Genomic DNA, 72,089 nt, shown 5'->3' on the forward strand with positions numbered 1-72,089 from the left:
ATATATATATATATATATGAAGGTCAGTGGGAGCAAATTTATTTTTCTGATTCTAATGTTGATGATATTTTTCTTGTTGTTATTGATCTTGGTTTATTGAAACCCATAAGTATTTCTCTGAGAATTTCGAAATGAAAGATATGAGAAAGACAACCTATGTGATAAAAGTAGAAATATTCTATGATAGATCACAATGACTGTTGGTGCTATCTCAAAAAACCTATATTAATAAAATTTTAGAGAGATTCAATATGGATAAGTGCTTCGCAAGGATAGTTCCAATTTAGAAAGGGAATAAATTTAATCTTATTCAATGCCTAAAAAATGAATTGAAACAAGAACAAATAAAAAATATACCTTATGAAATAGCAATTGTGAGCTTAATGTATGCTCAAACTTGCACCAGACTAGACATTAGCTTTGTTGTCAAAGTTCTGGGTAGATATCAAAGTAATTCAGGCCTTAATCACTAGAAAGCTGCAAAAAAGGTTTTCAGATACTTGCAAAGAACAAAAGATCACATGCTCATTTACAGAGGATTCAATCATCTTGAGATGATTGTATATTTAGATTCGGATTTTATCAGATGTGTTGATACCAAAAAATCTACATCTGGGTACCTGTTACTATTAGCTGGAGAAACAGTTTTATGAAAAAGTGTGAAGCTATCTATTATCGCTACATCCACTATAAAAATTGAATTTGTGTCATGCTTTGAGGCTATTATTCATCGTTTATGGCTGCGAGATTTTATTTTAAGGTTTTAGATTGTCGATAATATTGTCAAGTCGTTGAAAATTTATTGTAATAACTCTGTAGCAGTATTCTTTTCTAAAAAATGAAAATTATATTAGCACTAATCTTATGATCGCAAATCTTATGACAAAATGATTGTCGTCTAAAATATTTAATAAACATGTTGAAAGAATGAGTATTTTGAGTATAATTTAATTTGACTCTATTAAAGTATTTGACACTTTGAGTTCATTTACGTGTTTCTGATATTTATGTTTTCTATTTGGATACATAAATTGTTTTCGAATAAAATCACTACAAGAAAAATGTATTTTAGCGACAAAATTTAGTAACAGAATTATTCCGTCGCTAATTAGCGACGAAATTAGCGATAGAAACCCGTCCCTAAATTTAGCGACAGAATTAGCGACGGAAATTCCGTCGCTAAAAATAAAAAATATTAAATAAAAAAATTAAAATTTAGTGATGGACAAAGCCTCGCCGCTAAAAAATTAAAAAAATTAATTAATTAATTAAAATTTAGTGACGAGGCCAATCCCGTCGCCAAAAAAATAAAAAACTTAAATAAAATAATTCAAATTTAGCGACAGGCTCAACCCGTCGCTAAAAATAAAAAAATTAAATAAAAAAATTAAAATTTAACGACGGGGCCAATCGCGTCGCTAAAAAAAATAAATTAATTAATTAAACAAATAAAATTTAGCGACGGGCAAAACCTCGTCGCTAAAAAATAAAAAAATATATTAATTAATTAAAATTTAGCGACGAAGCCAATCCCGTCGCTAAAAAATAAATAAAAAATTAAAATTTAGCGACTCACAAAGCCCCATAGCTAAAAAATTAAAATAATTAATTAATTAATTAAATTTTGCGACTGGGCTAGTCCCGTCGCTAAAAAATAAAAAATAAATAAATAAAATTTAGTGACGGGCAAAACCTCATCACTATAAAATAAAAAACAAAATAATTAATTAAAATTTAGCGACAGGTCAGCCAGTCACTAAAAAATAAAAATAATTAATTAATTAATCAAAATTTGGCAATAGGGCCAATCCCGTTGCTAAAAAATAAAAAATAATAAATAAAAAATTAAAATTTAGCAACGGGCAAAGTCTCATTGCTAAAAAATTAAAAAAAAATTAATTAATTAATTAAAATTTAGTGACGGGGTCAATCCCGTCGCTGAAAAATAAAAAAAAAATAAATAAAATTTAGTGACGGGAAAAACCCCATAGCTAAAAAATAAAAAATAATTAATTAATTAATTAAAATTTAGCAACGGGCTCAACCTTGTTGCTAAAAAATAAAAATAAATTAAAAAAATTAAAATTTAGTGATGGGTCAACCCCGTTGCTAAAAAATAAAAAATAAATAAATAAAATTAAATCAAAAAATTTAAATTTAGCAACTGGTGCTCCGTCGTTAAAAAATAAAAATAAATAAATAAAAAATTAAAATATAACGACGAGGTCACCCGTCTCTAAAAAAATAAAAAAATTAAGTAAAAATTAAAAATTTTACATTTAAACATATCATAATAATTTTTACTAACATTAATATTAGTAAAAATTAAATTAATAATTTTTAAATATATTACAAATTAAAATTAAAATAAAAACATTATTTTTCACTGCTAATATAATAATTAATAAATTTTTATTTGAATTAATAATGAAATAAAATTAAAATTAATATTCATTTCCCTTTACTAACATTAATATTAAAATTAATATTATTAAATGAGTTTAAGAAATTTTGGTGTATAAATATAATTCTGAAATATTTAGAAGAGAATATTATAAATATATTTTATTTATAACAATAAACAAGAAGGCTTCTGGATCGGTTGGCTCACGCACGAAATTTGGTTATGAAATGTTGGGTGTTCGAATCTGATAGAAAGATTGAGAATAATAGTTGGGGGAGTAATATCCCAACGTTGCCACGTGGCGAGCAGAGGCGCAGCCACGTGGCGCACATAGGGGCGGTCGCAGGGCTTGACGCGCGTTGAATTTTGAAATTTGAGGTTGAATTGCGTGTTGAATTTTGAAATTTGAGATTGAATTTAACGATGAAATTAGCGACGGGGCTAACCCTGTCGCTAAAAAATAAAAAAAAAATTTAATTTAACGATGGGCTCATACCCGTCGCTAAAAAGTAAAAATAAAATAAAATTAAAAAAATTTAGCGACGGGCTAAACCCTGTCGCTAAAAAATTAAAAAATTAAAATTTAGCGACAGGATCAACCCCGTCACTAAAAAATAAAAAAAATTTAAATAAAATAATTCAAATTTAGCGACGGGTATAACCCCCGTCGCTAATTCCGTCACTAGAAAATGCCCGTCATTAATCCCGTCGCTAAATTTTAGCGACGGAAAGGTATCCATCACTAAATCTGTCGCTAAAAAATTTAGCGACGGAATTTGATGTTTTAGTGAATTGACAGGAATAATTAAAGTTTGACCAATATGATTATTTTTATTAAAGGTCATGTTAAGTTGAAAATTAGTATTGTAGTACATGGAAATGACTGTGTCAGAAAAAATTGACACACAACTGTTATACCTCGTATTAATATTTTAACTTAATAATGATATAACAATAGCCAAAATAAGGAGAATTTAAAGTATGATTCTTCATGCACGTTACCTTCTTCTTTTTAAATCATAAAAATGTAATATCATATGAGTCAAGCGGAAGAATCTAAGAATTATCATGTCGCTCACATGATAATTGATAGAAAATACCTCATCAGATAATTAGAAACAATTATCTAGTATCTTACAAGATAATTGAGATAATTATTTTATTAGATACGATAGCATTTATCTGATGAAATAATTAAATTAAATATCATATATAATAGTGTTAATCTGATGAGATAATCAAATGATTTAATAAAATAATTAATTATTTTGAAATTTTATTTGGTTTAGCAGATGTGGAAAACTCCTACAGAGTATCGATGAAAGATTGGTTCTACTACTGTAAATAGGGGTTTGGTCATTTTCCTACCCAACACAGAAAAATAATTATATTTATATTTTATATCCATTCTTATGGTTGGGGTTAATAGAGAGAAACCAGATTTTGAGTTGTAAGAAAAAATATACCCAAGGGAAGGGTAAATTGAGTTTCTAAAACCATTTTAGATTTAAAAGTTCTTTGTGAGAAAATTGTTTAACCTTTTTAGACCTTTTGAAAAATAGAGATAAAAATCTCTATTGAAAGATTTAACTTTAATTAATAAATGAAATAATGATGTAAGAATGTTTGAGTGAAAATGGAATTTTCAAGATCAATTTTAAAGCAAATTTTGCAAACTCTAAAATATGGAAATAACACTTGACTAGTTGAAATGAAATTCAAAAATGAATAATGCAGAACATAAAGGATTTATAGTGGTTCGGTTCAACCAACCCACTCCACTCCCTTGCCTTTGTGTCAAAGATTTAAATAATCCAATATAGTTTTTATAGGATAAGCTAAAATATTTGTTTTTCAATGGTTCAACAATAATTAAATACATAGCTTTTGTAAGGATTAACTGAATCCTTTTACACTGTAATTTTTATGGGCTCAAGCATTAACCATAACAAATAAGTCAAATTTACAATTTAAAACATTTTGAGAAGCTTTTGCAAATCAAATTAAAATAATGAAAGTTGCTTCTCACACAGAAAAAAAGAGAGATGAAAATAATATAAAAGTAAAAACATTCTTTCTCTTTTTGCTAGTAAAAGATGTATACTTTGAGGACTTTTTTGCTTAGGAAGAATTTAAAGATTAGTTGAACATCATCTTCTTCTTTTATACTTGTTGTCAAGAGAATGAAATATGTGAGTATAACATTCTTTTTCTATAAAATAATTATTAAAATATTCAAAAATCAAGATAAAAGAATAAGGAAAAATTTAGAGCCATTTTGTAGCCTTAACGGTCAAAACTATGCATTAAATGCATTTGCAATAGCTAGTTTAACGGCTATACTTTTTTGTTTCAGAACAATATTACTCGAGTACAAAGAGTTTGTAATTGAGTATTTTTTTATCTTTACTTGAGTAAACAAAGTTTGTAATCGACTAAGTTTTGTCTATATTAAGTACAGATATTTTTTAATCAACTATTTTTTATGTTTACTTGATTATAAAACTTTTGTAATCGATTATAAAATGATTTTAGCAACATAAATAAATTACTCAATTACCAATCAAATATGATCGATTATACATCAATTTTTACTCAATTATAAGAGAATAATACTCTATTATAATTTTGATTACTCGATTACTTTTGGTCTAACTGAAACTTGTAATAAATACTCAATTACAAAAGAATAATTAGTCGAGTATAAATCCTTACATACTCGAATACATTTTAATTTGTAATCGATTATATGCTATACAAAATTGACTTATTCAGTTACAATAAGAATTATACTTGATTAAATAGATTAAATCATAGACTCAAATACCTAGATCAATAGATTACTTAAGTAATATAGAATTTTTAGTCGATTAATGCTTTGATACACTAAATTAGATTTAAACCTTACTTGATTAAAGCTTTATAAGAAAATCATCTTTAATATATTATTTTGAATATCATCAAAATAATTTTCTTATCAACAACAATATCTAAATAAGAAACATAGACATTAGACTCAAATATAAAACACAAGTGTTGTTTGTGACAGTTAACATTAACTTTTCAATCATATTCACTTGGTTACTTAGAAAGGTTTCATGGAACAAGATAATGAGATAATTTCATATATTGGAATTTTACTAGATTTATATGAAAAAATAAATTGAGTACATAGATTGCTACTCCACCCCAAAAAAAAAAAAAAAAAAAAAAAATTCATTTCTTGATAAAAAAAAATATCATTCTACTTAGCCTACAATATAACATATTTCATAGAAATATAATTACCCAAATAATTGTTTATTCACATATACTTTATCAAATACACACACATGAAATACACATAAGTTAAATAACTTACTTATTATTTAACTGAGATAAAACATATAGAAGATTGCAAATATATTAAGCATACTATATGTTAATCAACAACATATAACACCAAGATGCATTGATTTCAGAATCGTGAATTTTCAATCATACTTACCAAAATAAGAACAATATATGTTTTATGTTCTATAAGCTCTAAGCCATCATACACACATTTTAAATCCTAAACATCATTATTTTAAAACATTTGACAACTTAAGAATTTATAGCAGTTTGATCAAATAATGATGAATTCAATACTTCAATGATTTTGCTTATCAAGCAACAAACATTCAACATTATAAATTCTTTAAGTGTTTTTTTATTAAATTTTAGAACATGGAAAACCTTAAGAATTTAATACAAATTAATAAGAAATTTAAAATCATTGGATCAAAATTAAAGAACCATCCCATGAGTATATGATCATTTACAACAAGAATTTGATGTAACCCACGCTCTTTGAATCACAACATAAATATTGATCTCTTAGGATAACAAGCTTAATCCTAAGTTTACCTTAAGAATCATAAACACCATAAGATCTATAAGATACTTATGTAATATGGATATTTAGAATATTGCTTAAAATCTTTAACAACCTATTAGCATATTAAGCATACTTATAAAATATGTTAAAGTTATTAATACAACCTTAACAACACCTTAGAAATATAAGAAATTAACATATTTTAAAGGATAAAATAATTTTCACATATATCAAAACTATTAAAACAAACTTAAGATAACATACGAGGACATTAAAGTTTTGATATAAAACATCCATTATCAAAACATTCTAAGGACAAACTCCACGCAAGTGTTTCTTCATCAATTGGTAATTCTTTTGCGACTTAATTTCAAATAGATCTAGGTACGCATTTATTTAATTGTATTATGTGATTTACATGAATTTCTTTGATTTATAGATATTATATATAATTGTTTGTTATTCATTTATACAAGCAATATTATCACTTACACTTCAATCATGTTTCTAACCCAATCTATGATTTTGGTTGATTGGAATACTTGGAGCTTTTAAAAAAATATGATTTAGTACATACTTTTTCTTTTTTGAGATAAGATGATACCTTGCTTAGAATAAACTACCTCAAATTCCTTGGCTAATTGGTCCTTTAAATCACTTTTCTCAGCCATGTTATTCCTTATTAGTATAATGTCATACACCTACACCAAATATTTTAATTTTGAAATTAGCCTTGAGTGGAAATGGAAAAGAGTAATAAATTATAAACCTAGCTTTTGTTTTTTGTTTTTGGGTTTTATCTACTTTTGCAACTTATCAAATATTTTCAAGTATAATATTCTTATAGAGTGTGTGTGTGTGTTTATTTTTTTATTTTTTAAGAAGCATTGCATTAAGTAAATGGAAAAAGTATTTTAATGTTATATTCTTAAAATTTTAAAAAACTTTTATAAAAATACTAAAAATATTAATATTATTTTTTAAATTTTAATTTATATATTTTTATGTATATCAAATACATCAACATTACTTTTGTGAGCATGTGATTTCTAATAAGAGTATTTCCAAAGATTATATTATTGAAAATTTAATTAGCGAGAAACACCAGCCGCAACTGGTTTACAGAAGCGTCTATTCATGCGCAACGCTTGCCTGTTCTGTTTTCATTCTGCTTCGAAAGACACCTCTCTCTCTCTCTCTCTCTCTCTCTCCCTCTCCCTCGCTAATGGCTTCTTCCGTGAAAGAGGCACTGGGTGAACTCGACAAGGACTCGTTCGTAACCCTTCTCTCGAAGCTCATTGGGGAGTCCAAGTACGTCCAGAACAACCCGCCGGAGCTGATACCGGAGGAGGACAGGATCGTCAGGCACGTGCTCGACGTCCTCCTACCTCTCAGCACCACCACCGGTGGCGGCCCTCTCATCGTCAACCACGTCACTTATCATCCCAACCGAGGCAACCTTATTGTTGAGTACCCTGGAATCCAGTCCGGCAAGATCTTGTCGTTCGTCGGCATGCACATGGATGTCGTCACTGCCAATCCCTCTGACTGGGTCTCTCTCTCTCTCTCTCTCTCTCTCTCTCTCTCTCATGATTTTAGGGGGCTTATTGACCTTGGGTTTGTTCCATTTCAGGGGGCTCATTGTTTCAGTAAGGGTTGGTTTTTTAGTTCCAAATATCAAGGCTATTGGGATTCCTGTACTTTTTTAGGGATTTTCTTTTTTTGATTGATTCGAGCATACACATCACACTAGGCATTACTCCTTTTTTTTGTGGAGTCTAGGATTATCTATGTCAAGTTAATCAAAATTGTGGTTTTTGCACTTGTTTCTTTATTGGGCCTGGGTTTTTCAGTGGTTGATCTAAATTGTTTCTGGAATCAGTGCTTTCATAATCAACCTTATTTTATTTCTTTTCAAATTGAGTTGCTGACCATTCTCCTCCTGTAACTAGGATTCTTTATTTGTGCTTTTCGTGTGTTTGTTATGATTTGCAATTCTGATGACCGAGGTTGAACACTTTTAAGGTCGTGTATATTAATACATTGGAAGCCCATTACTCGAGCTTCTAGTTCATGAAATCTGAAAATTTTCTGCTTCACTGATATTTACTTATTTGTTTTGTTACTTCTTCTTGTTGCTTTGTTTTATCTTTTCGAGGGTCTCTTGGATTCATTTCACCTTTCCATACTTGTCAATCTACATTCAATCCATTTTCACTTCACCTTTGTGACTGGAAGGTCCAGGTTCGAGTTGTGGAAACATCTTTGTAATTCAAGGGTAAGTCTGTCTTCTTGTTGCTTTGTTTTATCTTTACGAGGGTCTCTTGGATTCCTTTCACCTTTCCATACTTGTCACTCTACATTCAATCCATTTTCACTTCACCTTTGTTACTGGAAGGTCCAGGTTCGAGTTGTGGAAACATCTTTGTAATTCAAGGGTAAGTCTGTGTCTTCTTGTTGCTTTGTTTTATCTTTTCAAGGGTCTCTTCGATTCCTTTCACCTTTCCATACTTCTCACTCTACATTCAATCCATTTTCACTTCACCTTTGCGACTGGAAGGTCCTGGTTCAAGTTTTGGAAACATTTTTGTAATACAAGGGTAAGTCTGTGCAAAAATGACCCTCTCCCAGCCCTTGCCAAGTGGGGAACCTCACGCACTAAGGACACCCACTTGTTGAATTTTATATTCTCTATGTTTTTATACCTTTACCATACTAGATATAAAGTGTTTTAGTCTAAACACTGACACAAATTGCTAAAATCTTGCAAGAATAATGGTGGTTTTTCTTCTACCAAAATTCCCTGGCTAACTTAATAGTTATACGCTATCAAACAAAGACCTCTATCCATTTGTTTGGTTGCCAATCACTGCAAAACAGAAGTAATTATAAGAAGAAATCAAGTATTTGATTTTTTTAAAGCGAGGAAAAAAGGGTGGTTGTGGAGCCATTGCCTCTCATTTTTGTTATTTGGCTGAAAAAGATGAATTCCATTATTCTTGTCCATATCTACAAAATTGGCATCATGGGCAGAGAAATTCCATAAAATGTAGTATGGCAGAGGAGAAAGACATAATAAGAGTCCTACACACATAGTTGTGAAATGCACACTTGAGGCGCAAGGCGCAAGGGGCACCGGCCCCTAAGCCTTAGAGCCCCCAAGGGGCGGCCTTAAAGAAGCGTGCACCTCAGCAGAGGCTGCGCGCCTCTCATATCTTTAATATATATATTTTAAAAAAAGTTAAAAAACAAGAAAATCCCAGCTCGATAGAGACAGACCCAAACCCTAAAAGCCTCTCTTCCTTAGTATGAATGCTCAGGGTTTCAGATTCAAGCGGCCATTGTTAGGGATACATAGAGTATATATATATATATATATATATAAACTTCACTAGAATGATCTGCCCAATACATAAATAACGCACCTGATACAAGAGTATCAGTTTCAACCAATACAGAATATGAAGTATAAATCACAGAGATTATAACAGTTGCAGTAGCAAATAATATTCTAACAGCAACAGCTCGAACATCGATATAATTAGACAAGTGAAACTTCTACCCAACAACAACAAATGGATAGTAACAGATATTACCAGAACAACAAAACAGAGATGACATGTGACCAGCAACCACTGCAGCCGGAACGTCAAGGAGGTAGAGGAACATAAGCAGGTCAAGTTGCTTTTTGCACTGTCTTGAAGACAGTTATCGCCCTGCACCGGCAGCGAGCAAACTTCGGCAACTGTCTCAGTAGAATGAAACGACCTCTCTGGTGAACGACAACCACGAATAATCGGAGCTAGCAAAACTCAGAAACGGGCTCGCTCTTAGTGACAGAAAAACTCGAGAAGGAAGAAGACAAAGCTTGGGGATAAGCTGCTTTGGGTGGAAGAGAGAACAGAAAGCTTATGGAGGAAAAATAACACACCACCCATATATATAAGAGAAGCCAACCACAACCTATATATATAGGCACCCCATCAACTTAGCAATGAAGGAAACTTGGAGTGGGAAGAAAGTCACAAAGACTTAATAAGGAAGGAAAGACTTCCAAAGACTTAGCAAGGAAGGAAAGACTTGGCAGCCTTTCACCTTGTAACCCACCAATGTGGGACAAGCACCCACTACACACACACACACACTCACCTCCAACAGCCATTGCTAAGAAAGAAAAGTGGCAGACTGCAGTCCTTCCAATTGAGAGCTGTGACCAAGAAGAACCAACCAGTCGAGAGCTGTGATCAAGAAGAACCAAGAAACAATCGAGAAATATCAGTTATTTTGGACTACAGTCCTTCCAACCAAGTATAGGCTTGCAGTGATAGCCATCAAAGATCCGAAGTATAGGCTTGCAGGAAGCTGTGGAAGTTGAAAGGTCTAGTAGGCATGGAAGATCCATACATCATTTACAAGGTCTCACAGGCATGGAGGGTCTCGTAGGCGTGGAAGAGCTGAGGTTGTTAGTGCATCTGGGCTTTGTTGGTGCGGAAGTTGAAAGGTCTTGTAAGCGCAGTTAGATATGAAGATAACAAGAGCCGAAGTTGTTGATGCATCTGCGCTTTGTTGGTGCAAAATTGAAGGCGAAGGTCTGATTCCCCAAGAAGTTGAAAGGTCTTGCAGCAGTTGAGAGCTAAAGGCATTGCTGAACATTGGAATTCACTCAATTGTGAGTTGTGACTAAAGTTTTTTTTTTTTTAATCAGTCTTAGAAGAGTCTTCTAGTGATAGTACTGCTGGTAATTGAAAAGACCTCGCCTGGAAATATGTTCGTCTTGCCAAGCCAAATAGCACAAATGATTTAATGCAAAAATTACAAAGGGAGGAATTTATAGAGCTAAGCAGCATATTGTTGGAGGATTCCGTAATACTAAACCCTGTGCAAAATGTCCACTGCATATTAAAGAAGAAATCATGGAATTTATGGAGAAAAAAGCTGCAATGAGTATGGAGAAAAGTTCTATTCCAGATTTTGAAGATGTGGATGCTTTTGGTGATGATGTAAATGAAGATGATATTATTGGACTTAAAATTAAGAGTTCAAAACTAAAAGAGGGCAGTAGTAAGATTGTCAATGCGAAAAAGCCAAATGTAAAAGGGTCAATGGACGTATTCTGTACTGCTAGTGCGGAGAAAGTACTGCAAGATAGGAAGAGGATGAGACAAACTACAATGAATGAAGTTTGTAAAAAGGAATTGCGTGAGAAAGCTTGTAGAGATGTAGCTAAATGGATGTATGATGCTGCAATTCCATTCAATAGCTAGTTTTGATGTGATGGTTGAATCTATTGGTCAATTGGGCATTGGGATGAAAGCACCAAGTTACCATGAGATTAGGGTTCCTTTGTTACATAAGGAAGTTGCTGATGTGAAACACATGATGAAGTCTTATGAGGAAGAATGGGCAAAGTATGGTTGCTCTATTATGGCTGATGGATGGATTGATAAGAAACATAGAACTTTGATAAACTTTTTGCTAAATTCTCCAAAGGGTTCATTTTTCTTGGAATATATTGATGCTTCTGATTTTTCAAAAACTGGGGACAAAATATTTGAATTGTTGCAGAGAGAGAAACACTGTCCAAGTTGTCACCGATAATGCATCTAATAATGTCCTTGCAGGTAAGACAATTCAATTTTGAATTTACTTACAAAATCTTCAATTCATTTTCATAATCTTAATTTAGTCTGTGTTTAAATTTAAAATTTATTTTCTTATCTTAATTTTTAGGGGAATTGTTGCAAGCAAAGCGAAAACATTTATATTGGAATCCTTGTGCAGCAAATTGCATTGATTTGATATTAGAAGATATAGCAAAATGCCTATTGTCATTGAAGAGGGTAGTACAATTGAATGCTTATATATGTGTTAGACCAGGAGTGGTGAATATGTTGAAGAAGTTTATGGGAGAAAGAGAGCTTGTTCGAGCTGAGCTGGTGTCATGAGATTTGCAACTGCTTATCTCACACTTTTTGAGAATACATAAGCAAAAGACAAATTTGAGAAAAATATTCACCTCAGAGGACTGGATAACGAGCAAATGGGTTAAGGAAGCTGTGGGTAAAAGAGCAACTGCCACCATATTAATGCCCACATTTTAAACTAGCATTGTTTACATTCTTAAGGTATTTGGTCCTTTAGTCCGAGTCTTTAGGTTGGTTGATGGTGAAAATAGACCTACAATGGGATACATTTATGAGGCAATGGATAGAGCTAAGGAAACCATTGCAAAATCCTTTCAGGAAAGAGAAGAAAAATATGATGAAGTGTTTAAAATCATTGATAAAAGGTGGGAATGTCAACTCCATCAACCTTTGCATGCAACTGGACACTTTTTAAATCCAGAGTGCTTTTACTTAGATTCCAGTATTTCTGAAAATGAAAATATTATGACGGGATTGTACAAAGTTTTGCAAAGGATGGTTCCAAGCCATGATGAGCAAGACAAAATTAGTGACCAATTCACTCAGTATCGAAATTCTGAAGGAGTTTTTGGCATGGAGTAGGCTATTCGACATCGAAAGACAAAATCCCTAGGTAATTGAGTTTGTTGGGATTTATTTCAATTTTTAAATTAAATTAGTGTAATTAATTTTTTAAGATTAGTTTATAAGATGTCTGATAAATAACATTAACCTAATTATTCTATCTCAACAGCTGAATGGTGGAAATCTTATGGATCTTCCACACCAAACTTGCAAAAATTTGCAATTAAAATACTTAGCCTTACTTGTAGTGCATCTGGATGCGAGCGTAATTGGAGCATTTTTGAACATATAAGTAACAACTAACATAGACTCTTTACTTAGCCTTTTGTTTTAGATGACATATACTTATTAAAAATGTTCTGTATTAATTTACAAAATCATAACAAAAAAAAGAAAAAAAGAAAAGAAATAGGCTAGCTCAACAACGCTTGAATGATTTGGTGTTTGTAAAATACAATTGAGTGTTGAAGCATAGATATGATGCACATGATCACATTGACCCCATCTCTTTGAAGGACATATATGACGGTAATAAATGGTTGATGGGTAGAATGGATGGATCATCAGATGAGGAAGAAGACTTTGTGTTTGAAGATGATTCTTTAACATGGAGTGCTGTTTCTAGAGCTGCTGGAGTTAAGGAGAATGTCCATCACACTAGATTAGTCTAAGGGAACAAGTGTTACGGCAAAGGAAAAGGGAAAGGCAAAAGTATCTTCTTCTTTGTCAAAGATTAGTACTCCTACTCTTGGAGATGAGGAGGAAGATATTGATTTTGAAGATGAATATGAAGAAGAGGAAGACTTTGGAAGTGACCAATATAATCTAGATGACGACGACGATCATCTTATGATTGATGTTGGATGTTATTATTGTTGTGTTTATTTTCTTGAATTTTTTTGTTTGATTATGAATTGTTTATGTTTGAATTTGATGATGAATACTTGTTAATTTATTATATTTTGTTTTTATCCTCCTATTAATTTGCCTTTGTTTTATTAAATTATATTTTTTTTCTTGGCGCGCCTCGCCTTGCGCCTTGCGTCTTGGGCTCCAGGACCCCTTTGCGCCTTAGTGTGCCTTTCTCCTTTAATAACTATGCCTACACATTCTCATTCTTGTCAAGGTAGTTATTTGATTGGAGTTCCTACAAGGCATGGTGTGAATGAGTAGATGTTTCCTACTAGTTTGTATTCTTGTAGAATTAGTTATTTGATTAAGTCAGTTAGAGATGTTTTCACCCTTTTGTTCCTATAGTTAGTGGAACACAGAAGTCATATATATTTAGATCAAAACACTTTTTAGGGGTAATTTTGGCATACATGAAATATGACAGGGCTTTGGATATTGTTTACACCAAACTTTCGTCCCTTTTGATACTAGTATAGATTAGAACAACTTTCTGGAGACTAAGATGACACGTGTACAAAAGTATTTTTATGCCACTGATACTCTTTTGTTAGTCCAAGATTCATTCTTGTCAAGTTTTTCATATATTCAATCTGCATGCTTTAAGTTTCTTCTTTTTGTTTACGGTGGATCTTAAATGATTGAGCAAATTGCTTGTGTTGCATGCAAGAATAGTTTTGAGTTTATATTTAAGAAAGAAATGGGTTTAAATTCTGTCTATAGAAATCTATAATTTTGGGGTTTAGAAACAGTGATGAGTTTTATGCCTCTGACTGTCTGCAGGATTTTGATCCATTCTCTTTGAGTATTGAGGGTGATAAACTTCGTGGTCGAGGAACAACTGATTGCTTAGGCCATGTTGCTCTTGTAACTGAACTTATGAGGAGGTTGGGTGAGACAAAGCCAAAGTTGAAATCAACTGTAGTTGCTGTTTTTATTGCCAGTGAAGAGAACTCATCCATTCCTGGTGTTGGTGTGGATGCACTGGTGAAAGATGGCTTGCTTGATAAGTTAAAACAAGGTCCTCTGTAAGTGTTTAAAATCTCTTGTTGACAAGATTAAACTTTGAGAAGACCATTTCATAAGTTGATTTATAAGAAACGTTGGTAATGTTTTGTTCTCTTTTTCTGCACAGCTTTTGGATTGACACAGCAGATAAACAACCTTGCATTGGTACCGGTGGCATGATTCCATGGAAACTTCATGTTGTAGGAAAGCTTTTTCACAGTGGTTTGGCCCACAAGGTAATCCAATATGGTATCCTGTCATATTCCTAATAACTAAGGGGGGATACATTCTTGGGTAGAAGGAATGGGCAGATGAAAGGTCATTCTTCTAGAAGGAAGTTAGATAGTTGCAATATTTTGAAAGCTGTAACTTTGAAAAGTGGCGGCCCTTTTGGTGCCAAAAGCTAGCAACAATCAGTATATAATTACTGAATGCATTCAGTGTAAAAGAAAGAAAAGAAATTAATCAAAAACTTCTGATTTCCCTCTCAATCTCTCCTCTCTCTCTCTCTTGGATTTCCCTCTTATCTTTCTATCTTCCCTCTCTCTCTGAAATTTTTCTCATTTCCTTCTAATTTCTTAACTGGATTCTCGCTAATTCAGTGAGAACTTCCTGTCAGATTCATGGATCTGACATATCCAATTCTGACATCCTGTGTAAATAGTTGTACCAGACCAAATATTTTATATGTGTTTTTTTTCAGTAAAATATTTGTTTTGAGTTGACCACTTCCAAGATGATAACATTTTGGCAGAGAAGTTCAATATTTTTGGTGGTTTTCTAAAATGATTAGAAAAAATGCAATTTATTGAGAAGGTGCTCTTAATGTTAGGAATTTTGCTTGTACTTCTAACTTTTGTTTCAGAAGTACAAGAACTGTTCTGAAATGAGTTCACCTGTTATTTCCAGCATGATAATTGCAGCAACCACTACCTCTGAGTCTGACCTCCCTGCAACCACTCTTTATTTGTTATGACTATATTACTTTATCCAGCTACTGGTTAGTTCTGGGTTTTAAGGATCATTAGATGCTTCTTAGCTCGATAGGAACAAATGTAGATGACATACTTTTCAAAGTCATGCTACTGTCCTCATGTTGGTTGGAGAATGTAGCTATTAAGTTTTATCCCCTCTTTGTGGGATCTTAATTTATTGAAAATAGTTAGTGTAATTTCAGGAAACCAGTAGAATTAAAGGTAATATAAAACTGGACCCCATCTTATAGGATTAAGGCTTGTGATGATGAAAGGTAACTAAAACTTGTTATGGAGGGTATCCAGCATCAATTGGTTAATTATCCATAACGCAACATTGTGTTAGGCCATGGGCCATATACTCAAAGCTTGATGGATTGAATGGAAAAGTGCTATGAAAATTCTCTTTGATCTTGGAGTTCATATTAAGTTGATAAGACATCCAGTATGATGGACACGGGGCTGGTTTTGTGTATGATATAGAGCTTTATATGCATAGAAATAACATTTTCAGAGAATGTTGTGGAAAAGATATCAAAATGGACTTAAAGGTTTTACAAGAATGATAGGATGAGAACAGAAATATTTATGGGAACGTGAAGTTAAAAATAAGGGAACTGTTTTGACCAGTTAAATTTGTACCAACTGATGCAATTTGATTTTTGAGTTATTGGATCCAAGTTGAGAGTACCAAAAAGGCAAAATTACGTCCAAGAGAAACACTGATTGAAGCCGAAAGGTGAAATAATGTATAGGATCTACTTTGGGGTTTTAGGGTTTAGAATATAACTTTATACAGAGTTGACCTAGAACAGTCAGGAAAATTTGATTGGACCTATAATAATTGGGATTCGTTTTGTTGTGTTAAGTTTGCATTGTACAAATTAGTTTTCTTTTTGATTGATTTGTATTTGTTCTCCATTTATTGGTTTTTTTTGTCTTGCGACTGTAAAGTCTTAGTTGCATAGGTTTCTGTTTTCTGTGCAAATTATATCAGGGAGTTGACTTATTTAGGGCCCATTTTGCAAGAAAAGGCCAATGGCCTAGTGAATTATGAATTGGTGTTTACATTCTGAAATATATTATTTTTCATTCCAAAACAATATATCTCAAATTTTTCCATAATTATTCTATTAAATGTTTTGCTCTGGGGAAAAAACGTACATAATAAACAAATCTAATGATGGTACAGTTTTGGCTTTAAAAAAAGGGGGAAAATGACACTCATGTTCCAAAAATATGTTATTGTATAATTAATTTGAACAAATGATAAACTAGATGATGTTATTTCATAGCATGTCTAATTGTTAAAAAGAAAAATGCTAAAAAGTATCTTGAGTACCCTATTACCCCATTTTTTGGTCCTCTTCCATGTAACAAAACGATCTATCTAGCTAACAAAGTTTTAAATTAAGTTCATTTCTCACATGTCAAAGAGATATTTTAGCCATCCTACTTGTTTATTTTTATTTATTTTGTTTTCTTCTTAGTTTTGTGCTATGTGAGGTCAAATACACAAATTCTAGTTTGTCAGTCATTTTTGTCTATGGCCTTCTCTTTTATAAGGCTCTTATAACTCTACCTAAGTCTTTTCAAAATTTTCTTGGTCTTTCTCAACTTCTTTTGTTAAATACTTGTTATATTACAACAATTCTTTTTGTAAGAGCCTCTCTTGTTCTTTTACTCACATGACTATACTATTTTAATTATGTTTGACGAGTCTTATCTTTAATAGGCGACACTTATGATATTATTTTAAATAACCTCGTTTCTAGTTTTTATCTTTTCTTGTATGGATGAACATCCATCTTAACATTCTCCTCTCCATTACACTCATATTTGCACATGTTGATACTTTACTACCCAAATTTTGTGACACATGTTAAAGATACAAAGATTCCTATACATATTTGGAGATTGATATACGCTATCCATGTTTCTATATTTTCATCCTAAATCTTTCTTCTAGGAGATCCTATCTTAACTGTATTTGTGAGTATTCCCTAAATTTAGTTTAGGAAACTTCCAATTATGGAAGAACAGTTTGTACATATTCTTGTAAACCTATAATGAGTAAGATATTGGATTTTCGGCTACCTTTGACATGATATTAGAGCCATAGGTTCATATTTCTAGGGTTGGCCACTATTTTTGTGGCTTTTGTTAATGGTAGCCTACGTTGATATCCAATCGACTTACATAGCTCCCCAAACCTTACAATTATGATAGACTCACAAAATCTAGTGGTACAATGTAAGTAGTTTTTGCTGGAAGCAATAGCATAGCCTCAAGTGGGGAGCTGTAGACCATTCAAGTAGCCTATAGACTAAATGGGAAGAACTACCTAAAGTGGTCCTAGTTGATTCGGATATTCTTGAAGGGCAAAGGGAAGTTGAGTCACTTACTTGAAACTGGGCCTAAAAAGGATGATCCCATGTATGTCCCCTGGGATGAGGAGGATTCGTTAGTCATGTCTTGGCTTTGGAATTCTATGTTGCCTGAGATCAGTGACACCGTTGTGTTCCTAAGCATTGCTAAGGAGATTTGGGATATTGTGAAGCTCACATATTCGAAGGTCCATGATGCTGCTCAAGTCTATGAGATCAGAACTAAAGTGGCAACCACTAAACAAGGATCTCGGTCAATTATTGAGTATGCCAATCTCTTGCAAAGTTTGTGGCAAGAGTTGGATCATCATCAGTGCATTTAGATGAACTGTAGTGAAGATGTAGCCATACAAAAACGGTTTGTTGAAAAAGAAAGAATTTATGATTTTTTTTTTTTTTTTTTTTTTTAACATAGGAATCGGAGGAAGCCCCGATACATAAGCCTTTGGCAGAGACCGTCACCTTCTCCCCTATAACCTATGGGTCCGGCCCAAACCGGGCAATCAGGTCGGTCCAAGGTAAGTCCGGGTCGAGACCTGTACCCGTGGCCCCCCGTGTAGATAGGCGATACCTACCGCATTGCCCAAGATTCGAACACACAACCTCGGCATACCCAGCCCCCGAATTTATGATTTTCTTGCTGGTCTCAATTTAGAGTTTGATGCATTGAGAGTTTAGATCCTTAGAAAGGAGGATTTGCCTTATCTCAATGAGGCTATCTCAATTGTTCATGCAGAAGAAAGACGAAGGGGAGTGATGTTTGACATCTCTCCTATAGATAGTTCAGCATTGGTCACTATAAAGGGGTTTGGTTTGGACAAACAACCTAGAGAAGAAAGGAAGGCATTAGATTTCTCAAAAACAATCAACAGAGACTCCCTATGGTGTAACTATTGTAAGAAGCCCAGGCATACTATAGATAAGTGTTGGAAGTTCCATGGTAAGCCACCGAAGGGAGGACAACCAAAAGGATAGGGATAAGTGCATGTGGCCAACAGCCATCAGCCCGCTAAAGTACTAGATTAGGCAGACACAATGGAGCTCAACCGAGAAGAGATTGAGAAACTAAGGAGTTTGTGGGGATCATTGGAGAAGAAACATAGGACAAGTACTTGCATTCTAGCTTTCACAAGTATATCTTCCTCTTCTCGTCTTTCATGCTTCGGATATAACTCTCCCAAACACCTGGATCTTTGACTCTGGAGCCATAGATCACATGACATGTTTTTCTCACTGATTTATATCCTATACACCATGTCCTAGCACAAGGAAAACAACCATGGCAGATGGTTCATTAACAATTGTAGCTGGCTAAGGAGATGTTGTTATAAATAGTCATCTCACCCTTAAAAATGTCTTTCATGTGTCTAAACTTTTTACTAACCTTGTGTCCATCTAGAAGCTTACTACAACAACAACAACAACATATCCAGCCTTTATCTCACTATGTGGGGTCGGCTATATGAATTCTAGATTTCTATGTGGGTTACGCCCCAACAGATAGTTTGTCTAGAATTCATATTTGGATCCGACTAGATTTTACGCTGGCTGTCGGCTACTTAACGCAACCCTCCTCCTTTATCCGGGTTTGGGACCGACAGTGGATAACATCCCCTGACGGAGTAATGATGAAATGAAGTTTCAACACCATCTTCATATGGAGAAGTTTCATGAGATGGTGGTGAATGAAGATAATTGATATAGTTGTGTTCTATCACTTAGTTGACATCTAGAAGCTTACTACCGGTTCTAATTATAGTGTCCTCTTTTATTCATCTTTCAATGAAATTTAGGAACATGACACTAGGAGGATGATTGGGCATGCTAGGGAGAGAGATGGACTTTTCTACCTTGAAGATCTTAGTGGACAGGTTCATAAAAGGAGAATTTCCCCTTTATCTTTCCTAATTAACTCTAATAAAGATAAGCTGTTGCTTCATCACTTTCATCTTGGTTATCTCTCATTTAGAACCCTTAAATTGTTGTTTCCTTTACTATTAAGAGGTTTAGATGTTGAAGACTTTCATTGTGATGTGTGTGAACTTGCAAAACACAAGAGAGTCTCATTTCCTCCCACCAATAACATAAGTTATCTTCCATTTACACTTATTCATAATGATATATGGGGTCCTTCTATTGTCTCTAGCATTTCAGGGGCTCGATGGTTTGTCTCTTTTGTTGATGATTGTACTCGTGTGGTTTGGTTATACTTGTTAAAGACTAAATCTTAAGTATGTACTATCTTTCTAATTTTCTATAACATGATTAAAACTCAATTTGGTTTGGAAATAAAGAGGTTTAGATCTAACAATGCTAAAGACTATTTTAATCAGTCTTTATCCTCTTTCTTTCAAAAAACCGATATCATACTTGCATATTCTTGTGTTCATAACCCTAAGCAAAATGGGATAGTTGAGAGGAAGAATTGTCATCTTCTAGTTGTTACAAGAGCTCTTCTTTTTCAAAGCAATGTTCCAAAATAATATTGGGGAGAAGCAGTCTTGATAGCCACATACCTCATTAACCGGCTACCTTCTAGGAGTTTTGATTCCCATAGTCCAATTCAACTCCTCACAAAATTTTTCCTGGGTTCAATGCTTCTAATGGTCTAACTCCTAAAGTGTTTGGTTGCCCTTCTTTTGTCCATATTCACACTTCAAATAGAGGCAAAATTGATCCTCATGCCCTCAAATGTATCTTTGTGGGGGTATTTTCCTCTCAAAAAGGCTATAAGTGTTATCATCCTCCTACCAAGAAGTTTTTTGTCTCAGCTGATGTGAGTTTTGTGGAAGATGCTTCCTACTTTGGTTGTCCTTATCTTCAGGGGGTGGCTGCCTTCTTGGAAGATAAGGACAGGGATATGTTTCTTTTGAACCTTCCTTCTTCTTCCTCTTTCCCTCCTATGGTCTCTATCTCAAAGGACTGACAAGACATGATACAAAGGGAGAAACTTCCACCTTCCTCTTGGCCACTATAGGTGTATTCAAGGGGAAAAGCACCAGTTCCTCCACTTATGCAGGCTACACTATCTGAACCAAATCTTGAACCTGGTATATCTACTCCCAAACTTGAATTAACCATTAAACCTGCAATTGATCCTGACTTGGGTGACTTTGAAGAGCATGATCTCAATGACCTTGATCTTCCCATTGCCATCAAGAAGAGAACAAGGACCTATACCAAACACCCTTTACATATGTTCATGTCCTATTCAAATCTGTCGCCCAATCACAAAGCTTTTCTCTCTAGCCTACACACAATTCATATACCAAAGACATTTTCTGAAGCAATAGGCAATGAGAACTGGAAGAGTGCCATGGAGGTAGAGATGGTAGCCTTGGAGAAAAATCAAACCTGGGAGTTGGTCAAACTACCAAAGGGAAAGAATCCGATAAGATGTAAATGGGTATTCACTGTGAAATATAGATCAAATGGGTCCTTAGAAAGGTACAAAGTAAGGTTGGTTACTAAGGGCTATACTCAGACATATGGGGTGGATTATTTTGAGACTTTTGTCTTGGTAGCAAAAATGAATACAGTGAGGGTGCTATTGTCCTTGGTTGCTAAGGCAGGTTGGAATTTGCAATAATTTGATGTTAAAAATGCTTTCTTACGTGGGGACTTAGAGGAGAAGATCTATATGGAAGTACTAGCCGGGTTTGGACCAAAGACAGATGAAAAAGTGGTTTGCCAAGTTGAAAAAGACTTTATATGGATTGAAACAGTCACCAAGTGCATGGTTTGGAAGATTCACCAAAGTCATGCTTGGCATGGGATATAAATAAAGTGAAGGTGATCATGCCTTGTTTGTACATCATTCAGCCACAAGGGGAGTGACTGCATTACTTGTGTATGTGGATGATATAATAGTAATCGATAATGATGTGGAAGACATGGAATTTTTAAGAGGATGTTTGGTCAAGGAATTTGAAATTAAGGAGCTGATTCTAAGAAAGGAATCTTTATATCTTAACAAAAATACATACTTGATTTGTTGACCAAGACTAGTATGCTGGGAAATGGGGCTGTTGACGCACCTATTCAACCTAATCACTGGCTAGGAGAAGTGTAGCAGGGTAGTATGCTTCTTGACACCTTTCTATAGCTTCTTACTGCTTCTCTGGTGCAGCTTGCATGGCTTCCTTCCAATCCGCTAATTCTTCCTGCGTTTGGCCCATGGCATCTTGGGTATGGGACATCCCAACTTCCATTGTCTCCAATAGCTTCAATCTTGTACTTTTGCCCAGACTTCAATTCACCACTTCACGCCTTCCAATCCTAATTCCAATCAAACAACGGCTGAGAACCACCTCCTATTTCACTTACAGAATTTGATTCGCAAGTGAAACGATCCTCAAATTCGAAAAGCTTATGGGAACTGCTTCTAGGCTCTGAATCTTTTAGCAAGATCGCTTCTTGAATCCATAAATCTGAACCGAGGTGTTGAAATTTAACAGAAATTAACAAGGGTGGGAGAAGGCGAAAGCCTAGAACTGCTTCACCACCCTTCTATGACCTAATTGATCTTGGGTCGATCTCGATCAAACAACCAAAAATCAACGAAACTCACAACTGTGTATTACCTCTTGTTTCGTCTTGAACATTAGACAGTGCACTTCTCTGATCACACCCTCATGGCCTTCATTAGCCAATTCCGATGCCCAATCACCATCCAATGGCCACCTCCTGCTTCGCCTTCCACTCTCGCTGAAATCCCAGTGCACCGGTTGGGGTCCTTTATTGTCAAAGCGTTGCTCAAATACGCTTCCAACTCCCAAATCGATGAACCCCCCAATCACCACTTATCTCTTCATCGTCGATTCCTGCAGTCTGACCGTGCCTACTCCGTCGACTCCTTATGGACCCACTTCGTTGGTAGCTAACATCGCTGGCTCTGATACCACTTTGTCAAGCCCTTAGTTTATGGGCTGGACAATTGAGGGAATTCTGATTGAATTCCGAGAAAGAAATGAATGTAGGAAGACATATAGAATGAGGGGGAGAGAGAGAGAGAGACAAAAATGAAAGAAAGACTTTTGTATTATTATCCAAATCGTCTTCCTCATACTGCTGTAGGTCTTTTATAGAGCCTCCAACAACTATAACAACATTCTAACAATATAACAACTAACTAACATAACAGCCAAAACAGTAAGCTAATTCCCTAACCACTTAACTCCCATCTAGTTAGCAACTAACGGCACATACGAGTAGTTATTAACGACCATTTACTGATTCACCCCTAGAGTCGTGACAGTTGCATCCATATATCCAGTTTTTAATCTAGTTAACTTAAAACATCTAGATTTTAAAGTGTTTCTCCATATCTCGAGCTTAGTAGTATTCACTCCTCTTTTGTCCCATCCACCATACAATGTCATCGTCAAAAAGCATATAGCAGGACACCTTTGCCTGGATATATTTATTAAGTTCATAAAAGGGCAAAGAGGTAAGGGCTTAATGCAGATCCATGATGTAATCCAATTGTAGTTGGAAATGCCTCAATATCTCCTCCACATGTTTCTACTCCATGACACATAACTTGTATGTAAGCAAATTTGGATCCCTTCCTTCTCTAAAACCCTCAAAAAGACATCCTTAGGAACTCTTATCAATTTTTTTTTTTCTAAATCTATAAACATCATATGTGAATAACTGTCACGATTCTAGACCACAGTGACAATGAGCTAACCAGGGCTCGGTGGTTGAGAAAGGAAATGAAAGTGGGAGTCGGGTAAGAAGGTAGAAAGAATAGAGGGTTAGGGAGAATGCGAGAGAGATAAAGAGAAACAAAGTAATTTTGTATTCAATCTTTTTCATGCCCTTCTCCCGTGAAATGGGAGTAGTACATATAGGCACACCGGGTGGAGATAGATGCAGCGGATCCTTCCCTCCCCAACGGTTGCAACAGAGTGTTTTGTCTTTTCCTAGGGCCTTTACACGTGGCCTCCTATAGCTAATAGAATCTGTTAGCTAGAATATGACTATTAGCTGGAATATAAATGCAATAAAGGAAATACAGCAAACAACATAATTGAAATGCAATAAGGGAAATACAGCAAACAAACAAAAATGAAAATGCAAAATGGACCATAGCCGTGACAATAACCTATCAAGCATGAAATCAAATTGGTGCCTCAACAAGTATATAACTTCAAATATTAGCCTATCAGGCATGAAATCAAATTGGTTTTCAAACACCTTAGTTTCTCTTTTAAATCCTTGCTCATTAGCTTGATTCCTTGATTGTGCCAAACCCATTTTTCCCACAGGCTCAATTTTGATCATGGTTAGTTTAGCCTTTATTCCACTGTTTCCTAAACTCATCTCCTAGGCATTTTGCATCAATTTAGGATATTATAAAACTATGTTTGAAACTTTGATTACTCTTTTTCAATGGTTAAGTTAGATTGGGTTTGGATGAGTTGAGAAAAATAAATATATCCACCCCATTGTATATTTCTTATGTTTGTATAATAGAAAATGAGGAGTTTGTCAAATGTGAACATACTAGCCTAGTAGATGTTTGTCTTCCAAGAAATCTCTCTTTGAAAACCCAAACCCTTTCTGTGTTATTACAATTAGTGTCAATGGATTGACTTTTCTATTCCCATGGAAATTTATTGTTTTAGTTTTAAATAACAGAAAATAACAGAAGTTTTTGCTACTTTTTGGCTGTATGATATGTGTACGTTCAATCATTCCTTTTAATTTAAATTTTTACAACCATGATACTGAAACTACATCAACCAGATTTCATGTACTTTCAACCCACTCAACCACAGGTTTGAGGAGGACTTCCTTGATACAGGTAGGGTGGGAATAACTTAGAGGATGGCCCATCTTAAGTCTAATTTGTTCTCCATGCATAAAAGGGCAATATTGCAAACTAGGAATCGCTACAAATGGCTTAGTTGAGCCAAATGGTTAGCCTGTGTAAGGCATTCCCATGCTTCAATCATATACATATATACACAATACACATATACCTAATGTTCAACAATGAAGAAAAAAGCTTAAATATTACTTTCAATTCTGTCTAATGTTGATGAAGTTGTTTATTCCTACCAATAATCTAAAAGATGCGATGATGCTGTATACCTGCAGGCTATAAATCCTTTAGAGTTAGCTATGGAAGCAGTTAAAGAGATTCAATTGCAGTTTTACAAAGATTTCCCTCCGCATGATCAAGAGCAAGTGTATGGATTTGCAACACCATCAACTATGAAGCCAACTCAATGGAGTTGTAAGTTTAACCTCTAGACAACTTTCCTATGTCATTGGACATGTCAAACAAGAATCAAACGTGTCTTTTTCTTCATTTGTTTAAACTTGAACAAAACAAAGAGCCTAAGTAGGAATACCTTAGGTATAGTTGGAGATGAACAAACAAACTGTTTTCTCAACTTGTATTGAACTTAGATGAGGTATTTATACATGAGCAGGCCTTGGTTTGCTCCTAGATTACAGGGTTACAAAATACAAATTTAATATGGTACAACAAATAAGATAGCATTTAAACTTAAAGTAATAGTTCTATCCTATCTTTATGAACTACTTTATCTATAACTTCTTATCCCTTCTTTATCATCTCAGCTTTCTTTAATTTTAAAACCTTTCAAACTCTTCTTATCATCCTATCTCCTTTCGGCACATAACAAGTATTTTCGTATCTTCTCCCTTCAACAAAACTAAATAGGTTTTGGATGAGGGCAAGCCTTGGTAGCATTGGTAAGGTTGCTCCTTTGTGACTAGAAGGTCACAGGTTGTGTACAAAAACAATCCTCCCTTGATCCTTGCAAAACAGGGAGTCTTATGCACTATAGGTGCACCATATTTAATGTTTTTGTTGGATGATTTGAAGTTAGAAAGGAAGAAATGTGGCCGAAGATAAAGGAAGGAGGCGTGTGTTGTAGAAAACAGATGGATAATTCTAAGTGTTTAAAAGTTAAAGTTAAATATATTCCTAAAAGTTAGGAGATAGGTCCCCTAGTTTTCAGGGGATAAAAAACCTAAATTCTCTCCTAATTTATAGGAGAAAAGTAAGGGTGTATTATGTATAAATTTCCCACATGTTTTTATAAAAATTAATCAAGCCTTTTGATTGTTTTTGGCTTGTTTCATGGTACCAGAGCCATCCTTACAATCATAACCAGCCTTTGTTCGTTTTTCAACCTTTGCTTGTTTCACCCATGGCCGATGCCCAACCTAATCCTACCCTAATAGAAGCTTCAGCTACCAGCTCTTCGAGCACTCTCCCTCCCTTCTCCTTCTCAGCAAAATTTTCCCAGTCCCCATTGATAATCACCCTCTACAAATTACTCAACATAAGTAAATGGGAGTAATTTCAGAGAGGTTCTAATTGGTGATGTCGGTGATTAATGGGAAGGGTAAGGTAGGATATTTAATAGGGTTTATCCCTACTCCACCAACAACTGGAGCCACCTATGGCGTATGGGAGGCAAAGAACTCAACCATTATTGCATGGTCGATAAACTCTATGGAGTTTAGAATTGGCAGGACTTATCTCTTCTACAAAACAACAAAGGAGATTTGGGATTCAATGCAGGAGATGTACTCGGACCTGGGAAATTCATCCCAATGCTTTGAAATCAGGTCGGCCATAAGATCTACCAAACAAAGTAATCTAAGTGTTATTGAATATTTCAATATTTTGGTAGAGTTGTGGCATGAAATGGACCTTTTTCATACTATTAGTTGGGAATCTCCTACAGATAGTCATAAGTCAGTAAGATGGTAGAAAAGGATCAGATTTTTGATTTCTTATATGGGCTTAACACTGATTTGGATGAGGTCAGGGGAAGGATTTTGGGTTCAAAACCCTTACTAGCCCTTAGAGAAGTTTTTGCAAAAGCCAAGAAGGAAGAAAGCAGGCGTAAAGTCATGCTACAACAAATTGATCTTATCATAAACCATCAAAACTCTGCACTAGCCACTGCTAGACAGGGGGAGATCTTTCCAATAAATCAGGGAAAGGAAAAATTGTGGTGCGATCATTGTAAGAAACCAAACCACACGAAGGAGATATGCTGGGATATCCATGGAAAACTAGCTAATTAAAAGCCAAGAATCAGAAAGGAAATACCAAGATCAACAACATATGTTGTTGAAATTTTTACAGAACCTAAAACTGGTACCAATCTGAATCTTTTTGAGGAACAAATTCAGGCCTTGTATAGGCTACTCAATTAAGGTATTGCTACTCAGCCCACAACATCTATAGCATTGCAAGGTAGCACTTTATTCCACTCCTCAATTTCAAAAAGGCTTCCTAAGAATGTGTGGGTTGTAGACATGAGTGCATCTGACCATATGGCAAGTTCTGAAACCCTAATGACTGACTATACCTCTTGCAAATTACCCATTAGCATCTCTATGGCTGATGGTACAACTTCTCTTGCTTTGGGTTTTGGAACGGTGTGTGTACCACCATTGAGGCTGAAATTTGTCCTACATGTGCCAGGGTTAAAATGCAATCTTTTATCAGTTAGTAGGGTAACTAAGGATATGAATTGTAGTGTAATTTTCTCTTCATCCCATTGTTTGTTTTAAGATCAAGTCATCAGAGAGGATGATTGGTAGTACTAAAGCAATGGGCGGTCTTTACTATCTGGAAGGGATCCTCCCAACTCTCCTACAAATAAGGCAGTTCTAAATGTAACTTCCAATACTGAAGTCTTGTTATGGCATAGACGTTTAGGACATCCTAGTTTTCCTTATCTTAAATCTTTGTATCTTTAAATTTTTATCAATAAAGAGCACATTTTTTTCGTGTGAACCATGCACTCTTGCTAAACAGCCTAGATCTCATCATTTTATTCAATCTTATAAACCTTCAAAACCCTTTTATCTGATACATAGTGATATTTGGGACTTTTCTAAATACCCTAATATCTTAAATCTTTGTATCTTGAAATTTTTATCAATAGAGAGCACATTTTTTCATGTGAACCATGCACTCTTGCTAAACATTCTAGATCTCATCATCCTATTCAATCTTATAAATCTTCAAAACCCTTCGATCTGATACATAGTGATATTTGGGGTCCTTCTAAACAACCTAATATCACCGACTCTAGATGGTTCATAACATTTATCAATGACCACTCTAGAGCTTATTGGGCAGTGTTCAAAAACGCGCTAGGCACTAGTCGGGCGCCAGGCTGGGCCTAGGCGGCCACTAGGAAAAATGATATATTTTTTTTCTAAAAATCTTTTGATGTAATTTGATATTATTTTTAGGTAAATCAAAGTTGAAAAGACAAGTGAAATAATGGAATTAAGATTCAGAAAATAAACTATTATATAAGTTATAAGTTCAAGAAGGTAGAAGCAGCAATAATACAACATAAACCATATTCGAAGAATCTAAGTCTAACTATCTAATTGGTCTTCTTCCTCTCCATATTCTTCCAATACACGATCTTCATCGGACTCAAAATCAAATTCATTGATTTCTTGCTCATCTTCTTCTTCTGATTGAAAATCATCTTCATGAAACTCTCTCATCCTAGAACTTCTTCGAGCTTGAAGCATCTCGTTTGCTCCCGATGCTTCACCAACCACTTCCCAGGTGAGCCCCGTACTAGGCTCAACTTCATCATCTTCTCCATCAACGATCCATCTTTGTGCATTACTAGCAAGTAGCACATCAACATTCATTTCCTTCTCCCTTTTGTGCTTGTTCTTCAATTTCGCATTAAATTGAACATAGACTAGATTGTTCAATCTATTCACGTCTAGTCTATTTCTTTTTTTCGTATGTATCTACATAAATAAAATAAAAGCAATAACAATATAAATGATAACTGAATAAGGATAACTAATTGATAGTAAATAAATATAATTCATATATACACTAACCCCTTCAAAAGTGCTCCAATTTCTTTTATAACCAGATGAACTAGTGGTTAACGAGAGAATCTTTCTCGCCATTCGTTGCAAGTTTGGAGTTTGATTTTCATAAGTCATCCACCATGTAACTACATAGGTCAAACAAATATAAAGTAAACAAATTTAATTTATACACTAATACACAATAGAAAGGATTAAAGGAATTTTATACCTAGATTATAATTGTCATCATTTTTAGCACACCCTTGAGTTGCCCATGATTTTCCAAAAGCTCCATCTTTACAAGTATACTTTGGCGACTCAACATTTATAACACGGCCTTGCAATTCACCATCATAATGATAAAACATCTCCACAGAGTTAAAAAGCCCATCCATCACTTCATTATCAAGTTGTATATCCATATCCTTGAAAAAGTAGTAGGGATTCAAAAGGTAAGCTGTAAAATGTAGTGGACTATCTAGCCTATCTTTCACCCTTGCTTCAATAATCTCCATAATAGGCTTATAGTTCTTTTCAAGATTATTTATGGCCTTCTTAATATCTTCCTTTGCTTGCTTAATATCTCCACATAAAAAGCCCATAGAAGGCTTTCTATTCGCATCAACAATTCGAAGCACCTTCACCAAAGGTGCAAAAACCTTAAGGCATATAGTCACACCATTCCAAAAAGCAATGCTCATCATAGTAGCTTAGGCTGCTTTCCCTTTAACAATCTTTGACCATTTGCACTCCCATTCAGAGCTGGTAAACATTGCCCTTAGTTGGGCCTTTTTCTCCATCAAACTCTGCAAAGTCAAGAAAGCAAAAGCGAATCTAGTGACTCCTGGTCTCACTATATCTCTCTTCTTCGTAAATGACCTCATTAAGGACAAGGTCTTATGGTGTGCATAAATGAAAATTGTGAAACTCTTAGCCAGATCAATGACTTTCTTATACTTCAGCAGTTATCCAATACTTCCGAGCATCAAATTGATGGTGTGAATAGCACATGAAGTCCAAAAGATATTTGGCCTCTTCACCTTCAATAATTTTGCCGCTCCCATGTTGTTGGCAGCATTGTTGATTACTACTTGGATGACATTTTGTGGCCCAACTTGCTCAATGCACTTATCTACATACTCAAAGATAAGTTCACTTGTATGTGCTTCATTTGAAGACTTTCTGGAAGAAAGGAAAGCAGTACCTGCATTAGAATTAACACATAGGTTCATGATGCTCCTCCTTTTTCTATCTGTCCAAGCATCTGTCATAATGGAGCACTCATTTCGTGCCCACTCTTCTTCATGCTTCTTCAATAACTCTTTTGTTCTGTCAACTTCCCCCTTTAATAGCGGTTCCTTCAATTGGTATTGACTGGGAGGTTTGAAGCCCGACCCAAATTGACCAACCGCCTCAACAAACAATTTGAAGCTATCATTGTCAATAGCATTGAAAGGTATACCAGTTTCATACACCCATCTAACACAATATTCACGAACAGACTGTGTTCTCTCTTTAAATAGTGCTTCACTAATAGTTTGTTGCCTTTGGGTCATTCTCGCACTCAAACAAGTTTCAGGGCTGATGGAGCTAGCAAACTTATCCATAAGGCCAAGAGTACGAGACGTTTTTTTGCTGCCTAACTCTTGCAATTCATCTTCATCATCCCCTTCCACCATTTCAGAGATATTAACAGTTGATCTCATCAAATCTTCCTCCTTTTTCTTATTTTTCCTCTTATTCTTTACCTCGGCAATAGCATTCTTACATTTGGCTTGATCAGTTGGAGAAGATTTTGGACATGCAGAAACATTTCCAGAAATATGGCCAATGTGTTCTTTTACTTTGTAAACACCTCCAGACATAATTTTACCACACAACTTACATTTAATTTTATCCATATTCTTCGGATCAATTAACATTCCATACTCCCATCCGACATCATTTGACTTCCTTTTAAGAATTGAGGAGGCCTCGGACGATGCTCCCGTACTTCCAATCCTATCCGAATCATTCATTTCACTTCTTGTTTTCTTTTTTTTTCCCTGAGTAGTGAATAATTGACATTGAAATTTAATTAAAAAGAGTCAAAGACATCTAATGAAATAGATCAACAACTGTTGCTTGCTGCTGCTACAAGCAGCAACGCAAGCTTGCGTTGGTGGAGGAAGCTGGAATGATGGATACATACCGCAGCAAGACAAGATCGGCGACGAGAGATGACAGCCAACATATGAGATTGGTGGCGACGAGAGAGAACGACCAACAGCAACAGGTGAGGTCGGCGGCAACGAGAGAGCAGGACTAAGAGAAGAGATCGATGGTGGCGGCAAACGACCAAGAGGAGATCGAAGGCGAGAGAGAGAGAGAGAGAGAGAGGAGCCGCGATGAACGACCAGAGAGAGAAAGGGAAAGGGGAAATACAGAAAGGGAGGGGGAAATAAGGTCGGCCCAGGACGTGCACAACCTAGGTGGCCCAGGCCGCACGCGACCCAGGCGGTTAGGTGCCACCTGGTCCAACTAGGCGCTGTCGTGGCCTGATTAGTCGGGCCTGACGCATAGTGCAGCCGAGCAGCCCTAAATCGCCTCGGCCAGTGGTCGCCCAATGCCTAGGCGGCCGCTTAGGTCGAATTTTCGAACACTGCTATTGGGTCTATCTAATGAAGGAAAAATCAAAAGCGAACAACATTTTCAAAAGATTCTATAGATTCATTTTGAATATGTTTCAAATTTCTATTCATATCCTTCGGACTGATAATGACCGAGAGTATTTTTCTAATGATTTCACTAACTACTTGGTTGAACATGAAATAGTTCATGAAAACTCATGTATTTACACACCCCAACAAAATGGGGTGGCTGAAGGGAAAAATAGACATCTCCTTGAAGTGGCACGAGCTATGATATTTACTTCTAATGTTCATCATTCCTATTGGGGGGAGGCTATTCTCACAACTGCCTATTTAATCAATCGTCTTCCTCTAAAACCTTGAAGTTCCAAACTCCTCTAAGCATTCTGTGTGATATATACCCCCATGCTCCCAATCTCTCTTATCTTAACCCTAAAGTCTTTGGGTGTACTGCATATGTTCACAACAATAGCCTATCATGAACAAAGTTAGATCCCAAGGCCCAAAAATGCATTTTTATTGGGTATTCACCTTCTCAAAAGTGGTACAAATGCTATTACCCTACAATCAGAATTTTTTTTGTCTCTACTAATGTTACCTTTTATGAGGACCTACCATTCTATCAATCCAGTAGTTCTTAAGAGGTGCTTATTAACCCCAACTTGGATCCTATGCTTTCCTTTCCTCTCCTCACCTTGATCCTCCACCACTAGTATGTTCTCAAGGGGGAGCATCTTCATCTTCTACACCTACAAACACACTGGTAGATCCTATTCCTCCTATTCCTTCTCATTCTAATACTCCTATTACCTCTAAACCTAAAATACCTGGCATAGCAGTGTCTGTTCCCCATTATCCTCCACATTTAGAGCCAAACAACCCTTTGCTTGTTCATTCTAGACATCCTAAAGGCCATCAGGAACCTTAGCAAAGTTAGCCATCTATTCCAGAGGTTGGTCCATCAAATGATACCACTGCTACTAGGGAAGACAGGACTGACAACAGTACTGCCAGGGACGGACTAGGCCATTCCTATTACTCTTAAGAAAAAGGGTAAGATAATGTGTCAAGTACTCTATTGCTAACCATTTGACTTATGCACAACTATCTCCTCAATTCAGAGGATTTGTTGCAAATATTGACAACACTGAAATTCCAAGGGATATTCAAAGTGCCATGAGTAATCCTAAGTGGAAGGCTGCGGTTATGGAGGAAATGAATGCCCTAGTGGGGAATAATACATGGGATGTTGTGAAACTGCCCCAAAACAAGAAGGTGGTAGGATGTAAGTGGGTTTTTACAGTAAAATATAATGCTGACGGTAAGAGGCATGAAGCAAGATTGGTAGCCCAAGGGTTTATTCAAACATATGGGATTGATTATGAGGAGACTTTTGCTCCTGTTGGTAAGCTGAATTCTATTAGAGTGTTATTATCTTTTGTTGTTAATTTAGAGTGGCCTCTATTTCAATTCTACATTAAAAATGCTTTTCTTAATAGCGATTTGGATGAGAAAATCTATATGAAGATCCCCCCAGGATTTCAACAAAAACCTGACAATGGGAGTGTGTGCAAACTCAAGAGGTCCTTATATAGCTTCAAGCAGTCTCCAAGGGCATGGTTCAGAAAATTCAACATTACTCTTAAGCCGATTAGGGTATAAACAAGGACAAGTTGACCATACCTTGTTTATGAAATCCATTGAAAATGGAAAAAGAGTTATTCTAATTGTCTATGTTGATGATATTATTGTAACAAGGGATGATATGCAGGAGATTGACAACTTGAAGAAACAATTGAGGGCTGAGTTTGAGGTTAAAGACCTAGGAAACATGAAATATTTTCTAGGAATGGAGGTGGCTCGAAGCAGAAAAGGCCTATTCATTTCACAAAGGAAGTACACACTCGATCTATTGAAAGATACAGGGATGTTGGCATGCAAACCAGCAGGTATTTCCTTAGAGAAAGGCTGGAATTTTGAAGAAAATGAAGGTAATACTCTTGTAGAAAAAGAGAGGTATCAAATGCTAGTTGGGAGATTGATTTATTTGTCACTTACTAGGCCAAACATTGCCTATGTTGTAAGTGTGGTTAGTCAGTACATGCATTCTCTGTAACATCCCGAAATTTTGGGAAATAAATAATAATTGTTAGTTCCGGTATTTGAGGTGATTACTGAATAGTTATGGATTTAAGGGAAAATATTAATTTATATTATTTCGAGGAAATGGGCAAGTATTTGGTAAAATTGGGGTATAAATGTAATTTTTAAATGGGGGTATGTGTTAGATTCCAAAAATTCCAGGGGTTTAGGTGCAATTTCAGAAAATGGGCTGGAAGGTCTCTTTAAAATTAATTGTGTGCGTTATATATGTGAGGAAGAGGCTAGAGTAGGCGGCACATGCACGAGGAAGCTGGGGTTAGGTCGCGGGTTCGAGCTCGAGGGCACGCGCTAGGGGGGAATTTTGCTGGATTTTTTTTCAGCCTTTGAAGCGCTAAAACGACGTTGTTTTGGGAGGCTTCGCAGCAGCCACGGGTGGTGCCACGTGGCGCACGTTGGGCCGCCCCTTTGCCTTAGCCGCTAAGCAGCTTCCTTTTTGCTCTATTTAAGGTTGATTTCGGCCATTTCAGAAGCTCATTTTTCCCCCCAATAGCCTATAAAATTAGTGGGCAAAAGAAGGAGGAGTTGGGTGCAGGCAACAACTCTAGAAGGGGAAATTGGGAAGAAGTTATAGAACTTGAAGTTAAGATAGTCAGGTAAGTGGGGAAAAATTACTAGAAACTCGATACGATTAAATTATAAATTTTACATAGTAAGATTTAATTATTTTGGGCTGTAGTCTCACTATTCTTTGTAAACATATTATTTTGCAGCGGGAGTGTGGGAAAGATGAGAATCAGCTATCTAAAGGCAAGTTCTAAGCCCGCTTTGCTTGCTCGTTAATCTTTACGTAAGTCCTCGTCGTCTTGCGTATTTTATTTCCTTCCTTACCCTGATTCGGTCCCGAATATTAAACTTGTGAGTCGTTGGCAAGTTGTTAACGGTGGTTTAAGTTAAGTAAAAGACCCTTGGTGATATTTATTTTTGACCGTCACGGGGCTTTGTATCACCCCATTTCCTTGGGAATGATGCCGCACCTGGTTGGGTTAGGTTCCAGATGGATGGTTGTATGGCAGTTGTGGGTCTTGGGTCTCTCATATGTGAATTTAATATTTATTTATTTGCGGTCATATGTTGACAGTGTGTGTTGGGATTTGAGAATTGCATCAATGGGGGGCCATATTCCGTGAATGCTTGGGCACGTGCATTTTAGAATGATTAGGTGCACGAGCACTGCATTGAATGTGTATTCTTATGTGGGCGAAGCATGGCTTGATGCCTAGTTTATGGGGGTCTTGTATCACTTTTATGCTTACTATGCCATTGCATTCTTATTTGTGCATTGCATGGTTCTATTGCGCACGATTATTATTATTACTTTTATATTGGATGAGAGGATCGTGCTGGGAGTATCGACCCAGGGGAGCTTTAGCTTGGTTTTTAGACTAGCTTGGGGGAAGCCCTAGAGAAGACTTGATTTTAGATTAGCTCGGGAAGGGCCCGAGAGAAGACTTGATTTGATATGAGGTTCTGCGTACATGATTCACTAGCAGAAGGGCCGACTTGGGGAAGCTTGGGATTCAGGGCTGGAGCAGAGTATTTATGCTTGCCAGTTCATGGCAGTGATAGGTTTGTTAGGGACTTGGATGCCGGTGTCATCTATGTGGGCCCCAAGGACCATTATGTGCATGTCTTTTTATGCGGTTATTCTCTGTCATGTGATTCATGCTATGGATGTATGTGTCTTGGGCACGGGGTGTACGGTTTGTATTGGGTTATTCTCCCAAAGCCTTACTAGCCTTTGTTTCTTGTATATACTTGTTGAATCTTGTGACTCACCCTTACTTTCCATCATTCTAGGTAAGGGGGACACCTAAGTTGGCGGGTTCGCTCAGTGGTGGTGGGACATGTCTTTCGGATCATAGGATTGTGTATAGAGCTCTCCTGAAGATAGGGTCCTGGGGTAGTTTTTGTTTTGTCAGGTTGATAAACTTCTGTCTTTGTGAACGATAGGTGTTATATAGTTTTGGGTTGTCATATGATGTATGTGGTTGCGTAGGAACCTAATTTGTGTAATCGTTTGTCTGTGAAAGGTCGTGGGTTGTTGTTCCTTTTGCTAAGTGCTTGGTGGGAATTGTTTTATATCATCCTATTGATGATTCTCTAACGGATCCTCAATGCTAGTGGAGGCTCCAGGAGGCAGGCCGTGACATTCTCCTACTAAAAAACATATGAATGCTATGTTTCATGTTCTAAGATATCTGAAAGGGACACTTGACCAAGGTCTAACGTTCCAGAAAACTAATGAAAGGGGAATTGAAGGGTTTGTGGATGCAGATTGGGCTAGATCACATGAGGACAATAGGTTAACATCTGGTTATTGCACCAAGCTGTGGGGAAATGTGGTTACATGGAGGAGTAAGAAGCAATTAGTGGTTGCTCGCAGCAGTGCTAAAGCTGAATCCTGAGCCATAGCTCAAGGAATGTGCGAGGTGATATGGTTAGAGAGGATAATGGAAGATTTGATGATACCTTTATCTCAACCAATAAATGTATATAGTGATAGCAAATTAGCTTTTAGTATTGTGAAGAATCGGGTTTAACATGACCGGATGAAACATATGAGAATAGATAGAAGTTTTATAAAGAGGGATATTGAGGAAGGAAGGATCAGCTTATCCTATATTCTTACCACAAATCAGGTTGCTGATGTGTTCACAAAAGCTATGGCCAGACCGGAGTTTGAATCATTGGTTGGCAAGTTGGGAATGATTTGTATCTATTCTCTAACTTGAGGGGGAGTGTTGGATGATTAGAAGTTAGAAAGGTAGAAACGTGGCTGAAGATAAAGGAAGGAGGCACGTGTTGTCAAAAATAGATGGATAATTCTAAGTGTTTAAAAGTTAAAGTTAAATTTACTTCTAAAAGTTAGGAGATAGGCCCCCTAGTTTTCAGGGGATAAAGAACCTAAATTCTCTCATAATTTATAAGAGAAAAGTTAGGGTGTATTATGTATAAATTTCTCATACGTTTCTATACAAATTAATCAAGCCTTTTGATTGTTTTTGGCTTGTTTCAGTTTTGGATACATATTAAATTTTGTCTATCACTTTGATGTGCGGGGGCAAATCTGGATTCCTACTTCCTACTATGATTTTGTAGTGATAAAAGTTCCCTTACTGAAAATAAGGCAGTGGGGAACATTAATGTTGCGTGGACTACATTTTCAGAACTTTATGCTTTTTATGTCTTTGAGTCCTCATCTCTGGCAATTTTCTTGTTAATCAGAAGTCATATGTAAGAGCTTTTGTTCTCACTTTGTTGCCATTTATATCTATTGAATCTACATTTCAGTTCTAATTTTCATACAAATAATAAACATGGACTATTCACATGAAAATGAATAAAAAAATTCTCTTAGATATGCATATGATTGTAAACTTGTAATAATTTTTGGAAATGTTCATGTTTGAGTGGGGTAAAAGATTCCTCCATTGTGATTTGAGATCATGGGCAGAAACCATGAAAATATTATCTCTGCATGTGGAATAGTTTTGCTTACATTTGTCTTCCCATACCTTGTAATGCTGGCAGCCTGATGACTTGCTTGCCTTTTTTAAAGTCCTTGCCATATTTGGATCCTGATCCCTTCTAGCAGCCCCCCCCCCCCCCCCCCCCCCCCCACACACACACACACACACAAAAAAAAAAAAGAAAAAAAGAATGAAGCCATGTCATGGTGGAAGTCGAAGTGTTATATTTCCAAGTAACAATTATCAACTTTTTGTGAAGCCACGCCATGTCACTATTATGACTAGATTGATAGTTCTTTGGTGTCAACTAATGGAGAAGTAACAATTTTCAAGTTCATACTAAACTTACTCTTATTCAACTTTTCATCAAAATTCTTGCAGATCCAGGCGGTGGCATCAATCAAATTCCAAAAGAGTGTACAATTTCAGGAGATGTCAGGTTTGTTATTGTAGAATGAGAAAAAATATGATAATTCTTATGTATTGTACACATAGAGAATTCTGATAAATATATGCAGGGCTGATCCCTAGATGGAAAAGACAGCTAACAGCTAACAGGGAAATCAATTCCTAAATAGAAGGAAAGGATCAAAATCAGATCCTGGATAAAAGGAAGGAATAATTCAATCCTGAATAAAAGGAAGGGATCAAAGGAATCAATATTCACATTTAAACATAGAGACATTCTAAGGATTTCTAACACTCCCCCTGAAGTTGTTGAATGAATATCACGCATTCCTAGCTTGCTTGTTAGTTCTTGAAATTTACATATGGGAAGTCTTTTAGTTAAAACGTCCATAATCTGTTCTTCAGATGGTACATACGGTATGCTAATTAGCCCTGCTTCTATCTTCTCTTTGATGCAGTGTTTGTTTATCTCCATATGTTTTGTTTGGTTATGTTGTATCAGATTATGTGTAATGCTAATGGTAGATTTATTATCACAATATATCTTCGTTTAATTCTCAAATCATCTAAGATGATTTGAAGCCACAGTAATTCATAAATATCCAATGCCATTATCTTGAATTCTACTTTGACACATGACCTTGCTACGACATTTTGCTTTTTACTTCTCCACATTACCAAATTATTTCCTATAAAGGTGCAATAGCCTGGGGTGGATCTTTTATCAGATAGTGACCTTGCATAATCTACATTAGTGTAGGTTGTTAAGGACAAGTTTTGGCCAGTTCGAAACAAAATACCTCTTCCTAGGGTTGATTTTAGATAGTGAAGGATCTTTTGAATAGCTTGCATATGCTCTTCTCTTGGATCACGCATAAACTGGCTGTCTGTACTAACAACAAAGGCTATATTCAGCCTTATGTGTGATAGGTAGATCAACCTGTCTACCAACCTCTGATCTTCCACCACGTTTCTTAGCCAACCTATGATTTTGGTCGATTGGAATACTTGTAGCTTTTGCTCCTAGAGTTTCAGTTTCTTTCAACAAATCTAACACATACTTTCTCTGAGATAAGAAGATGCCTTCCTTAGAATAAGCTACCTCTATCCCTAGGAAGTATTTTAATATTCCAAGATCCTTGATTTCAAATTCCCTAGCCAATTTATCCTTTAAACAACTTTTCTTAGCCATGTCATTTCCTGTCACTATAATGTGATCCACATACACCAAAAGTGCAATAACCTCTCCTTTATATAAGTGCTTAATAAACATGGTATGATCCCCTCAGCTTTGTTTGTACTCCATCTTCTTCATTGCTCGTGCAAATCTCTCAAACCACACCCTTGGAGTTTGCTTTAAGCCATAAAGAGCCTTTTTTAATCGACACACTTGATTTTGTTCAATATTTTGATTGAACCCAGGTGGTGTTCCATGTACACCACTTCCTCAAGGTCTCTATGTAAAAAGGCATTTTTTTTAATCAAATTGTGGTAAACTCCAACCAAAATAGGTAACCAAGGATATCAAAACACAGATTGTATTCATTTTTTATCACAAGGGCAAAGGTTTCTAGGTAGTTAATCCCATACTTCTGAGTATATCCTTTGGCCATTGATCTTGCCTTGTACCTAGTGATCTATCAGCCTTATACTTTTAAAGTATACACCCATTTATACCCTAGTGAGACTGCTCCCTTTGGTCTTGTGACAATATCCCATGTTTTATTTTTCTCTAGAGCATTCATTTCTTCTTTCATGGCTTGGCTAATTCCTATCTTTCAATTGCACACTTCTCAGGATATCGATAGAATTGAGACTAATGAGAAAGGTTTTATGCTGGAGAGAGAGTTTGTCATAGGAAATAAAATGTGAAATAGGGTGTTGTGTACGACTTTGAGTTCTTTTTCTCAAAGCAATAGGAAGGATAAAGATCAGTAGAAGTATCATGAAGAGAGGATGTATCAATGAATTTACATGTGGAAGGTTCAACTATATCATGAAGAGAGGAAGTGTTAATGAGTTTACCAACAAAAGGTTCACCTACCTTAGTCGTGGGTCCCAATTCAGATGATGGAACTCGCATTGGAGTTGAATTGGGATTTCCTATCCTCGAGTCAACATGTGGCGGACTTGTAAATTTCTTCTTTGGAGGCTGAGTCAATGAGTGATCAATTTTTGGCTGCTCACCTTGTTTTATAGCTGAAGGATTGTGGTCGAGTCTGGAAATATGTGCAGATTCATCTCTTGTGTGAGTTGACATGATTGGATTAGGGTTTGGTTACGGGTTAGGGCTTGGCTATGTCCATATAGTCGAGTGAGTTGGTAGGTTTAGGAGATCTAGTGAAGGAATTTCATCATCCTTAAGAGTAGTGTTGCCCCTGACGATGAGATTCTGATAGAGAGAAATAAGGGTTGGTTTTATAAAACGTGATATCTATGGATGCAAAGGTCTTTTGGAAAGGTGGCTGATAGCACTTGTACCCTTTTTGAGAGTTTGAGTAACTGAGAAAAACACACTTGAGGGCTTTGGGGTCCAATTTGCTTCGATGTTGTTTATGGATGTGAACAAATGCTTCTCAACCAAAAATTCTAGGGTTTGGAACGCTTTGAGGAACACACAGTTAGGATGGGTTAAGAGAGATTGAAGAGGAGTTTTGTTCTCAAGTAGCCTAGAAGGGAACCAATTGATGAAAAAGGTGGCTGTTAGGACGACAACCTCCCCCCAAAACCTTTATGATACATTCGTTTGGAATAGGAGAGATCAAGTGACATTTAAGGGATGGCAATTTTTTTGCTCTGCCACCCCATTTTGTTATGGGGTGTACATGAAGATTCCTGAATAATTTATTCTTTTTGGAAAAAGGTACTAGGGACTTGGTTGAAATATTCTTTGGCATTATCAGATCAGACTCTTTTGATAGAAATACCAAATTGGGTGTGAATCATTCTATGAAAGGATTGAAAAATCATGTTGATTTCAAATTTCTCCTTCATAAGATACAGCCATGTAGTTCTAGTGTGGTCATCAATAAATGAAAAAAACCAGCGAGAGCCATTTATATTTGGAACTTTAGAGGGGCCCCAAGCGTCAGTATGAATCAAAGAAAAAGGTTGGGAGACCACTTTATTTCTTATTGGAAATTATACCTTATGGTGTTTGGCAAGTTCATAAAATTCACAACGATGGAAACTAACATCAACATCTTTAAAGAGAAACAGAAACATCTGTGTTTAAGCAAGGTAAAGGGGGGATGGCTGAGCCTACGATGCTCTAACCGAATTTTTGACAAGTTTGAAGCCTCGCAACCTTCAGTAAAACTTTGAGAAGAGCAACTAAGAGAGAATCGAACACCATTGTCCATGGATCCGCATGTCTTCTCAAGGTAGTATAGTCCATCTTGCTCTTTACCATATCCAATCATCCTCTCCGAATCCCGTTCCTGAAATACACAATGAATGGAGTAAAAAATGACCAAACAGTTCAAAGACTTGGTTAGTTGATGGATAGATAAGAGATTTGTTTTGGGACGTGTAAAACATTATTAAGGGATAGAGAAGGTGTTAGGCCTGTACAAGCAAGGCCAAGGCCAGTAATTGCAATGGGGATGCCATCTGTAACTGTGATCTTCCTGTTTTCTGACCGTGGTTGATAGGAATCAAGGGTAACAGAATTGCAGGCCATATGATCAGTTGCCCACTAATCAATGACCTAGAAGTTAGAGCGGGGATTTCCATTTGCATTGATAATTGTCGAAAGTAAGCAACTACCAGATTGAGTAAGAGAACAAGAACTAGGGAAAGGGTATCAAGAAAACCTTTCAACTTTTCTATCTCCTCCTTGTTGAATCCCTTGAATTCAGTTGCCCTTTCTGAGGGTATCTCTCCTTCTTTGATAGTACAGTTTTCCGGATGCCTTTGGTTCTTAATTCGGTTCATAACTTGCTCCTTGCCATGTAATTTGAAGCATGTCTCCTTAGTGTGTCTCAGCTTCTTACAATGAGTACGCCCTAATCCTTCCTTGTTGGATTTTGTGGATTCCTGCTTTCCTTCATAGCCCCTGTCATTCATTCCATGGGGAGATCTGCATCCATCATAATTCTTGGTAGAAACCATAGCTGATCCAGAAGTCAAGTGAGAATCCACCATGACTATTCTTTGGCTTTCCTCTCCTCATACCATGGAGTATACCTCATTGAGAGAAGGCAATTTCTCCTTTCCCAGGATTTGGCCGGATTTGATCAAATTCTACATTCAATCCAGCTAAAAATTAGAAAATTTGATTACTTTCCATAGCTTCTAGGAGGATCCGAGTATCTTTACTACATTTCATTTTCAAATTTCTTATAATGATCTAACTCCAGCCATAGACCATTCATCACATTATATTTTTCAGTAATTGAAAGATTGCCTTGTTTTGTATCTGAAATCTTACTCTTGATCTCATACGAAGCCGCTGCACTTGCATGTTTGGGTAAGTTTTTTGAACAGTGTCCCAAACGGCCTTGGCAATAGTGAGGAACGTATAATGTTTGCTTATTTCTGGTTGCATTGAATTCCAAAGCCATGACATTATCATTGAATCTTCTTCATCCCATGCTTGGAACTTTGGATCCTCATTGCATGGACTGCTACCATTGAGATGACTAATTTTCCCTCATCCTTTTAATAAAGTCTTTACTATCTGTGACCATAGTAGATAGTTCTTTCCATCCAACTGATACTAGGGATTTATATTCTGGAGTTCCCCATTTGAAATTCCCCATTTTAGTGTAGTGTAGAAGCTTCAACCGGTGATGCAACAGGTCCTGGTTGTGAGATTCCTGACATCTTCGTTCTTTAGTGTGTGCATGAAGGCCCAATTCCACCCCTCTTTGACAGAATGCAAAGATTCAAGGATAACAAATTAGTGATGAATGTTGTTTTACTGATCAGTGATGAAGGCTCAAATGGTTAGAAGAGGACTAGCAATGAAGGTCGGTATTTTTGACGATGGAGTAATAGGTGAACCTAGAAGCATGGGGCTCTGATACCATGTAGAATGAGGAAAATAAAATGATAATTCTTATGTATTGTGCATATGGAATTTTGATACATATATAAAGGGCTGATCCCTAGATTGAATAGACTGCTAACAGCTAACAGGGAAATCAAGTCCTAAATAGAAGGAAAGGATGAAAATCAGATCCTGAATAAAAGGAAGGGATCAAAGGAATCAATATTCACATTTAAACATAGAGACATTCTAGGGATTTCTAACAGTTATATTTCCAACTGTAGCTTTATAGTGTTGTACATGCTTATCCTTGTACATAATACTTTCCTAAGTTGTACCTAGTAAAGTTATATATTGTCATGACCCTGAGGGCATTAAGAATGATTGTTCTTTTACATGTAATTTTCTTTGTTGTACCTTAGCCTGTTATAGGATTGTATTTCTACTTTGTTAACTAACTGAAAGGATGCAACAGCCTATAAATAGGCTAGGAATGTGACAATTGGTATCAAACTGAGGTTGTTCTCGGCCTTACAACGAAGTAGAGTTCGACAAATTGCAGCAATCCACAGCGATTGGCTTGGAATTGTGGATTGTCGATCCACTGTGGGTGACGACACGGATCGACGACTGATTGCGAAACTGATCAAGACGTAATAGGCGTTCTCGAAAGCAACCGTAGAATTGATCAAACAACTGAGTCAATCAATTACAGGTGGGGTGAGCTTTAGGTGGAGCAAATAGAGTCAATCCATCCAAGAGGTAATACTAGAGTCGATTCTTATCCAACGAATTCGATAGCGAACAAGAGACAAGCGATCCCTAGCCATCAGTTCAATCAAGTCGACGACGAGTAGCAAATTGAGTGATTGAAGCTCAATGCAACTGCGATTGGATACCTCCACTGATTGGATCTAGTGAACTGTGGTAGTTACTTGATCGAAAGCATGACTAGTGAATTGATGGCAAAAGAAAGTAGAATGAAGCAGCTAGAAACTCGATTGGATGCATTAGAGATTGGCCTTCGACAGAATTAGGAGCAATTGGAGACAATGGAACTTGACCTTTTCAGACTCAAGAGGAGGTGAGTCCGAGGCAGAGCTGAGGTGATGTTGGAGAGGAATATGAGAGAAGACTTCTCTAGCCTTAGAGAAGAATTCTCCAATTTTGGTTAGCAACTAAGCTCCATCTTAAGCCTGTTCTCTAGATTGCCTAACGCGAGCTTGCTAGTGAACTTCCCGCCGAGGACTAGCATGGCTCCGATTCTTGCTAGATCTAGAGGTAGACAACGTACTCTTGATCCTATAGAAACATAGCAGTTAGAGTTGGTGTCAGAATTGTCAACAAGAGGAGCCTATACAAATCCATATCATACTCCAAGGTTAAGATTGGACATTCTGATTTTTGAAGGAAACAAACCAATATGGTGGATAGGGTGATGTGAACAATTCTTTTATCATTATAGAGTGGTGGAAGGACATAAGGTGAATTTCGCAGCCTCTTATAGGGGTGTGCAAACAGTCGGTTGGGTTATCGAAATGACCAAAAATAACTAACCGAAATAATCGAACCAAGTTACATGACCGAACCAAACCAACTGAGTCATCCGAAATACCTGAACTTATTGAAAATCGAACTAATCGAAGCTAAATCGTAGTAATCGAACTGATAACTAAAGTGAACCGTAGAAACCGAACTAAAAATCGAAGTAACACAAAAAATGGGGAAAAAAACACTGAATTGATTGACTAACTGAACAAAATAAAGCTAGAAAAAAAATAGAAAAAAGAAAAGGATTTCCTAGACCAAAACACAGCTACATCAGGTAGCAGCTAAACAGGCAGAGGAAGATTGAGAAAGCATGGAAGTGGATAAAGGAAAGCAGATTGAAACACTCAGACGAGCAGCTTAGTAGCTGCCATGTGACCACTTCCACTGACATGCCCCTCCACAACCCCTAAATATGCACTAGAAAACAATTCTAATTGTCCAAGTAAATAAATGAATGTCATGAGAAAAATAATACAAAAACATCATAAAAAAACCGCTATTATGAGGCAAGAACATCACATAGATGTTAAAGGCGTGCCTAGGCGCAAGGCACCTTAAGGCACCAGTTCGACGCCTCAACTGGGCCAAGGCGACACATTTTTCGGGAGGCCCTCGCCTTCCATGGCGAGATGCCGAGGCGTGAGGCGTGCCTCATGAAACCTAGGTTTTATTTAAAACTTGGGCATCCCAAGTCAGCAGGTTAGCTTGTCACTCCCATCTTCTCCCTCTCCTTCTAACCTTCAAGCCAGCCGCCAGAAATACCCTCCTCAAGCTGTCCAGTTGCCGGAAACTCCCATCTTCTCCAACGCCAGCCGATGATCGGCCCGATCTTCCTCTCCTCATTGTTGTCAAGCCGCACCCGCATCTCTTTATACGATTGTTTTCTTGTTGATTGGAGAATTTTGTGGAAGTTGGAACTGTGTTGCAGCAGACCAGTCAATATCGTCGACAACTTCCAAAACTAACCTGGCATCGAATTACTTTGAAGCTGATCCTAATGACAGCAATACCACCACATGTAAATTTTGTCGTAAAGTAATGAAAGGTGGCATATTTCGGGTGAAACATCTTGTGGGTGGTGTTAGGAATACTAAAGCTTGTCCAAAATGTCCTCCATCAGTAAAACAAGAGATTGGAGAGTACATGCAAAAGAAGAAGAATAACAAGGATGAGCGAAATATGGCATCGTTAGATAATGATTTTCAATTTGGTGAAGGGTATGATGATGAGGAGCTGTCGCCACAAAGTAGAAAAAGACCCAATATATCTACCAAAAGTGGAAGCGGTACTGGTAGTGTTAAAGGGCCAACACAAAAGGGTTCACTTGATGTTTTTCTTAAAGACCCAGAAGTTACTGTGTTGAAAAGCTTGAGCAAAGGAAGGCAAACAAGGATGGGTGAGAATGATTTTGCAAAAAAAGGAGTTAAGAGCTCGAGTTTGTAGAAGCTTTACACTATGGATGTATGATGTAGGCATTCCATTTAATGCAGTGACACATGACAGTTTTAAAGTCTTTATAGAAGCAGTTGGTCAGTATGGTTCAGGTGTGAAGCCGCCTAGTTACCATGAAGTCAGGGTTCCCCTTCTCAAACAAGAGGTGGAAGCCACTTGTACAAATATGGATGTTCCATTTTGTCTTGGAAAGACTAGGGAAAGGACATTGATTAACTTTTTAGTCAATTCTCCTAAAGGAAGTATGTTTTTGGAGTCTGTTGATGGTTCCAGCTATTCAAATACTAGGGAAAAGATGTTTTAATTATTAAGAAATGTGTGGAAAAGATTGGAGTAAGAAATGTGGTGCAAGTGGTCACCGATAGTGCTTCAAACAATGTTTTAGCATGTATGAAATTCATTTTTGTAATTTGTATTATGTTTATAAATAGTATAATTTGAATATTCATTAGATATTTATTATATACTAATATCTTGTTAATTTCACTCTAAATAATAATAAGAAGATTTTTGGAGGCAAAATATCTTACGTTGTTTTGGACACCATGTGCAGCGCACTGCTTGGATTTAATGTTGGAAGATATTTTCAAGTTGCCTAATATGAAGAAGACATTTGAGAGAGCCGTTATGGTGAATAGCTACATCTATACTCGTTCGGATCTAGTAAACATACTTAGAAGGTTTACTAACAAGAAAGAGTTGTTGAGGCCTGCAAAAACACGGTTTGCAACTGTCTTTATCACTTTGGGCATGATGCATAGTCTGAAAAGCAACCTTAGAATGATGTTTACCTCCAAGGAGTGGATGACAAGCAAGTGGGTAAAAGAAGCGTGGGCTGAAAAGGTTGTAAAAGTGATTTTGATGCCTTCATTTTGGAATAATGTTGTATATGCTTTAAAGGTGGCTAGTCCATTGGTGCGTGTACTGCGCTTAGTGAATGGTGATAAGAAGCCGGTTATGGGATACATATATGAGGCCATGGATAGTGCCAAAGAAGCGATTGCTAACTCTTTTAATGGGGATGAAAAGAAGTATGCACCCATTTTTCAGATCATTGATAATCGATGGGATATTCAGCTTCATCGCCCCCTGCACGCTGCTGGTTGGTACTTGAATCCAAAATATTTTTACAAGGTTGAACGTATAGATCCAAAGATCATGACCGGCTTATATGAATGCATTAGAAAGTTAAATCTAGATGTAAAGGTTCAAGACCAAATTGATGCTGAGCTTTCAATGTATAACAAGGCAGATGGGTTCTTTGAAAACTATATGGCTATTAGAAAGAGAGCTGAGAAATCACCAAGTATACGCACACATATATATATATATTACATTATATGTATAATCATTCTAGTTCTAGATAATAGATAATAATTAACTCATATGGAATGTCAACACCTACATTGCAAAATTTTGTAATTAAAATTCTTAGCTTGACTTGTAGTTCATATGGGTGTGAATGTAATTGGAGTGTGTTTGAAAATGTAAGTGCATTGTACATATAACACTTAAATTTTTATTAGTAGTTAGTTTGTTTCATATAGTTTATTCTTAGTATGTTTTTGCATAAATTGTTACAACTTCATACTAAACGGAAAAACAGGCTTGATCAACTTCGTTTAAATGACTTGGTGTCTGTGAAATACAATAGAGCATTGAGGTGTTGGTATCAAATGCGTGATACCATTGACCCTATCATATTGACCCACATTGATGAAAGCAATGAATGGTTGACTAAAAAGCTTGATGAGGAGAATGATAAAGATGGTGAAATTGTTTTTCCAAATGACGTTGGGGATAGGTTGACATGGAGTAATGTCATTGCGGGTGTAGGAGTTGGAGAGCCTAGTTGTCGATTTAGAATTAAACAAACTCGATCACAATCGGGTTCAACTTCGGCTTCGACTTCAAAGCGGTGAGTAACTCAAGAGATTGAAGAGGAGGAGGAAAGTGAGATAGAGACTGAAGATGATGAAGACTTGGAAGAGGGAGAAGAAGATGAAGGGGTGATTGAAGGGGATGATGAAGATATTGACCTTGATGTTGATGATCTTCTTGATGATGATTGATTAAAATTTTTTTATTAATTGTGGACTTGTAGTGTTTATTGATTGCGGACTTGTAGTGTTTATGTGTTTGTTTAGAACTTTGCGTGATGATTGGTACTTGTTTGAGTTTAAACTTTGATGATGTTTGTAATTTAGAATTTGCATGATGAATGAATCAACTTTAATGTTGTTAGTTTAGATTTTGAAGATGATGAATCATGAATGATATGCATGTGTTATTTTTGATAATTTGATAGTTGTTTATGATTTTACAAGATTTTGAGTTTTTTTTTTTTTCTAAAAGGTGCACCTCACTTCTTAAAGGCATGCCTCGCCTTGTGTGCCAGGACCCTTTCGCCTCGATGCGCCTATCGCCTTTCAGAACTATGGAACATCATCAGAAAGTTGGATTCCAGGCATGGCTGCTGAAAGCCATAAACGAATTCATAGTGGGGGGCTCAACTAAAAGACTCTTAACTAGCCTATATTACAAAATCATAGTCATAGCTAATTCAACATTCTATTACCAGGAGTGCCACAACTATTATATTATCCAACCAAACATGCCATAGGGTGGCAAGGAACATGAATTATGGTAACTTCTGATGCTACAATCAACTATTACAAAATGAATCCACTTGAAAGGTATCTGATGTTCTTAACATGGATCACTACTAGTTAGACATGACAAAATATTGTACCAATCACTTCTAATAAACTTTTTAACACTTCTTGTTTATAACATTAGGATCCGTCTACCTATAGCCAACACTAAAAAGATAGCAAGCAATAGAAAACCTCATAAAGGACTTCTTTGGTTGAAACAACAAAATATACTTAACAATAAACTAGTTAGCAACTTGTTATTTTCTTAAAAGAGAGCAGGATTGACGACAATAAAACAAATAAATTTCCTGAAAGGTGCTCTAACCTTTTTTTTTTTTTTTTTTTTTCTGTTTGGATGGGAAAAGGCTATAAAGTTCACAATATACTGATACACAAATGGAATAGAAAAAGGAAAAACCATACAAAAACCAATGAAACAAGGAAAGTCTGAAACTCACCTCTGTCTCTGTGGAGTGTTGATTGTCATTGTTGACAAAACAAGGAAGCAAACAAACAAATGAACAAGCAAGGAACAAGGAAGACCCGAAGGCGACGAGCAAAAGGGGAAGACGTTCGTCGGTCAACGGTTGACGGCGAAGGGGATGAAGGGTTAGGGTTTTGAAATGACTCTCTCTCAATCTCTCTTGAGAGAAAGGATGAAGAGATGACGGCAAAGGGATAAAGGGAAGGCCGAAGGCGGACGACAGAAGCCGACGGCGACATCGAATGGTTCTGATGACAATGAGGTGAGGTTAGGGGGTTCAATTCGAAATCGGACGTAATCGCTCTCAATCTCTTGATCTTCAAAGAAAGCTCTCGGTGTCAGGTGGGGTGACTCGGGTCTTCCTCTTTTCTTTCCTCATGTGCGTGCTACTAGACAAAAAATGACATCGTTTTACATGCTTTAAAACGAAGTTGTTTACTATTTTGATCGATTCGATTTATTCGGTTATTGATACCCAAAAAACCGAATGAAACCGAATAATCGAACCGAATTGCTATAAGGGAATAACTTAACCGAACCGACAAGTTCAATCGGTTCAGTTCAGTTTGTTCGGTTTACCCAAACTCCTACCCACCCCTAGCTGCTTATCTCAATGACATAGCAGATGTATGGCTCCAAGGGTGGAGTAGGAGGAGGACGAAATTGGGTTGGCCAGAGTTTGTGGAAGATTTTGGATGCGATTCGGGGAAAGAACTATGACGGACATCATTAAAGAATTCAATAAGCTAAAGCAAGAAGGTTTGGTGGATGAGTATCAAATCAGATTTGAGGAATTAAAGTCATTACTGATCATCTCTCATCCAACCTTAGACGAAGCATATTTTGTGTCTAGCTTTATCAGTGGTTTAACTGATGAGCCACTGTCAAAATGATGCAGCCTACAACAGTGAGGCAGGCTGTTGAGAAGGCAGGGCTGCAGGAGCTTTCCTTGGAAGCTATTTTCAGTAAGTACGCGCCCTCAACTGACATTCAGCTTTCGTTCAATCAACAATCGGAAGGCAATCAAGGAATTAAAAATTCTAGGGTTTATCTTAACCCTGTTGCAGCTAACTTGTCAGCAATGGAGCAGAGGAGGAGGTTATGATTATGCTATACATGTGGAGACAAATTTAGTCCCGGCCACAAATGTCGAAGACAGTTAATGAGCAATAGAGGGAGTAGAGGGCAAAGACAGAAAAGAAGAACCAGTGGGAATTGGGTGACGAAGAGGCACAACTATAATAAGTTTCTTGGGGACAAGAAACCTCCCAAGGGGAGGAAAATTGTCACGACCCCAAGGGCATTAGGAGTAATTGTTCTTTTACATGTAATTTTCTTTGTTGTACCTTAGGTTGTTATAGGATTGTACTTCCAGTTTGTTTCTAACTAAAAGGATGCAACAGTCTATAAATAGGCTAAAAAGTAGAGACTAGGCAGCTTATGAATGAATTTGAATTATGTTTCTCTTTCTCGATTCTCTGAATTCTCCCTCCTCCTGGTTTCTTCTTCCCTTTCTATTCTTTCACTCCCAATTTATTCCCTAATTCCTTTCTCAGTCCTAGGTAAACCCTAGGAATGTGACATATATATACCTGACACATGAATAAAATATCAAAAAAGTTCTCTCTTCTTCTTCAAAACACCCACCTTGTCTTTAAAGGGTATGGATGTTATTGATGTTTAACCATGTTTTTTTCTCTGTGCAGGTTAACTCCATTTTACAAGTAAGCAACTTTCTCTGGCTCCCAATATTTTCTCACTTTACAGAAGCTCAGTCTGATCTGGGTTCATTTTTAATTATTCATTTTCTTTTTTTAAGCAACACAATTCCAAGAAAGAGAATGTGGGATCGATGTTCTAAGTTCTAACACTATGATAATCTACTTCAGCATCGCAGATGCTATGAAGAAGCTACAAGAACATGTAGATGATTTAAATGCCAACATAGAGAAGCTAGACGTGCGGGGGCCTGTTTCAAAATATGTTCTCCCAGATGAAAACCTTGTAGGAAGGTGTGTCTAAATTTTTTTCTTCGTCTCTTTGTACACCTAAAATTGTTTCCCAATGCAACATGTCTGTCTGAAAGTATGATGGGGAGATACATTTTGGTTCTGGTCATTCACATGCATATATATATTGATGAGGCAGTCAATTTTGTTGGCTGTCTTTAGTTATGAATATTTGAGAACTACAGTGAAACTATGAGCCATACTGAAGAGGCCTGTTAATTTTACTGACTTATTTATAAGTTACATATACTGTTTTGGTTGTTCCCTTTTCAGAATTGAAATAAGTTTTGACGAGGCATTTTCTGGAGTTGCCTGTAATCTTGATTCTCGTGGCTTCCATGTATTGTGCAAGGCTACTGAAGAAGTTGTCGGGCACGTAAAACCCTATGCTATCACTGGGAGTTTGCCACTCATTAGAGAACTACAGGTGAAATATTGATGTTTGCCCTTTTTCTGATTGTCCATAGTGTGAGCGTGTGAATGTTAATTTGATACAATTGTCACCTATCCTATTTTTCTGTGGCAGGATGAAGGCTTTGATGTTCAAACTTCAGGCTACGGTATATATTCTCTTACTGCTACTTTTCTGAATTTGTCTGTCCTAATCCATGGAGCACATGTGATCTTAACTGCACAAATTAAGAGAGGATAAAAAATAAGAATGTCAATACAGTGGTCTGGATGATCAAGATAAAAAGCTTTTTGTTAGGATCCAGTGGATTTTGTAAATATGCTTATCCTAGGGCAAGTTGTGGGAATATATGGGATTGAAGAGCTAAATGGAATGTGGCCGTATGATGCTGATATGAAGGATATGAATTGGTTTAGCATAATCATTTTGCTATATTGCTTAGGGGGGAGTCGATGCATTTTAAGCGGACAAGTTTGGATGGAGGCTTTCAAGTTTCAAATCTCTCATGCTTAGGTTGGCGATTAGAAGCTCCTTATATACACAATCCTGTCCTTTTACACTCAGCGTCTGAAAGGCAACGCCATCGAAGTGGTATGCCAAAAAGGCCAGGTTTGGAAACAAAATAATGGAAATCTGAGAGATAAATTCAATCATACGCACACTTGGGCAAAAGAGCTTCAAACGAACGCTCCTCCAGAATATCATGATGAATCACCCCTTAAGATTTCTCTTCTAGTGTTACTACCTTAAGGCATTTTTGCGTATATATATTTTCGGATTAATGGATGATTTTTCCGTCTTCATGAAGCATCACTTGTACATTTCATTGCACTTATGGAATCATTAACCAATATTAGCCGTCTAAGAGTTTGTGATGGAATGAATGCCTTATGAGTTGCCGAGTATTTGAATTTTTTTTCTTTAGCATTTCTGAATCCCATTTTTACTATGAATTCTTGGGTAAATTGTATTTAACCTGTGCAGGTTTAATGGCAACATACCATGCCAAGAATGAATATTGCCTGCTCCGGGACATGTGCCAAGGCTACCGGGTGTTCACCAGCGTCATTGACCAATTAGAAGACTGATTTTCGTCAAATTTCACCAAATCACATGGAAGACATGGTTATGCAAAATGGAGCTGATCAAATAAAAACCCCCCTTTACCAAAGTGTTTCTGCTTGTCAAAACTGGCATCTAATGCCTCGTCAACAGCTACCTATTGCCTTCATCTACTAGCTGCAAATGGTGTTTTAAAGTTTAGAAGTTTGCGAATCTGAAGAATGACAATGGTATTCATCTTCTTTACTAATCTTTACCCATATAAGATTACATTCTCTACAGGTTTTTGTACACTCACCTAAAACTCCACATGGTTTATATGTTGGACTAAAGCTAAATGGATTCATGGTCTAAATTTTGACATGGGTATAAGGGTTTTACAAAAGATATAGTTAAAGATAGGAATAATCATAAAGCTAGTATTTACAAGGCCGGTCTTGCCTAATAGGATTAAAATCTTGAAGTTTGTGATTGTTGTTTTTGCATTGGGTGTTGGCAAGTCCCAAAGGAAGCATCCGGTGCCATTTTTGAAACTTGTAGACGGAAATATAAAGAAATTAAAACTAGATGATATAAACTGGGAGGCTTTATTTGTTTTGATTTAAAATCTTTTACTTTTTGGTATAGGAAGAAAATAGGGTAAATTTTACACATACCCCTTAGGGTTGGCTAAATTGCATGGACTAGTATGTTTTTAGAATTATTCATTGTCCTTCATTGACTGTATAAATTGTGCAAGACATACCCATATGTGGTTTAAAAAATGGTTTCTCATTATTGTGCTACATAAAAATAGAAAATAAAAATAAATAAAATAAAATATTATCGGTAGGTGATTGTTGGCTGCCATAAACATACAAGAGGAACCCAAATTTAGTTCAAGGTGCATGGAGATAAAAAGGGTTTTACCAAATGAGGTTTATAAAGAGAGAGAGACAAATATATATATATATATATATAAACAGAGAGAGAGACCCATCTTCACCTCCATTATCAGCACTTGATGCAAACATTTTTGGTGATCACATTGTGAAGGGTCAATTACCATGGTCAATTGGGAAAGGGGTGAAAGGAAGAGAAGCCCAATCTATTTTTATTGTGAAAGCTTAACTTATGAACATGGCTAATTATCATCTCCAATGATAATTTGCCATGGCACCCATGTAAATCTTTAGATAAGGTTTAGGGTCAACAAAATTTGGTGTTTTAAAATGAGTAGAGAAGAATCTCCTACTTGAGTATTATCATCAATCACACATTTTGATTCCAACCCTAAGTTGATAGAAGGAGGTTTATGTGAAGGATGGCGATAGAAAACATGTCAAAAACACTAACACAGTGTGGATCTGTGCAAACATTTTGTTTTCAAATCAATTTTTAACAGAAAAATAGCATAACGGAAGCATAAAACATATACAATGAATTTCAAAATTGACCTTGTAAGACTTGATATTCATCATCCATATACAATAAATGAAAACTCATGCCATAGGGGGTTTTAGATATTTCTTTCGAAGAAAGATTTGGTGCTAATTGTCCACACGGTGATTGCTTTCTTGCTAACCAACAAGTTTTCAACAATCTCCTCATTTGTTTCTCGTCCTTGCAAGCACCCGAGTGACTAGCCCACCTCCACAAGCGTAGAGTACCTAATCAGTCCTTGCCCAAGCTGCCATGGAACCCTCCAATAGAGCTATGCTAGGACCCTCTTGATGGAGGTGACCCAAAGCTGTGCACAGTCTCTTCCTTGGTTTCTCGGTGGTTGTCCAACAATCTCTCTATGAGGGAGAAAGTGATGAAGGGCCAAGCTCAGAGCAAGAACGAGCGAGACCATAGCTCAAGCAAGGAAGAATGAGTAGCGGACAACAAGCATGAGAAGAAGAATGGCAATGGCAAAAGAAGACTCAGAAGAGAGTAGCTCATGAGTTTCCTCACCTTCTCAAAAATCTCTTCTCTCACACCCATGCACCTGCCAAGCCCATCCCTTCTCTCATTTTGTAGTCCATGCTTCCACTTTCTCCCTATACCTTGCCTATCACTTGCATCAGAGTAATAAATGCTCTGATGCGACAGTTGAGACATGATAAATGACAAAAATGGTCGACAACATGAGAAACCCGATCGACCATCTTTTAAGTGGTCGACTTTCCTTATGCACTAGTCGACAGAAGGCAATCAGTCAACAACATGCAAGCACCAGTCGACCACTCCATGTACCTATCGGTAACATAAGACCGATCGACAGCATGCAAGCACCGGTCAACCATTCCATGTACCTGTCGACTGATTTTATTTGCCAAGCTCCAACTTTATCCAAATGCCATTAAGGCCCTACTATCTGATATCAACCTCCCATAACCATAGATCCACTAGTTCCACACACACAAGCAACCAACATCACTAACTAACAACACGAGGAAACCACTAATAGTAGTAGATCACTAATCCGCTATATTACTCAATATGCTGTGACTTTATAGGTTCACATCCATATAGCAATTAGGACGCGTCAACTCCTTGACACCAGCCGACGCATATAGACCTACTAAAAGGATCTCTCCAAATCCCCAGAACACCTTGAAAAATCTTGAGTATCCTTTAGTCAGTACTTAGGATGATCTTGATGGCAATGGAGTCAAACTTCATATGAACCTGTTAAGGCTCCTCAATTACCATGCACTATAGTCTTTCCATTAACTAACATCCCGATCGAGTAAGAGTCATGACTGATTAAACTCACAAGACTCAGTAACTATGACAGACCCAATACAATGTGTGATATAGGTAGCATGTCAGATCAAATTTGACATTGGAATTCTTTCTAATCTTATGCTCACCCTGGCTAGGGGATTTTCAATCACAATCACTTACATGGATTACATAGGATGTACGTCCCTAACAAATGGAGGTCAATGGATTCCATCAACGAATATTTGTCTCCATACACCACTGGACAGAGAGTATTCCCATTTCTTACACCGGATGGTTTTGCTCAACGAAAAATCCCTAACACCATTGCACAAGACACTATGTCTCCTCTACCCAAGACACAATCGAGAGCCAGCGACATATCATTAATCCTCAAATAATGTGATTTGTCGCAGGTGTCACATTCAATGGATGTTTTTCCAACACCTACCCATATGTCTACTATATACATTCCATGTAATGTGTCGTGTAACTCACCCTCCTATCTCATTAGCATCTCCATGCTAAACAATGATAGTAGCTCATGTGCCAGTTCACTAATCGATTAATCATAGTCCTCTTCTAATAAGTTTAAGGACTGGGAATACCTTTAAGAAATCCTAAGCTAAAAATCCAAGTCACACAGTCTTAACACCTTGAGAGTAGGAAGTCTACTAGGAAGTCTAAGGACTCATTCATAAAAATGAGATGGAATGATATGAATGAAGATATGACCTTTATCATTTAGAATAATCTACAGTGTCGCTTACTTATATCTTAAAGTGTAAATGTAGTATCTAGGGCACTATCACTAGCAAACTCCACTTGCACTAATGTTAATTTACAAGCAATAACTATTGAATCGTCCTTTAATATACAATACCCATCTTATGAAGATGACGATCCAGTTGAACACGTTCCAAAAAGCTTTAGTTAGTTGGTCAACAATATTCACTAATGATACCACCTTCTGCAGTCGCATGTCTCCACGTGCTACAATTTCTTTAAGCAAAAGGAATCATCGCTGGAATTGTTTGGATTTTTAATGAGACCCGAGTTCCACAAGCCTATGCAATAGCCCCAAGAAAGTTGTAATACAAAAGTATGGACAATTCCTTGGAAGAAACCACTTCCAGTTCATAAATGAGCCCCACCAAACAACTTTTATAGCAATATCCCATGCCACAACGAAAATGGATTCCATGGTCAATTCTACAATCACTAGCATGGAACACATTCCAACTGATTGTTCCACCATGAATGATAGAGACAAACTCAAACTCAGATATCACACCATCCACATCAGACTGAAGGTCTGAATTTGTGGACTCGTCTACACAGCGATCACTCACTCCATAGGCTAAAACTATATCCCAAGTCCTTCGTAGGAACTTCTTGATATGTTTTACAATTGGGTTAGATTGACACTCACTGTATGGGTGATATCAACCATCGCACATAACATAGCGAACATAAGGTTCCCCACTGTCGACGCATAAGGGACACACTCCATGTGTTACCTCTCTTTCAAAGTTAATGGAGACACACTCCATGCATAAGGGGTGCACTCTATTTTTTGGAGTTTTTCATGCTAAACAACTTTAGCATCTTGTTTATGTACTGGCTTTGGGAGAGACCTATTCATCTTTCTCACTCTATCAGCATAGACGCGGATTCCTAGAAGAATGTCACATCTCCCAAATCTTTCATGGAGAAATTAATGGACAATTAGAGCTTCATTGACATCAACATACCAACATCATTCGCCATAAGGAGAATGTCATCCACATATAAGATAAAATGGGCTCTTGCACTCCCACTTACCTTCTTATATATACGAGACTCATCCAGATTCTTTATAAAATTAAATCCATTGATTTCATAATCAAAAGAAATATTTGAAGAATGTGATACCTGCTTGAGACCATGAACAAACCTCTTCAGTTGGCAAATCTGATTAGGATCTTTTAATTGGAATCCCAACAACAGTTCTAAGAATGTATCTTCCTCGAGATAACAATTTAGGAACACTAATTGCATCCATCTGCCAGATCACATCATCATTACGCACAGCAACGACTATCATCATCCTAATGGAAGCTTCCATCTCTGATTGCGTAGCCTCCAACTATTTCTTGGAATCGATAACACATATTGCCTCTTCATGGGTGGTAGGATCTATCACTAGATCACCCTCGCCATGCAAAAACAAATCCTGCATCACCTCCATATTTAATCAAAATTGTTTTGGAGGGCGAGATACTCTATTAGACCTATGAAGAGTCTCGAGGATGACATTTAATGGACTAACTAGCTCAACCTTCTGACTAGGTTCGATCTGTGCCTTGGAAGAATCCTCTTCCATATCTACTTTCCTTTCGATACCCTATTTCTTGAAAAAATCCTTCTCTAAGAATATGATATTTCTGCTACCAGAATACTCTGATCATTCGGAAAATAGAATTGATATCCCTTCTAATGGAGCGGATACCCCACAAATTTACCTTCGTCAGAACGGACTTCCAACTTATCTGTTTACAGCTTCTTGACAAAAGTCGGACGACCCCAAACCATAACTATGCTTAAGACTGGGAGGTATCCCTTACCACTTCACATATGGCGTTGTCTCAATAGATTTAGTTGGAGCCCTGCATAGGAAATAAATCTCAGTCAAAAGCACATACCCTCGCATGATAACGGGCAAATCTGTACCAATGATCATCAAATGCACCAAGGGCAAACAATGTGTGATTTATACACTCGAAAATCCCATTCAACTATGGTGTGACAGGAGGTGTCATCTGAGAGATTATACCACAATTCTTGAAGTTGTCACCAAACTCCATACTCAAGTATCCCCCCACCTCGAATGAATCGAAGTGTTCTAATACTCTTTCTGGTCTGGTTCTCCATTTCAGTATTAAACTCCCTAAACTTCTTAAAGGTCTTGGACTTGCATTTCATCAAGTACATATGTTCGAACCTCGAAAATTCATTAGTAAAAAAGATGAAATAAGAGTTGCCACATTTGGGCTAAACAGAGAACGCCCCACATATATTAATGTGAATCAGCCCTAGCATTTCGTTATCCCTCCCACTTTGATGAACAAAGGGTTGCTCGGCTAATATCCCGAGTAGGAACGATTCATAAGTTGACTTAGGTTCCACTCCCACTGGATCAATAAATCCATAATTTGCTAACTCATTTATCCTCCTCTCACTGATATGGTTGAGTCTGAGGTGCCACAAATGCTTAAGATCCATACTGGTATTACGAGAACGCTTCCTACTACTCGTGGTTACAATACATGCATTACCATATCTCATACTCATGTATTTCCAAAACATAAAGATTGTAGATTAATGTACCCATTCCAACACATTCATTACCAAAATGAATATTACACATTGTTGGAAATCGAATATATAAAATATTCTACTACAAGCTTAGGAGTGAAACAACATTCCGGATAGCTTTTTGTACATACAAACAGTCTTTAGTTTTAATACATGCCTGGCAGACAAAGTAATAGAAGAAATCTCTATAGCTAATGGATCAACAAATGCTCATTTCCTAGCTCTAAGGACAACTTCTCGCTGCACAAGTGGCTCATTCATCTATAGATCCTACATGCAAACGCGTATGTAAGATGAAACATCATAATCCAAAATCCAAGTAACAAGAGACCAACCAACAAACTTGATCCTCTCAACTGAAAGCAAGGAAGAAGTATCTGCCCCTTGAGTTTTGCTACGCTTACCTCTAAAGCCCTACAGAATCTCTAAGTGGTTCCTCTTTCAATGCCCCTCCTGTTCGCAATGGAAACAATTTTCCATGGGTACCTAAGCTTTGAACTTACTCTCGGAAACCTTGTTCCTAGGCCTCATCCATTTCTTCTTCTTCTTGGAGGCAAGCCTTATCCTAGAAGATCTAGAAGTAGAGGTAATGGCAAGAACATCTTCTTTGCTCTTCCCCTTGATTTGGGCCTGAGCTTTCCTCAGCATGACGAGTAGCTCTAGGAGTGCATTGGGTCATGTTCATATGAAATTTCATAACGAACTCAGAGAATGACTCAGGGAGTGATTGTAGGATCAAATCAACTTGAAGATCCATGTCCATGTGGAAATCTAATGCATCCAATTGATTAATTAGATCAATCATGGATAGCACATGATCTTCCACACCAGTGCCTTCCAACATCCCGACACAAAACAACTGCTTCGATATATCAAATCGAGCGATCCCACTCAGCTCTCCATACAGTTCCTTTAAATTTAAGATTATATCAGCAGTAGTCCATATATGCTCATGTTGCTTCTGAAGCTCATTGTTCATAGAGGCAAGTATAAGGCTCCTAGCCCTAGAGTCGTGGTCTTGCATCTCCTCCCACATGACACGCTCCTCCTGATTGGACTCCTTGGGAAGTCCATAAGGAATTGGTTGATCCAAGACGTATGGAATTCCCTCTAAATTTAAAACCAATTTTAAATTACTGAGCCAGTCTATAAAATTAGGTCTTGTCAAAACGATTTTGTCCAGATTGCGAGAAAACGAGTTTGATTCATTTGTCATTTTAAAAGAGATTTCGCTGCAAAAGAATTTAAAGTTTGTTAGTGTGATTATTTTGAAAATATAATTAATTTTGGTCTTGAATTAAAGGTACCTTCCACTAATTTTTTCGAACCCATACTTTCCAAGATGGTGAACGCGAATCCCTTTGGAATATTCGTAGTGGGTGATCATAAAGACAACTCTTTGTCCCCTTTCCATATCTAATGTGGAGCTCGATCTTCGGCCCCTTGTGCCACTGGCTCTGCAACACTATGGTGGTTTCTAGGATAGTGATAGTTAGATTCCACCTACCACACCAGCCAGCAGTCCATTTGCAATGTCTATAGCCTCAACACTATGGTGGTATGTTGTCCATATTCGTGTGGGTTAGTTGACAACATCCAATGCTTAATAGGAATGTCAACCAACTTTCATGAAATGTACCCTCTCACTTATGGGCAGCCAAGGCACACCCAATCAAGTAACAACATATCCTACTGCGGTGGAGGACCGCGGTGAATCCAATTCACTACTTAAATCTAATATTACTTTGCACAATTGGGAAGATTTTTTTGTCTTTATTTTTAGGTCTCACTTTGCACATGCATTAAGTTTTAATTCATGCATCCAATACATATTAAAATAATAACACATACATGCACATATAACTGGATGATCGTGGGCTTTTAAGCATTCAATTAAATTCAAGCCTCAGGATTTAATTAAAGAGGCTTGCAAGAGACATTCAACCATAATAATTTTCCATTGCTAAAAATTTAGTTGACTTGCTCCCTCAAGGCACCAACACTGGATGACTCAACGTCTCCATCAACATCAATGCCTTGATGCTTCTTCTTTATTTTATAAGAATGATTTTCTAATACAAATAATTATAAAATGAAAACAAAGTACATGAAGACTTATGTCTCTTTACAAACCGAATGAATAAATAATAATTACATATCGAGACCAAATACCTATAATTATTCATTCACTCATTCAATCAATCAATCAATCATATTGAATAAGCCCATGATCACCATGATCAAATTGATCTAGCTGGCAAAACCTTTTGAAATCATTCAAAAAATTTCGTGTTTTATGTAATGTGTGTTATTTTTCGAACTTATGATATCTTACATCACTTTCTCTTCCGATATAAGCCTATCCCATGTAATCCAATTACATTTAAGCAAACACCTTAGAAATGGAAAATCGGCACATAGGCAATATGAAACGGTCTATCGTTTCTCCCCTTGTGGTAACCAAGCGGTCACTCGTCTAAGAGACTGTAAACCATGTCTCCCACTAGAAGAAAACGGTTGACATATTTGCATATATGTCAACTGTTTTATGCTGGATAATGCAAAATGGTCGACATTATTCAAAATCAGTTGACCAATTTTTTGGGTCTCTCAGAACGGTCGACAAGTCCCAAAGAGATTGTCGACCAGTTCCTTTCATAAGACACAGACTGGTCGACCGTTTGGATGCAACGGTCGACTATTTCTACAACCTGTAACAAAACAAAATATAAAATATATCTGAAAATGCACACACAATACACAAAACCCCGCACGGGATGATAATATCGAGCCGAGGCTCTAATACCACTAAAGGGCAGTGGTAGAAAGCGCACCAAAAACACCAGCACGGTGTGGATCTATGCAAGGGTTTTATTTTCAAAGCATTTTTCAATAGAAAAATAGCACAACGAAGCATAAAACATACACAATGAGTTTCAAAATCGACATTGCAAAACTCGATATTCATCATCCATATGCAATAAATGAAAGCCCATGCCATAGAGGGTTTTAGATATACCTTTCAGAGAAAGATCCAGTGCCAGTTGTCCACGCTGTGACTGCCTCCTTATTGACCAGTACGCTTCCAACAATCTCCTCGTCTGCTCCTCGTCCGTGCAAGCACTTGAGTGACTAGCCCGCCTCCACAAGCTTAAAGGACCTAATCGGTACACGCCCAAGCTACCACGGAACTCTCCAACAAAGCCGTGTTAGAACCCTCTCGATGGAGGTGACCCAAAGCTATGTGCGATCCCTTCCTTGATTACTTAGTGGCTGTCCAACGATCTTTTTATGAGAGAGAGAGAGAGTGATGAAGAAGCTATACCACCCAAGCTCAAAGTAAGAACGAGCAAGACCACAGCTCAAGCAAAGAAGAAGAAGTAACAGACAACAAGCATGAGAAGAAAAATGGCAACGGTAGAAAAAGAATAAGGAAAAAGAAGACTCAGATGGGAGCAGCTCGTGAGCCTCCATACCTTCTCAAAAATCTCTTCTCACACCCACACACCTACAAGCCCATCCTTTATCTCTTTTTGTAGTCCATGCCTCCACCTTCTCCTTATACCTTCCCCATCGCTTGCATCAGAGCAATAAATGCTTTGATGTAACAAAGTTGAGACGCAATAAGTGGTAAAAATGGTCGACAGCATGAGGAACCCAGTCGACCATTTTTGAAGCGGTCGACTTTCCTTATGCACCAGTCAAAAGAAGGGAATCGGTCGACAACATGTGAGCACCGATCGACAAATTCTATCTACTAAGCTTGAGCTTTGTCCAAATGCCACTAAGACCCTAATATCCGATAACAACTTCCCATAACCATAGATCCACGAGTTCTACACACACAAGCAACCAACATCACTGACTAACAATGATAAGGAAACCACTAACGGCAATGGATCACTAATTCGCTACATTACTCGGTATGTGTGTAACTTTCTAGGTTCAAAGCCATTTAACAATCAGGACACGTCAACTCTTTGACGTTGGTTGATCCCTATCAACCTACTAAGAGGATCTCTCTAAATCCCCAGAGCACTCTAAAAAATCTCGAGTATCCTCTAACTAGGATTCAGGACGATCCTAATGGCAATGAAGTCGAACTTCATATGAACCTATTAAGGCTCATCAGTTACTGTGCACTATAGTCATTCCACTGATTAACATCTCAATTGAGTAAAAGTCTTGAGCTGATTAAACTCACAAGACTCGATAACCATGACAAATCTAGTACGGTGTGTGATATAGGTAGCATGTCAGATCCAATCTGACATTGGAACTGTAACGACCCGTTAAGGGGTCTAGGCGTTTTCGAGTATTTTATTATGGGCTCAAAATTTTTGATTTAATTAATTGAGGATTGAAAATATATATATTTTTTTATGAAATAAAGTGTAAGTGGAAATAAAAATTTAGTAGCCCATCTAAATGGAATCCAAACATGTGGGGAAAGTCCAAGTAGATTGGGCCATTGAGATGTGTTTGGAATTTTAATCATATTTAATGGGCTTGGATTATGATAATTTGTTTGGGTTAATGAGTTGGGCCATGGAATGGTCCGCGGCATGGGTTGGGTCCAATTGAGAAATGAGATTTGAAATTTTTAAAGAAAAATCATAATAAAATAAATTGGCCATCAAATGTCAATAGTGCCCTTGGTCTTTCTTTTGACTATTGAAAAGGTGAGGGGCAATCAGGTAATTCCACGGGGATGCAGTATGCAGACCTACAACCCTCACCTTTTTCCCTCTGTTGCGCTTGGAGCTTTCCTCTTCCATGTAACCTGCCAATGTCCAGTTTTTCACCTGCCATTTCTCATTCTTCATCTGCCTCTTTTTATTCAACATTTTTCATAGTCCTTCATCTTTTTCTCCCACTGTTTGTTGCGTTTGGAGCTTCAATGGAGGATTCTTCATTTACCAGGCAAGTTCTTCTTGCACTCACCCTTTATTTTCAGTGCAAATTCTCTTGTTCTCATGCGAGTCCCCATCTCAGCCTTTTTTTTTTTTAATTTAGTCATTGTGAGGGATTATATATGCTTATATATATATATATAAATGTCGGTTGCTATATGTGATGCCCCTTTGCTGTTGTGTCTTTGGATTCTCTACTTGTTTTCTCATGGTCTCATTGATATCTTTTTGGGGTTTGAATCATCCCAAGTTTCTTTCGTGAATGGCATTTATATAGTTAGAAAAGGAGGATGAACTTTGTTCGTTCTACATTTAAAGGAACAGTGCATTATATGTATATATATATACGTGTATCTTATTCGAATGATTCTTGAGAAGTCATGTGAGTAACATCTGGAAGAGTGTGTGTTTCATCCGAGCGAGTTTGTATAAAGGTAAAAGAATGTGCATAGCCTCATCTAAATATATATAAAACCCATCGAATGCTACACTTATAGCCATATCTGGACAAATTGCAATGGAAGAAACTTTGACCCTGTTTTTGACCTTGATCAAACATGAATCTCTTAAAGCTCAAAACACAAAAGTTGTAAATATTTTTCTTGGCTTTCCATAGCATCTTGAATCAGCTCAATCAGAGATTAGGTGAGAAAGTTATGCCCTGATTACCAATCAATGTCGAATCTATCCAGAATAGTCCCATTCGAATGAGTTCCTCTCACATTTGAATGAATTTCATGTAAGCTAATCAAATTGCTCTGATTTTTTCCTAACATTCGAATGCAACAGTTCCCTCATTCGAACGGATTTCCCTATCATTCAAATGTCTTAGAAGTCATTCGAATGTGCCTCTCAAACTTGTGATTTGTTGTAGCAGTTCTGACCATGCTTCACTCTTTTTGGTATATCTTTCTGTGATGACATCCGATTTAAGATCCGTTTGATGCGTTGGAAACTATACTTCATAGGCTTCAATTCGATATATTATTTGAATGATTTGGTTATGTTTTGAGCCCGTAACAACCCGATTAATTTCTGTCATGAAATTCGTAGCTTCTTGTTGCTGCGATTTGACCACCTGGTGTTCTTTGGCTTATAACTTTCTCTTCCCATCTCCAAATTGAGATCCATTTGTTGGGTTGTAAACTAGACATCCTAGGATTCATTTTGATATATTACCCGTATTATTTAGCTTTAAATTGAGTCTGTAATGGCCCCATCAATCTTGGATAAAAATATGAAAATCTTACTGTTTGAATCGCATATATATATATATCATAAGCCCATTCGAATGGTTGGGATGCCATTCGAATGGTGTGCCCTTAATCCTAAGGATCCATTCGAATTTCAGCTGTCCCATTCGAATGCCCTTGACTTATCCGAATAATACCCTCAGAACCTATTTGAATTGATCTACATATATACATATAACTCATCTGAACGCCTCTTGAACCATTCAAATCATACTCACCTATATTTATATACGTCATTCGAATTGCCTCACTGTTTCATTTGAAACCCCTTGCATATGTACCTTATAACCATACGAATAACCCCAACTGTATTTGAATACCATGCCTTAAATCCAAATACCTTTGCTGGCCTTTGAATACCACACTCCAAATTCAAATGAACTTTATCAACATGCTCATATATATATATATATATATATATACCTTTTAAATAACAACTTAGCACGGTCATCTTCTGGAAATCAAATTGCCTTAAGCTATACACCATTTTAAGCAAATCAAAGCCGAATTTGATAGTAAATAAGAATACACAAGCGTGACCATGGTAAGTGTATTGAATGCACAATTTATCTATTTTAAATGATCCCAAATATGTCCAAATTATGAGATGCCTTAGTGAAATTCCTTTTAAATATTTCTCAGAATATGGTCATCAGCTTAAACACCCACTGTTTGTGTAAAAGATCACCTAGTTTGTCAATGATCAAACTCGCATGGTGTGGTATTTTAATTGCATGAGGACTAATCATGAAATTAAGCTATGAGAATGAATGCAAGTAAATGCATATTGTCACTGGTTAAATGAATTCACAAAAATCATTTGATGGGAAAAATAGTTATTAAATTTATAATACTCCTCAATTGGCGAATCAAGATTTGACCTTAAATAGCATTTCTCAAAATTATTCTGATGTTATAATTTACATCAATCATCTATGTGTCATAGGTTACATCTTGAATGAGGTAAATGTTAAAGTAAGATATGTTGAATCTATTTGATGATGGTAAAATACCTAGTATGGGTAAATGGTGTTGAAAATATGAATGTTGAGGAACAAGAATTTAAATGCATGTGGTTAGCAAATGCATACATGATGTATACATGTACATGTTACATAGATATATGTTTTGCGCACCTATTATTTTGCACGGAGGGAGAAAGGGTACCCTAGAACACCTGACGCGGGACGAGGTGGCCATAGCCCGGCAGGTTGGCTCTATATTTATTTGTGAGATTTTATGGAACTTATGCACCTTTGCATGAATCTATGTACGGGTTAAGAGCCGAGAAAATTGATATTGAAAATGAAATGATGCACTCTTGCATGTATTGATTGATGGCTTGTGAGCCGGTGAGAATTGTAATGATATTGAAATTTTATGCACGTTTGTATAGTGATACATGGTGACCTGATATATTAATTTGAATTGATAAATTCATGAATTATGAATCTTGTATATAATTGTGGAGTCCTTGATTACTCTTCTTGGTGAGGGCAAGTCCAGTAGGATTGCAGTCCAGGGATAGTGGTGTACAGAAACGCGTCCTAGCTTTAAAGATCCTAGTTAGTGATTTGGTGAGGTTGTAATAATGAGAATTTATTATGTTATTGGCATTTGAACCTCTTATCATTTTATTCGGCCATCGAGCCTAGAGTTATGAGATATTGGGAATGTAATTGAACCTTGATTTAATTTTCGTTGCTAGAAATGAAATGAGTTGTTATTTGAGTTCAGTTTGTTCTATATTATCTATGTGAGGACCTTCTTTCGAATATTCGGAAGCAAGCCTTACAAGAACTCTTTCCAATCTCATGCTCATATTAGCTAGGGGATTTCCAATCATAATCACCTACATGGATTACATAGGATATACGCCCCTAACAAATGGAGGTCAATGGATCCTATTGATGAACATCTGCTTTCATACACCACTACACAAAAATCGCATAGAGACCATTTCTATCTCTTATACCGGATGGTTTCGCTTAACGAAAAATCTCTAACACTAGTGTGCAAGACACTATGTCACCTCTAGTCAAAGGACTAGATACACAATTTAGGGCCAACGACATATCACTAATTCTCAAGTCAACGACATATCACTAATTCTCAAGTCATGTGATCTGTCATAGGCATTACATTCAATGGATGTTCTGTCAACACCCATCCACATGTCTATTATATACATCCCATATAATGTGGCGTGTGACTCACCACCCCATCTCATTAGTATTTCTATGCTAAACAATGGTATTAACTCATGTGTCAATCCACTAATCAACTAATCATAGCCCCTTTCTAATAATTCTAAAAATTGAGAATATTTTTAAAAAATTATAGACTAGAGATTTAAGTCACACAGTCTCAATACATTGAGAGTCAAAAATCTATCAGGAAGTCTAGGGATTCATTCATAGAAATGAGATAGAGTGATATGAATGAAAATATTACATTTTTCATAAAAAATAATCAACAGTGTCGCTCACTTACATCTTAAAGTGTAAATGTAGCATTTATGACACTATTACTAACATTATGTTCATCACATAGGTGTGGAATGAATTCAACATTGAAAATTTGGTCAAATACATATTTTAACTCTTATATTTATACATTTTTTTTATTTAGACACTCAATTTTTTTTTGTTATTTTAAAGACATTTTTAAATTATGCAATTTCGAGTTAATTGCACGTCTTGATAAATTTATTAAGAACAATTAATTTAGGGATATAGTTGAAATAATAAAAATGTTTAGGGATGCAATTAATTTAAAATTATAAGTTTAATAGTATTTTTGAAATAATAAAAAATTTAAATATTTAAATAAAAAATTTTACAAATAGAAGAATTAAAATATATGTTTTGCCTAAAAAATTTGTTGAATGATGAGACGCAACATGCGTCGGTCACTCCTTTCGCAATAACGCCGCATGAAGACTCCATGCCGACATGCATGTCCATCGTTGATGACTCATTATGTCCAAGTTCCTCGGAGACCCATTGGCTTTGACCACTTGGGGATGATAATTTGTATCTATCCTGAGCATCCCTGTCCAAACCTATATGTATTTATATTAAATATAGTTATATAAAATTTTAGGTTATTTATATTTTAATTTATAAATAAGTTATTAAATTTTTAGATTATCAAAATACATAAAAAAAAAACATTTTTTGTTTAAATTTTAATTTTTCAATATTACTTTTCTTTGAATATTTTAATCTTAATTATAGATATTTTAGTTATTGTTGCAAGTTGCTTATATTTTAATATTATTTTAATTTTAATCATGTGTTTGGATAAGATTTGGGACAATTTTGAAATAAGTTTAGGGTTAACTTAGTATGGGTTGGCTTAGCTTGGAATTGATTTCCTTGGGATTTTTGAACCTTAGAGCATATCTAAAAAGAGTTGTCATTTTGGGTGCTAAATATCTATTTACAACTTTGAACAATGTTATGGCACCTCTGAATTATATACCTGCTTTAATGGAGGTGTTAAAATAGAGGTGTTATTTTAATATTTTAATATTTTTTAATTTTTTCAAATCTAATTTCAATTTTACAAAAATTATGATTAATTTAAAGAATGAGCATAAAATAATTAATTAAAATAAATTATAACAATTAATTTAAATTCTAATAATTAACTAAAATACTTATTTTAAATTAAAATCAAAATATATAATTCTAACATAAAATAATCAATTTAAATTCTAACAATTAACTAAAATAAAAACACTTATTTTAAATTAAAATCAAATATATATATACCTTCTCCAGAAAGTTTCACTTTCTTCTGCGCCTTTCTCTCTATGCGTCCTTCTCTTCGCTAGTTGTTGCTTTCTGTGCGTCTTTCCCCTCGTCGGTTGCCAGTCGTCGCTTGCACCTCACTCTCTTTTGTTGCCTCTCTAGACTCTTCTTGCTCTGTCGCTCGTCAGTGTCGTCACCTCAGCCTCGGCCTCGTCCTCACCTGCTCGCCCCTCCGTCGCTCATTGGTCGATCACTGCCTTTTTGGCTCTCTCTCGCTTTGTCTCTCGGCTCGCCTCAAAACCCTTGTTTCAAGTAATATAGTTGTTGGATTTTATGGTTGGAAATGACACTTTACTTTTTTCTCTCTTTATAAATCGAAGAAATGGCATCACAAAAAGATTATTGTCATTTTACAATCCTAAATGTCACTCCAAAGTGAAAAATAATGTTATTTGGAATGTCATTTTGATAATTATGAAAATGACACTTCAATGACAACTCTTATTGGAGTTGCTCTTAGTAAAACATGTGAGTTTGGAGACGAGAGTTTGGGGTTGGTGTTGGGGATGTCACTTCCTACCTTGAACTCACTCCGTTGCCACTGTCCAATCGATAAATAAGCGTCCACGTCGGCGTCAATATTGAAAGGCTGACATGTCAAAGCTTTGGCCACCTCACACAAGTTTGCTTTCTCTTTATATCGGAGGCTTCCTGAATAGTTAGTACTCTTTAACAGTCAATGCTTAAAAATATCATTTGTCGCACATTCATCCTATGTATTACTAACACTACTATTAATGTAAGAGCTAAAACAAGTGAAAATCCCATCCACCTTGTATTCTGTTTGATTGGACAAACTACCTATTATTGGACTGTACTAACCCACTGTCCAATCTCAGTCCAGTCCTAATCTGATCTTGGCTCTGCACAACTCTGCAATATCATCATTATCATTACATGTTGGATACTCTTGTGACTATTCTAGATTTATCATCATTAATAATGATTTCATCTTTATTAATGACAAATCTTATCCTCATTTAATGAAAATCTCGTTAGTACCATACTATCGTCATGGAGCCCCGTTGATACCGGATATCCAGTCTTATCACCTTGCAACGCTTGATGCAAACATACATACAAGAAGATCTTTCCTCCTCCTATATAAACCAACTCTATCAAGAGTCAATGTATATTCTTTCTAACTTATTGATACTCTGTTAATTTATTCTCTTAATTACTTGAGTGTCGGAATACTTGCAGGTGCCAATCACCTCTTGACGGACCAATCGCTGAAGCCCATTCCCTGCCACTGTAAACCCACGTCCGATCATCCCTTTTAGCCACAAAGAACAATTATTATTATTATCGATCTGTAATAGATCAAGGCCAGCCGCTAAGATCCATTAAAAAACAATGTGATGCCTTAGCAGACAGGCTCTTGAGTTTCAAGAACTTTGGCTCTTCTAAATGACTCCTGAAATTTTTTTGGGTCTTTCATACCTTTTACTTTTCTATTAACATCATCAATAAGAATGAAAAAGGAGTTTTTTTTTTTTCTCCTGATCAGCAAACAGATTATTTCTGTTAAGAGTGAGTGATTCCTTTTAACCAAAAATGGAGTGAGTGACTTGGTTACTTGAGTGATTCCATAATTAGTAGTGTTAGAGTGATTCCCAGTATATTCATTTCGTTTTGGGGCAATAGCCTCATCAAATTGGTATCAAAGCATTTGGTTGCCTTGAATTCTCGGTGAAAAAAAAAAAAATGTCGATGGCTCGGAGACAAAAGAGAATCGATGTGGTGACCTTACGAGCTGATATATAAGAGCTTAAACAAACTGTGAATGATCTCCTACAATGAATGCAGAGGCCTCCAACTCGAGATCGAAGAAGCAATTCAAATAGATCTGGGTCTCAAGATTGAAATGAGGATGTTGATTCTACTACTTCTGGCGAAGTTAAAATATCTCAGCTACATAGAACGTTTAGCAAGAGCACTTGAAGGAGCAGACCTTAGTATTCAAGTTAATGTTGTAGATTTCGAAGGAAATCTCAACCCGAAAGATTATTGCAACTGGATTGCATCTTTGGAAGCATTCATTGAATGGACAGATTTTTCAGATGCTCAAAAAGTTTCAATTTGTAGCAACAAAATGGAAGGGTCATGCTCTGATTTGGTGGCAACAATTACCAAAGAAATCGTGATAGAAGAGGCATTCATTGAGTCAATACATGGGCAGAGATGAAGACAAGGATGGATGAAAAATTTCTTCCTTTGGATTATCCCCAGACTCTCTACCGCAAGTTTCATCAATTGCAACAACGGGTTGGACAATCAGTGGCAGATTATACAGAGCAATTTTATAAGCTAATGAGTAGAGTTAGCATGAATTAAAATGATGATCAACTTGTCGCAAGATACCTCAATGGGCTGAAATTTAATTTGCAAGGTGAAATTGTGATGCATTCCATCCATTCACTTGAGAAGGCTTATCAAATGGCGCTCAAGGCGGAAGAAAAAATAAATGGACATATTTCAAGGACCCAGAAAGTTCTAAAATTGTGAAAGCAGAGATAACATCACAAAGAAAGAAGATGGCAGCACCAAATTCACAAAGTGAGGGAATAAAGAACAAAGCAAAGTTGAACTTTTTCAAGTACTAAAATGTTTTTGTTGTGGTGAACTTGGTGATACGGTTTAATTTTATATATATTTTTATTTAATTTTTTAACTTAATTTTGTGTTATTTTTTTTATTTAAAGTGTGATTTCTTTATACATTTTACATAATTTGATTTTTTTTTTAGGAAATAAGTGAAGGAAATTAATTAGACTAATTTGGAGTAAAAAAGATTTTATAAATTAATTTATAATGTTTATTTTAAAATTAATATTATAATACAATTAAAGAATTAATTAAGGAAAAGGAATTCAAGGTAAGCAAAGAATTCAAATTAAAGGAGGAGATAAAGGAAAAAGGAAGAGATCAAATTGGAGGAGTACTAGGGCAACGACAAAATATTAATATATAAAGGGTGGAATTGGAAGCCGCAAGGAGAGTAGGGGTGTGCAATCGGTTATAACTAAATTGAATCACCTAAAAATCACTAATCGAACCAAACTAGACCGTATACAATAACCAGACCGAACCAAATCGATCGACAACAATAGTATAACTGAACTAACTGAAATTGGAATAACTGAACTCTAAAATGTGCTAAGCAAACCGAAGTGATAATCGAAGTTTTGCCTAAATTACTAATCAGACTAATAACCGACCACTATATAACCGAACCGAACCGGTGGGTTTGTTCGATCTAACCGAACCTTTGAATAGTTAATGTACTTTCCAAATTGTCCTATCTAACCGAATTGGGAAACAAAGCATCTAACCTCTTAGAGTTTTAAGCAATTTAGAAGACAAGATAAGACTAATACTGAAAAATTTAGAACTTTGCAATCAAGATTTCTAAAACTAGAAAATCCAAGAGAATATAAAACTAATAGAATAAATCTATGTTGAATTGATCTTATAACAACAATAAGGAAAGATAGCATCCACAACAACAACAATCACAAGTCTATAAATGTGAGACCATTTTGACTCAGAACTTCAAAGATTTAACATATCTATAAATGTGAGAAAGAAGAAAATAATTATTGTTCATGTTTCCTCTAGTTGTGTCAAAGGTCGATTGGGTTGATATGTATGGTTTTGGCGCTTCGCCCATAGCCAAAACTGTTGAAATTGCACAGGTATGCCAAACTCTTTAGCAACCTCCTCCTGCATGCACCTTCATAATTAGCCATAATCAAAACAGAAAGTTCGTGTTTAGATAGATATATATATTTCAACTCCAAATTGATAAATCAACACAAAGTTGCTAGCGCATTATCTAGGCTAGTAAAATTCTAAAAAAATAAAATTATGTTGATATACA

General features: G+C 36.4%; 1 protein-coding gene across 1 annotated transcript; it reads left to right on the forward strand.

Moving 5' to 3' along the window:
- The first annotated feature begins 7,402 nt into the window (after nt 1–7,402).
- Nucleotides 7,403–52,456, forward strand: LOC127813143 (acetylornithine deacetylase). Its single transcript, XM_052353940.1, has 10 exons — nt 7,403–7,815; nt 14,444–14,688; nt 14,796–14,904; nt 25,137–25,275; nt 37,531–37,588; nt 50,401–50,418; nt 50,584–50,706; nt 50,977–51,130; nt 51,230–51,263; nt 52,100–52,456. Exons 1-10 carry the CDS (start codon nt 7,489–7,491, stop codon nt 52,201–52,203), a joined length of 1,311 nt encoding a protein of 436 aa, XP_052209900.1. The 5' UTR covers nt 7,403–7,488; the 3' UTR covers nt 52,204–52,456.
- The last annotated feature ends 19,633 nt before the right edge of the window (nt 52,457–72,089 follow it).

This window comes from Diospyros lotus, chromosome 11 (genome assembly GCF_014633365.1).
Source record: "Diospyros lotus cultivar Yz01 chromosome 11, ASM1463336v1, whole genome shotgun sequence".
Classification (NCBI taxonomy): Eukaryota; Viridiplantae; Streptophyta; class Magnoliopsida; order Ericales; family Ebenaceae; genus Diospyros; species Diospyros lotus.

Coding starts and splice junctions, on each gene's coding strand:
- LOC127813143 (XM_052353940.1), top strand. CDS start 7,489: ATGGCTTCTTCCGTGAAAGAGGCACTGGGTGAACTCGACAAGGACTCG. Junction 7,816..14,443: donor CTGCCAATCCCTCTGACTGG/GTCTCTCTCTCT, acceptor GACTGTCTGCAG/GATTTTGATCCATTCTCTTT. Junction 14,905..25,136: donor ACAGTGGTTTGGCCCACAAG/GTAATCCAATAT, acceptor GTATACCTGCAG/GCTATAAATCCTTTAGAGTT.